At 45.7% G+C, this 72,089-nt stretch overlaps 2 protein-coding genes across 3 annotated transcripts; both read left to right on the top strand.

Annotated features, from left to right (window-relative positions):
• Positions 1-19,042: 19,042 nt before the first annotated feature.
• Positions 19,043-21,212, top strand: LOC124016899 (fatty acid-binding protein, liver-type-like). 2 transcript variants are annotated; one of them, XM_046332241.1, is made up of 4 exons: positions 19,043-19,150; positions 20,208-20,374; positions 20,793-20,885; positions 21,107-21,212. In XM_046332241.1, exons 1-4 carry the CDS (start codon positions 19,084-19,086, stop codon positions 21,155-21,157), a joined length of 378 nt encoding a protein of 125 aa, XP_046188197.1. In that variant the 5' UTR covers positions 19,043-19,083; the 3' UTR covers positions 21,158-21,212. The 2 variants fall into 2 exon arrangements, with proteins under 2 accessions (XP_046188197.1, XP_046188195.1); XM_046332239.1 differs by having other exon boundaries at positions 20,208-20,380.
• Positions 21,213-36,208: 14,996 nt separating this feature from the next.
• On the top strand, positions 36,209-72,085 carry LOC124016900 (leucine zipper putative tumor suppressor 3-like; the record flags this gene model as incomplete). The annotated part of the gene is made up of 10 exons (XM_046332242.1): positions 36,209-36,377; positions 50,434-50,874; positions 50,986-51,270; positions 53,950-54,067; positions 54,170-54,387; positions 54,603-54,770; positions 54,928-55,056; positions 60,816-61,007; positions 61,255-61,485; positions 71,849-72,085. Coding segments are annotated over exons 2-10 (1,908 nt in total), but the record flags the coding sequence as incomplete, so codon positions are not given.
• Positions 72,086-72,089: the final 4 nt, after the last annotated feature.

Below are 72,089 nucleotides of genomic sequence, written 5' to 3'. Positions count from 1 at the left end.
GACAGTACCCCCCACTCACCGAGCGCCTCCTGGCGCACTCGAGGAGGAATCCTGGCGGCAACGGAGGAAATCATCAATGAGTGAACGGTCCAGCACGTCCCGAGACGGAACCCAACTCCTCTCCTCAGGACCGTAACCCTCCCAATCCACTAAGTATTGGTGACCCCGTCCCCGAGAACGCATGTCCATGATCTTATGTACCTTGTAAATAGGTGCGCTCTCGACAAGGACGGGAGGGGGGAGGGAAGACGAACGGGGGTGCGAAGAAAGGGCTTGACACAGGAGACATGGAAGACAGGATGGACGCGACGAAGATGTCGCGGAAGAAGCAGTCGCACAGCGACAGGATTGACGACCTGGGAGACACGGAACGGACCAATGAACCGCGGAGTCAACTTACGAGAAGCTGTCGTAAGAGGAAGGTTGCGAGTGGAAAGCCACACTCTCTGGCCGCAACAATACCTTGGACTCTTAATCCTGCGTTTATTGGCGGCTCTCACAGTCTGTGCCCTGTAACGGCAAAGTGCAGACCTCACCCTCCTCCAGGTGCGCTCACAACGTTGGACAAACGCTTGAGCGGAGGGAACGCTGGACTCGGCAAGCTGGGATGAGAACAGAGGAGGCTGGTAACCCAGACTACTCTGAAACGGAGATAACCCGGTAGCAGACGAAGGAAGCGAATTGTGAGCGTATTCTGCCCAGGGGAGCTGTTCTGCCCAAGACGCAGGGTTTCTGAAAGAAAGGCTGCGTAGTATGCGACCAATCGTCTGATTGGCCCTCTCTGCTTGACCGTTAGACTGGGGATGAAACCCGGAAGAGAGACTGACGGACGCACCAATCAAACGACAGAACTCCCTCCAAAACTGTGACGTGAATTGCGGGCCTCTGTCTGAAACGGCGTCTAACGGGGAGGCCATGAATTCTGAATACATTCTCGATAATGATTTGTGCCGTCTCCTTAGCGGAAGGAAGTTTAGCGAGGGAATGAAATGTGCCGCCTTAGAGAACCTATCGACAACCGTAAGAATCACAGTCTTCCCCGCAGACAAAGGCAGACCGGTAATGAAGTCTAGGGCGATGTGAGACCATGGTCGAGAAGGAATGGGGAGCGGTCTGAGACGACCGGCAGGAGGAGAGTTACCCGACTTAGTCTGCGCGCAGTCCGAACAAGCAGCCACGAAACGGCGCGTGTCACGCTCCTGAGTCGGCCACCAAAAGCGCTGGCGAATAGACGCAAGAGTGCCTCGAACACCGGGATGACCAGCTAACTTGGCAGAGTGAGCCCACTGAAGAACAGCCAGACGAGTGGAAACAGGAACGAAAAGGAGGTTACTAGGACAGCGCGCGCGGCGACGCAGTGTGCGTGAGTGCTTGCTTAACCTGTCTTTCAATTCCCCAGACTGTTAACCCGACAACACGCCCATAAGGAAGAATCCCCTCGGGATCAGTAGAAGCCACAGAAGAACTAAACAGACGGGATAAGGCATCAGGCTTGGTGTTCTTGCTACCCGGACGGTAAGAAATCACAAACTCGAAACGAGCGAAAAACAACGCCCAACGAGCTTGACGGGCATTAAGTCGTTTGGCAGAACGGATGTACTCAAGGTTCTTATGGTCTGTCCAAACGACAAAAGGAACGGTCGCCCCCTCCAACCACTGTCGCCATTCGCCTAGGGCTAAGCTGATGGCGAGCAGTTCACGGTTACCCACATCATAGTTGCGCTCAGATGGCGACAGGCGATGAGAAAAATAAGCGCAAGGATGAACCTTATCGTCAGACTGGAAGCGCTGGGATAGAATGGCTCCCACGCCTACCTCTGAAGCGTCAACCTCGACAATGAATTGTCTAGTGACGTCAGGAGTAACGAGGATAGGAGCGGACGTAAAACGTTCTTTTAGAAGATCAAAAGCTCCCTGGGCGGAACCGGACCACTTAAAACACGTCTTGACAGAAGTAAGAGCTGTGAGAGGGGCAGCAACTTGACCGAAATTACGAATGAAACGCCGATAGAAATTAGCGAAACATAAAAAGCGCTGCAACTCGACACGTGACCTTGGAACGGGCCAATCACTGACAGCTTGGACCTTAGCGGAATCCATCTGAATGCCTTCAGCGGAAATAACGGAACCGAGAAAAGTAACGGAGGAGACATGAAAAGAGCACTTCTCAGACTTTACGTAGAGACAATTCTCTAAAAGGCGCTGTAGAACACGTCGAACGTGCTGAACATGAATCTCGAGTGACGGAGAAAAAATCAGGATATCGTCAAGATAGACAAAAACAAAGATGTTCAGCATGTCTCTCAGAACATCATTAACTAATGCCTGAAAAACAGCTGGCGCATTGGCGAGACCAAACGGCAGAACCCGGTACTCAAAATGCCCTAACGGAGTGTTAAACGCCGTTTTCCACTCGTCCCCCTCTCTGATGCGCACGAGATGGTAAGCGTTACGAAGGTCCAACTTAGTAAAGCACCTGGCTCCCTGCAGAATCTCGAAGGCTGATGACATAAGGGGAAGCGGATAACGATTCTTAACCGTTATGTCATTCAGCCCTCGATAATCCACGCAGGGCGCAGAGTACCGTCCTTCTTCTTAACAAAAAAGAACCCCGCCCCGGCCGGGAGGAAGAAGGCACTATGGTACCGGCGTCAAGAGACACAGACAAATAATCCTCGAGAGCCTTACGTTCGGGAGCCGACAGAGAGTATAGTCTACCCCGAGGAGGAGTGGTCCCCGGAAGGAGATCAATACTACAATCATACGACCGGTGAGGAGGAAGGGAGTTGGCTCGGGACCGACTGAAGACCGTGCGCAGATCATGATATTCCTCCGGCACTCCTGTCAAATCGCCAGGTTCCTCCTGAGAAGTAGGGACAGAAGAAACGGGAGGGATGGCAGACATTAAACACTTCACATGACAAGAAACGTTCCAGGATAGGATAGAATTACTAGACCAATTAATAGAAGGATTATGACATACTAGCCAGGGATGACCCAAAACAACAGGTGTAAACGGTGAACGAAAAATCAAAAAAGAAATAGTCTCACTGTGGTTACCAGATACTGTGAGGGTTAAAGGTAGTGTCTCAAATCTGATACTGGGAAGATGACTACCATCTAAGGCGAACATGGGCGTAGGCTTCTCTAACTCTCTGAAAGGAATGTCATGTTTCCGAACCCATGCTTCGTCCATGAAACAACCCTCAGCCCCAGAGTCTATCAAGGCACTACATGTAGCACCCGAACCGGTCCAGCGTAGATGGACCGACAAAGTAGTACAGGATTTTGATGGAGAGACTTGAGTAGTTGCGCTCACCTGTAGCCCTCCGCTTACAGATGAGCTCTGGCTTTTACTGGACATGAATTAACAAAATGTCCAGCAACTCCGCAATAGAGGCACAGGCGGTTGGTGATCCTCCGTTCCCTCTCCTTAGTCGAGATGCGAATCCCTCCCAGCTGCATGGGCTCAGACCCTGAGCCAGAGGAGGGAGATGGTTGCGATGCGGAGCAGGGAAACACCGTTGATGCGAGCTCTCTTCCACGAGCCCGGTGACGAAGATCTACCCGTCGTTCTATGCGGATGGCGAGAGCAATCAAAGAGTCCACATCTGAAGGAACCTCCCGGGAGAGAATCTCATCCTTAACCACTGCGTGGAGTCCCTCCAGAAAACGAGCGAGCAGCGCCGGCTCGTTCCACTCACTAGAGGCAGCAAGAGTGCGAAACTCAATAGAATAATCCGTTATGGACCGTTCACCTTGGCATAAGGAAGCCAGGGCCCTAGAAGCCTCCTACCAAAAACTGAACGGTCAAAAACCCGAATCATCTCCTCTTTAAAGTTCTGGAACTTGTTAGAGCAATCAGCCCTTGCCTCCCAGATAGCTGTGCCCCATTCTCGAGCCCGGCCAGTAAGGAGTGAAATGACGTAAGCAACCCGAGCTCTCTCTCTAGAGTATGTGTTGGGTTGGAGAGAGAACACAATCTCACACTGCGTGAGAAAGGAGCGGCACTCAGTGGGCTGCCCGGAGTAGCAAGGTGGGTTATTAACCCTAGGTTCTGGAGGCTCGGCAGGCCAGGAAGTAACAGGTGGCACGAGACGTAGACTCTGGAACTGTCCAGAGAGGTCGGAAACCTGAGCGGCCAGGTTCTCCACGGCATGGCGAGCAGCAGACAATTCCTGCTCGTGTCTGCCGAGCATGGCTCCTTGGATCTCGACGGCAGTGTAACGAGCGTCTGAAGTCGCTGGGTCCATTCCTTGGTCGGTTCCTTCTGTCATGCAGGTGAAAGAGGACCCAAAAGCGACTTGGCGAAAACAGAGTCTTTAATCCAGTAAAGTAAATACAAACAAAAAAACACAACTTTCACTCGAAATGACGAGGACAAACTGGAGACTCGATCTTGAACAGCAGGTGAACAGCAGGTTGCCTCGGGAAGGCACTTGAACCAGACAGACTCAGACACCTGCTCACCACGCAGCATCTGAGGAAAACACGACACGACAGGGCGATACACAAACACAGCACGGTGAATTCTAGACAAGGAACCGACAGGACAGGAACGGAACACAAAGGAAGAAATAGGGACTCTAATCAGGGGAAAGGATCGGGAACAGGTGTGGGAAGACTAAATGATTGATTAGGGGAATAGGAACAGCTGGGAGCAGGAACGGAACGATAGAGAGAAGAGAGAGCGAGAGAGTGAGAGAGGGAGGGGAGAGAGAGGGATAGAAAGAGGGAAAGAACCTAATAAGACCAGCAGAGGGAAACGAATAGAATGGGAAGCACAGGGACAAGACAAGATAATAAATGACAAAACATGACATTCTGTGGACATGAGATTGACTGTAATGGATTGCACAAAACACAGGACAAAATCGAGGCAGTGGTACAGGCACCACGACCACAAAATATCACAGAAGTGAGATCTTTCACGGGACTGATCAATTACTACAGAAGATTCCTCCCAAACCTTTCAGCAGTACTCCAGCCTCTAAATCAGCTCCTGGAAAAGAATAGGACATGGCGGTGGACAGAGCAATGTGAAAATGCATTTCTGGAGGCAAAACGGCTCATAACATCTGAACAGGTCCTGATGCATTACGACCCTGAAATGCCAGTGAAGTTGGCTTGTGATGCATCCCCTTATGGATTAGGGGCAGTCCTTTCACACACACTGAAAGATGGGTCAGAGAGGCCAGTCGCATTTGCGTCACGAACATTGAATGATGCAGAGAAAAACTACTCACAAATCGACAAAGAAGCACTGGCACTAGTGTGGGGCGTCAAGAAATTCCACGCATACCTATATGGCAAGCGTTTCACACTGGTTACAGATCACCAGCCGTTGCTTTCCATTTTCAGTCCAAAGAAAGGCATTCCGGCAATGACAGCAGCCAGGTTACAGCGATATGCCCTGTTCCTTGCCAGTCATATGTATGACATTGAGTTTAAGCCGTCATCCCTCCACACAAATGCAGATGGATTATCCAGACTGCCATGTACAAGAGAAAGGCAAAGGAGGGTGGATGCAGTGGACATGTTCCATACCGCTCAGCTCGAGGCACTACCGGTCACAAGCACAGTTATCAAACATGAGACAAGGAAAGATGTGACCTTGTCAAAAGTGTACACCTACACCATGTCAGGATGGCCAGCTACTGGCAGAAAGGAGCTGACTCCGTATTTCCAGCGGAGAAACGAAATTACAACGTACCAGGGATTTTTGATGTGGGGAATGAGAGTCATGATACCCCAGAAATGCCAACATCGAGTCTTGCAGCAACTACATGAAGGTCATGTTGGAATTGTCAAAATGAAGCTGCTCGCAAGGAGCCACTTCTGGTGGCCAGGTCTGGACCAACAGATAGAAAATATGGCAAAGAACTGTAGTGGATGTTTGGAAACCCTTCACATGCCTGCTCCTGTCCCAGTCCACCCATGGGAATGGCCCGCAGAGCCATGGCAGAGAATTCATGTGGACTACGCTGGTCCTTTTGAAAAGCACATGTTTCTGGTTATAGTTGATGCCCATTCCAAATGGCCAGAGGTGTTTTGCACTGACTCCTCCACCTCAGCTCAGACGATAGAGTGTCTCAGAACAACGTTTGCACGCTTCGGTTTGCCACTGCAGCTGGTAAGTGACAACGCGCACGCTTTTGTAAGTGACGAGTTTACAAGATTCATGTCAGTAAATGGAATCAAACACTCAACTTCAGCTCCGTACCACCCTGCCACCAATGGGCTGGCAGAACGCTTTGTGCAAACTCTAAAGCAAGGACTCCGTGCAGCAAAACGAGATGAAGGGACTTTGCAAACAAAACTGGCCAAGTTCCTGGCCTCTTACCGAAACACCCCACATGCCACAACAAATGAAAGCCCAGCCGCACTGATGTTCGGGAGGCCTCTCCGCACACAGCTGGACATCATGAAGCCAAACAGGCGTAATGAAGTGCTGAACAAACAAGCCAAGATGCTCTCCGGTGGCCGGGAGCGCCATCTCCAAACAGGACAGGAAGTGATGGTGCGAGACTACAGAAGAGGGAAATGGACAAGAGGGACCGTACACACACAAACAGGACCCAGAACTTACCAGGTTCAAGTGAGCCCAGACATAATGTGGCGGCGTCACATTAACCAAATGCATTCCACGGAAAACAGCACAACAATCGAGAGAGAACAGGCACAGAGAGCTCCCGAGAGTGACACACAAGGAACTGTAGAGGACGGTGGGGCAGTAGAGACCCCAGGCTGAAAGAAGGGAACGCGTTGATGAAGGTGCTGCTATAGCAGACGCTATAATGGAACAAGCACACACTGAGGATGTTCAGGAGCCTCCAGACAATCTGAGGCGCTACCCAGAACGAAGGCACCGTCCACCAGACAGACTAGACTTATAAACAAAAAAACAAAAACTAACTGTTCAAGTTCAAATTAAAAGATGCAAAATAACTACAAGTTCTGGGAAATGTTTCAGTTGTGGTTTGGTAAAAGTAACTGATTGTATAAGAGAAGGAATGTTATGTTCTGTTAATTACGGATTGTCCCCTTTAAGGATGAAGCGCCCTTGGTCATGCGCAGTATTGTTCTGTTATTCTGGTACTAACCTTTGAGTAAATGTGAAGCTACAGTTCAATTGCTTGTATTCAGAGTCTTATTACATAAATAAGTACTAAGTGTTAAGACACTACACTTCAAATCAAACTTTGTCACATGCGCCAAAGACAAGTGTACACCTTACAAGGCCTTAACAAAGCAGTTCAAGAAGTTAAAATATTTACTAAATCAAGTAAAAAGAATTTAAGTAGCAATAACGAGGCTATATGCGGGGGTAGAGGTTAGTGGAGGTAATTTGCACATATGTGAAGGGACTATGCATTGATAAACAGCGAGTAGCAGTGTACAACACAGAGGGGGTGGGGGAAAAGGTGTTGTGCCCCCTTCACAACTGTCTTGGTGTGTTAGGACCATGATAGTTCGTTGGTAATGTGACAAAGAACTTGAAACTCGCTCTGTCGATGTTAATGGGGGCTTGTTTAGCACGCCTTTTCCTGTAGTCAACGATCAGCTCCTTTGTTGTGCTCACATTGAGGGAGAGGTTGTCCTGGCACCACACTGCCAGGTCTCATCATTGTCAGTGACCAGGCCTACCACTGGTGTTGTGGTGCACCTCATACTTGGTGTTGGAGTCATGTTTAACCACGCAGTCGTGGGTGAACAGAGAGTACAGGAGGGGCCCAAGTGTTGAGGATCAGTGTGGCAGACGTGTTGTTGCCTACCCTTACCACCTGGGGGTGGCCCATCAGGAAGTGCAGGATCCAGTTGCAGAAGGAGGTGTTTAGTCCCAGGGTCCAACCACACTGTAGCTGGGAAACCAGTCACCCTCAAAATGGTGCACCTTTAGCCCCTTGTCAGCTACACTGGGGTGGAACTAGTGAAAACAATGTCCAAAAACATTGCCTGAAACTTGATTTTCCAAAATAACTGGAAATTGAGGAATCTGCTTTTGATGCACCCAATGTGGTAAGATTCTGACCCATATTGCAACAGACTAGATGGAACTACCAAAGCATTCATTTCTACACTGATGGGTTGACATTTGCTATAAAGCAGTCACATTAAAATGTAGAAAATCCATTTTGGCCCAAGTGTAATGTTCACGGAACTACGCTATTCTATTGAATCCCACATTCAGCCAACTCAAACCTTGCCTCATTATTACAAACTTCAATTTTCCCCTGAAGTTCTACCCATTGATATGAAATGCTGAGACCAGACCATTCAATGCCTTTGATTGATGAGGTCAGTGACTGATGTGGTGTACTCCTCAATGCCATGGGAAGAATCCCAGAATATATTCCAGTCTGTGTTAGCAAAACAGTCCTGTAGCTTAGCATCTGCTTCATCTGACCTCTTTTTTATTGACCGAGTCACTGGTGCTTCCTACTTTAGTTTTCACTTGTAAGCAGGAATCAGGAGGATAGAATTATGGTCAGATTTGCCAAATGGAGGGCGAGGGAGAGCTTTGTACTTGTCTCTGTGTGTGAAGTAAAGGTGGTATAGAGTTTTTTTCCCCCTCTGGTTGCACATTTAACATGCTTGCGGGAATGAGGTAAAACGGACTTAAGTTTCCTTGCATTAAAGTCCCCAGCCACTAGGAGTGCCGCCTCTGGATGAGCGTTTTCCTGTTTGTTTATGGCCGTATACAGCTCATTGAGTGAGGTCTTAGTGCTAGCATTGGTTTGTGGTTTTAAATAGACAGCTGCAAAGAATATAGACGAAAACTCTCTTGGTAAATAGTGTGGTCTACAGCTTATCATGAGATACTCTACCTCAGGCGAGGAAAAACTTGAGACTTCCTTAGATTTCGTGCACCCCTGGTCTTACCAGAGGTGTCTGTTCTATCCTGCCGAAAAAGCGTAAGACCTGCCAGCTGTATGTTATTCATGTCGTCGTTCAGCCACGACTCAGTGAAACAAGATAAAAAGTAGTTAGTCAGCCACCAATTGTGCAAGTTCTGCCACTTAAAAAGATGAGAGAGGCCTGTAATTTTCATCATAGCTACACTTCAAGCATCTGCGTGGCCAGGTGCTAAAATAGAAATTGGTTCTATTTGATGTGCTGCAAGTCTGGCCTCTCCAATCTCCTCATTGGTTCTTATGAGCATATACCCATGTGGGTGATTGAAAGATGAACTTTAAGGTCCACACTCTGGTCAGTTGTAACGTGGTTGTCAACCACCATATAAAGGAGGCGATATGAGAAACATTCGGTTTTCTGTGGCTTAATTGTCAGATTAGAGGACCTTGTGCATCTCAGTTAAAATAACAACCAATGTTTATATACTAGGACAAATTAGTTAGCTAGCTAAATTGCCATAAATATGAAATGCTTTTTGCCCCAAATATGACTGTTTCAGAGTTTGTTTTGACATTTCAACCTGCATGTCCTGATCGCTTCTAGTGTGGGTGAACGAGCGCGTCCGGTTTGGTAAGCATAGTGTACTGGCATGGATTTATTGAGTGTCATGATTACAGATGCTTTCTCTTTTCAGACCATGACTCTGTCTGGCATGTCATACAAGAGGACCAGCAAACAAATGTGAAGATCTACTGCACTCTTTGGATTAATAAAATGTGAAAGGCATTGAATGGTCTGGTCTCAGCATTTCATATCAATGGGTAGAACTTCAGGGGAAAATTGAAGTTTGTAATAATGAGGCAAGGTTTGAGTTGGATGAATGTGGGATTCAATAGAATAGCGTAGTTCCGTGAACATTACACTTGGGCCAAAATGGATTTTCTACATTTTAATGTGACTGCTTTATAGCAAATGTCAACCCAGCAGTGTAGAAATGAAGGCTTTGGTAGTTCCATCTAGTCTGTTGCAATATGGGTCAGAATCCTACCACATTGGGTGCATCAGTTTAAAAGCAGATTCCTCAATTTCCAGTTATTTTGGAAAATCAAGTTTCAGGCAATGTTTTTGGACATTGCTTTCACTAGTTCCACCCCCGTGTAGCTGACAAGGAGCTAAAGGCGCACCATTTTAGGGTGACTGGTTTCCCAGCTACAGTGTGGTTGGAAAAGCTAAGGACCCTGGGACTAAACACCTCCCTCTGCAACTGGATCCCGCACTTCCTGACGGGCCGCCCCCAGGTGGTAAGGGTAGGCAACAACACGTCTGCCACACTGATCCTCAACACTTGAACCCCTCCTGTACTCCCTGTTCACCCACGACTGCGTGGTTAAACATGACCCCGACACCAAGTTTGAGGTGCACCACAACACCAGTGGTAGGCCTGGTCACTGACAATGATGACACCTGGCAGTGTGGTGCCAGGACAACCTCTCCCTCAATGTGAGCACAAAAAAGGAGCTGATCGTTGCCGACAGGAAAAGGCGAGCTAAACAAGCCCCCATTAGCATAAAAGGTCACTAATGTGCAGGTATGTCACCCAATGTCGCAGGATTCTCAAGTTGAGGGAGTGGGCAATTGGCATGCTGACTACAGGACTGTCCACCAGCGCTTTTATCAGAAAATGAAATGCTCATTTCTCTACCATAAATCACCAATGTCATTGAGAATTTGGCAGGCCGTCCAACCAGCCTCGCAACCGCAGATCACGTTTAACCACACCAGCCTAGGCCCTTGACATCCGGCTTCTTCACTTGCAGGATCGTCTGAGACCTGCCACCTGGACAGCTGATTAAACAGGAGTATTTTTGTCTGTAATAAAGCCCTTTTGTGGGGAATGACTCATTCTGATTGGCTGGGGCTAGCTCCCTATTGGGTAAGACAGGCTCCCAAGTGGGCGGGCCTATGCCATACCAGGCCCATCCTTGGCTACGCCCCTGCCCAGTCATGTTAAATCCATAGATTATGGCCTAATTAATTTATTTCAATTGACTGAATTCCTTATATGAACTGTAACTCAGTTAAATTGCTACATGTTACATATATATTTTTGTTCAGTATAGTTTCTTGCCTCTCACTATTGACCACTCCTATGAATTATCTTAGCTATAATGACTATAGAGTTTACTCTCTCCCCACATCTGGGCTTTTTAGGTTTTATGCTGGAGAGTTTCGGGAATGCAAACTTTATGTAAGGGACAGGTGGAGTATCATGCACTCGGTGGTTAGAAAAGTGAAGGTGCAATTCAGGGAGGGAGTTGACTTGTCTGTCCTGCTCCATACTTTATTTTGAATCTCAGAGGCCTGCAGTATGGACCAATCTTGTCTTGCCAAGGAGGAAGGCGACAATCAAATCAGCCAATTAGAGGGCAGCCACTCTGGTATCGTCATTCTCAGGCTCCTGCACTTGGCTGACCACAGCCTTCCTTATCGTGTCCACCAATGAGCTGCAAGTGATTCCATGGTTCCATGAGGGTCACTTGGTTGATAGGATTTGTAGTTCAAAGTTACCTATTTGTAGTTCCTTGTACAGCCCACCTACTTCACCCACCCATTTACTGACCTCCTTTAGTACAACATATAGGCAACCTCACTGGATTGGACCTAGCTAAGATTTTAACTCTGTTTGACATTTAATTGCACAACAACATCCACATCTGAAACATGAAATGAGTGGCTAAGTGCTGTGAGTCAGATAGTTATCATATTTACAGTGCTGTAACATTCGCCTCAGTGCTGGTAAGTCACTACAATGAACCATGAAAAATGTAATTGTTAAAGCAGTGTGTCTGTTCTACTAATTCAATGGACTTTACTCCTTCACTGGCTGTCATTATCATGTTCTCATATCACACAAACCTTTGAGCGGATCTCCAATAGGTCATTTCGAGTTTTTAATGTCCAATGATGAACCAACCATAAACATAAAATGTAAATGCCGATAGTGATATAATAACCAAATAGGTTGTATCTATAGGCATCTGGTGCGTTTGTAAATTGCCTCCAGTGTGTCAGGGTGCGCTCTGTGTCATTTGTAAATTCAGAGTGTTGTCAGATTCTGTCCATAAATTCAGAGTGTTCGGGGGTGTTTAGAGTGCACAGTGGACGCTCTGGCTGAGGAGTAGGGTTGATAAGAGCATTCTGACCTCACAACAGCAGTCAAGCACCCAAGCTAACTGGCTAAAGTTGGCTAGTTTGCTCACTATTTCCAAACACAAATCAGAGAACACCTCACCTCATTCTGACCATTTCACTCAACCTAGCAGAGCTGGTTAGGCTGTTTTCAACAATTGAATTATGTTTTTTTGCCAACGTTTACTGATATCAGTCATGCATAAAGGAAAAATTAAAGCAGGAAGCACCAGTGACTCGGTCAATAAAAAAAGTGGTCAGATGAAGCAGATGCTAAGCTACAGGACTATTTTGCTAGCACAGACTGGTATATTTACCTCGATTCGTCCGATGGCATTGAGGAGTACACCACATCATTCACTGGCTTCATCAATTAGTGCATTGATGACGTCGTTCCCACAGTGAATGTACATACCCCAACCAGAAGCCATGGATTACAGGCAACATCCGCACTGAGCTAAAGGGTAGAGCTGCCGCTTTCAAGGAGCGGGACTCTAACCCGGAAGCTTATAAGAAATCCCGATATGCCCTCCGACAAACTGTCAAACAGGCAAAGCGTCAAAACTGGACTAATATCGAATCGTACTACACCGGCTCTGACACTCGTCAAATGTGGCAGGGTTTGCAAACTATTACAGACAACAAAGGGAAACACATCCGAGAGCTGTCCAGTGACACGAGCCTACCAGACAAGATACATTTCTTCTATACTCGCTTCGATGCAGGAAACACTGAAACATGCATGAGAGCATCGGCTGTTCTGGATGACGGTGTGATCAAGATCTCCTTAGCCGATGAGGGTAAGACCTTCAAACAGGTCAATACTCACAAGGCCGCAGTGCCAGACAGATTACCAGGACGTGTACTCCGAGCATGCGCTGACCAATTTGCGAGTGTCTTCACTGACATTTTCAAACTCTCCCTATCTGAGTCTGTAATTCCAACATGTTTCAAGCAGACCACCATAGTCCCTGTTCCCAAGAACACTCAGGTAACCTGCCTAAATGATTACTGACCCGTAGCACTCACGTCTGTTGCCATGAAGTGCTTTCTAAGGCTGGTCATGGCTCACATCAATACCATTATCCCAGAAACACCTATGTGAAAATGCTATTAATTGACTTCAGCTCAGCATTCAACACCATAGTACCCTCAAAGATCATCACTAAGCTAAGGACCCTGGGACTAAACACCTCCCTCTGCAGCTGGATCCTGGACTTCCTGACGGGCCGTCCCCAGGTGGTAAGGGTAGGTAACAAAACAGTCCCCTCCTGTACTCCCTGTTCAATCATGACTGCAAGGCCATCCATGACTCCAACACCATCATTAAGTTTGCAGATGACACAACAGTGGTAGGCCTGATCACTGACAACGACGAGACCTGATCGTGTGGTGCAAGGACAACAACCTATCCCTCAACGTGATCAAGACAAAGAATATGATTGTGGACTACATGTCACACCCTGATCTGTTTCACCTGTCTTTATGCTTGTCTCCACCCCCCTCCAGGTGTCGCCCATCTTCCCCATTATCCCCTGTGTATTTATACCTGTGTTCTCTGTTTGTCTGTTGCCAGTTCGTTTTGTTCTTGAAACCTACCAGAATTAGTTCCCCTGCTCCTGCTTGTTTCTTGCTCCTGTTTTATTTTCCTTCCAGGTTCTGCCGTTCTTCCCTGACCCTGAGCCTGCCTGCTGTTCTGTACCTTACCCCACCTTACTGGACTTTTTGGCCCCTGCCTGCCCTGACCCTGAGACTGCTTGCTGTTCTGAACGCTTTGCACACTCTCTGGTTTATTGACCCATGCCTGCCTTTGACTGACCCAGCAAACTTGGACCAGCTCTGCAATGCAGGAATTGCTTTGTGGTCTTATGTAAGGGTTCCAGACCTTGGCTGAACATCACACCCAAGCAATGAACACATTGCTGGAGCAATTCCGTGGGTTGTCTACTATGCAGCCTACCACAATGGTAAACTCCCAACTCTTCAGTAAATTGGCTGTTAGCAGCGCCGTTGCCCCGGTTTCCTGGGAACCTCGCTTACCTCCCCCGGAGCGCTTCGATGGAGACTCGGCAACTGTTGGGCGTTTCTCGCTCAGTGTTCACTTATCATCGAGCTGCAGCCCTCCTCCGTCCCCTCGGAACACTCTAAGATAGTCTACCTCATCATGCTAATGTCTGTGAGGGCTCTCGCCTGGGCTACGGCAGTATGGGAACAACAGTCGGCCCTATGGTCCAGTTTGGAGGAGTTCATGGCAGAGATAAAGAAGGTTTTCGATGTTCCATTGCCCGGGAGAGAGGCTCTACAGAAGTTACTCCAGCTTTGGCAAGGCTCCCGGGGTGTGGCATACTACGCAGTGGATTGCCGCAAGTTGGCAGCTGAGAGTGCCTGGAACCCAGAAGCACTGTTTGACATGATCCTGGACGGAGTTTCGGAGGAAGTAAAGGACAAGCTTGTTGCCCGGGAACTACCGATGGATCTCGACTCGCTCATTGCCTTGACCATTCGGATCGATGGGCGACTATGGGAACAAAGGAAGAAGAGGAGATTTGATGGGAGATTTTTTAACTCGCCCATCTAAGGGTTCCACCTCGCCTCCGAGGTATCCCGTAAGTCCCCAATGGCTCCGTTACCGAGAGAACCCGGGGCTACCTGAGTTTCCCCGGGAGTCTCCGAAGGCTGCCGATTCACCTTTTCCCGAGTCCATACAACTAGGCAGAGCTAGCCTGCCTCCAGCTGAACGGCCTTACAGGCTTCACACTAAGAGCTGTCTGTATTACGAGACTACTGGTTATTTCATCTCCACCTATCAACTAAAAAAAACAGGCTCACCGGTAGGAGCGACTATTCGGGTGGGCCATACGGAGAACTTTTCCTCTCAAGGCGATCCAGTTCCCGCTCATTAAGTTTTCTCAGGTTTCCGCGGTATTGGGATTCTCCTGGCTCAAGCAACACAATCCCCACATTGACTGGTCTGCTGGTGCTGTCGTGGGCTGGAGACTGTTCTGCCACGCCCATTAACTGAAGTCAGCGCATCCTGTCCCGGGACGTCTTCCTGGGGCCTCGGGAAGTTGCCTCAGACATCTCTGTTATTCCCTCCGTGTACCATGACCTCCGGGAGGTGCTCAGTAAGGCCCAGGCCACTTCGCTGCCGCCACACTGACCATATGACTGCGGGATTGATCTTTCCCCAAGCATCACTCCACCCCGGAGACGACTGTACTCTCTGTCTGGTCCGGAGACCAAGGCTATGGAAACCTACAATGAGGACTCCCGATCTACTTGGTTCATCCGTCCTTCTACCTCCCCCACCGGCGCAGGGTTCTTCTTTGTGGAAAAGAAGGACAAAACCCTGCACCCATGCATCGACTACCGAGGTCTCAACGACATCATGGGGAAGAACCGCTACCTCTCATCTCCTCTGCCTTCGAGCCGCTCCAGGAGGCCATTTGTTCTCCAAGCTAGACCTACGGAACGCCTACCACCTGGTAGTACAGGAAAAGGAGGACCGAGCATACCCCCATTCTCATCGACGGGGCTGTAGTGGGGCAAGTTGAGAGCTTTAAGTTCCTTGACATCCACATCACTAGTCCAAGCACACCAAGACAGTCGTAAAGAGGGCACAACAAAACCTATTCCCCCTCAGGAGACTGAAAAGATTTGGCATGTGTCCTCAGATCCTCAAAATGTTCTACAGCTGCAACATCGAGAGCATCCTGACAGGTCGCATCACTGCCTGGTATGGCAACTGATTGGCCTCCGACCGCAAGGAACTACAGAGGGTAGTGCGTACGGCCCAGTACATCGCTAGGGACAAGCTTCCTGCCATCCAGGACCTCTATACCAGGTGGTGTCAGAGGAAGGCCCTAAAAATTGTCAAAAACTTCTGCCACGCTAGTCATAGACTGTTCCCTCTGCTAACACATGGCAAGCGGTACCAGAGCACCAAGTCTAGGTCCAAGAGGCTTCTACCCCCAAACCATAAGACTGAACATCTAATCAAATGTCTACCCAGACTATTTGCACTGCCCCCCTTCCCCCTCCTTTATGCTACTGCTACTCTCTGTTATTATCTATGTATATCACATATCACATGTCACTTTAATAACTCTACCTACATGTGCATATCACCTCAATTACCTCGGCTAACCTGTGCCCCATGCACATTGACTCTGTACCTGTATATAGCTTCGCTATTGTTATTTTACTGCAGGTCTTTAATTATTTGTTACTTTTATCTCGTTTTTGTATTTTTCTTAAAACTGCATTGTTGGTTAAGTATGTAAGTAAGCATTTTACTGTAAGGTCTGTTGTATTCGCATGTGATCAAAATAATTTGATTTGATTCAGCGGGTGTTGAGCATTCGTAAATTCATTCTGCGTTCAGTCAGGCGAGAGTGCTCTGAAATCGGAGTAGATAGCCAGGGAGAATTTCCGAATGCACCCATCATACTACATAGTAACTATAAACATGTTACATAGACATCATGTTACACAGTAACCATAGACATCATGTTGCATAGTAACCATAGACATCATGTTGCATAGTAAACATAGACATGTTTCATAGTAACCATTGACATCATGTTACATAGTAACCATAGACATAATAATAATAATAATAATATAATAATAATAATATATGCCATTTAGCAGACGCTTTTATCCAAAGCGACTTACAGTCATGTGTGCATACATTCTACGTATGGGTGGTCCCGGGGATCGAACCCACTACCCTGGCGTTACAAGCGCCATGCTCTACCAACTGAGCTACACAGGACCATGTTACATAGTAACCATAGACATCATGTTACATAGTAACCATAGACATCATGTTACATAGTAACCATAGACATCATGTTACATAGTAACCATAGACATCATGTTACATAGTAAACATAGACATCATGTTACATAGTAAACATATACATCATATATATACATCATGTTACATAGTAACCATAGACATCATGTTACATAGTAACCATAGACATCATGTTACATAGTAAACATAGACATCATGTTACATAGTAACCAGAGACATCATGTTACATAGTAACCATAGACATCATGTTACATAGTAACCATAGACATCATGTTACATAGTAACCATAGACATCATGTTACATAGTAAACATAGACATCATGTTACATAGTAACCATAGACATCATGTTACATAGTAACCATAGACAGACATCATGTTACATAGTAAACATAGACATCATGTTACATAGTAAACATATACATCATATATATACATCATGTTACATAGTAACCATAGACATCATGTTACATAGTAACCATAGACATCATGTTACATAGTAAACATAGACATCATGTTACATAGTAACCATAGACATTATGTTACATAGTAACCATAGACATCATGTTACATAGTAAACATAGACATCATGTTACATAGTAACCATAGACATCATGTTACATAGTAAACATATACATCATGTTACATAGTAAACATAGACATCATGTTACATAGTAAACATAGACATCATGTTACATAGTAAACATAGACATCATGTTACATAGTAAACATAGACATCATGTCATATTGTAACCATAGACATCATGTCATATTGTAACCATAGACATCATGTTGCATAGTAACCATAGACACCATGTTGCATAGTAACCATAGACATCACGCTACATAATAAGTAATTATGTAATTATATGGTGAGGTATAGAGTTTCAAATCTAATCAGGGAATATATTAAAATGTTCCTCTAAAAAGGAGAAAAAAGGAGCATAATTTAGATGCAATGATATACTGATATGTTTTAATGTTTTGTGCATCAGCTTTTAATATTATTTGTTTATTTTTTTATTTTTTTACATTCTGCAAAGTGTCCTTAAGTGTAAAGTGTCCTAAAGTCTTTAAGTCTGGTCCACCAGCTGGAACTCTCACTGTCTACCTTGTAGTAGCAGTAAGTCTGGCCCTGGGATAGTGACCTTGGGTTTCAGATAAAAACCTTGACAAAAAGCTTTTATCATTACAACATTGGTGTAGATATATAATATTGATATAACTTGGTCAGAATCATAGAAATATAATTAATAGACCTATAGAACTAAATTCAGAATGTATATCTTCTGTTCGCCCAATTTTTCAGTTTTTGATTTGTTAAAAAAGTTTGAAATATCCAATAAATGTCATTCCACTTCATGATTGTGTCCCACTTGTTGTTGATTCTTCACAAAAAAAAACAGTTTTATATCTTTATGTTTGAAGCCTGAAATGTGGCAAAAGGTTGCAAAGTTCAAGGAGGCCAAATACTTTCTCAAGGCACTGTAAGTAAGGACAGTACAAATGGTGCACACTGTAAAAAAGACAACTTAACCAATTGCTTAATCAGCATTGTTCTGTGAGTTGGGTGGACTTCAGAAGGACGAGACATTGAGCTAATGGGTGAATGTTTGTTCACTCAACAAACTTTGCTCACAGTGGGCTGAATGTATAAAAACTTGTTGAGTTGAATTACAATTTAAGTTTGTCTTTGGAAGGAAACACTGTTTGTTGGTTCAGCTATATTTCCAAATGTGAAACAAACTCACAATCCTATAGCAGCTGGTTGCCTTACAATTGTACATTGGTTCAACTTTTTTACAGGGCAGGGAGTCAAATAAACATCTCAACTCAATCAACTCAAAGTGCAGGTGTAGCCTAGTTCAACTTCAACACAGGTGGTTAGGAAGATAAAGTCAAGTTGAATTTGAAATGTGTTGATTGATCCATACACTTGTATTACAATGAAGAGACTGCTTATCATTTTTCTAAGGATTCGAGGAGGCCTTGTTTATCAAATCAGATCAATGATCACTCACACTGCCAAAGTAGAAGAAGAGAGGATGAGAGTACAATAAAGTTGACCATTGCGATGTAGATTAGTTGCCCTTGACTGATATGAGGGGGAGGGGTACTCAATTGTAGACACCTTTAGTTAGTTAATGATTGCAGGGGTGCATAGATGAGGGTATAAAGACAAGCAGGGAGCTGTGGTTGTCTCTACCTTATAGTCACCATGTCTTTCTCAGGGAAATACCAGCTGGAGACCCATGACAACTTTGAGCCTTTCATGAAGGCTATTGGTAAGTCTTGCTGTTGTTTGTACATGTGTGACGTGATTAAACTTGGGGTGTTAATTTCAGATGTTGTAGTCCTTTCAGTAATGATGTTCAATGGTGATTGCTGATACAGCGGTTAATCGAGTAGCAAATAAAGCTAGCACATTAGATTCCTTGGACACTGAGCAGAAGTGATAATTAAGACTTGCCATGTTTTCCTCAGAAGTTTTATTATCCTTCTGAGAACAAATTCTAGGTCATTTTTGAGGTTTCTGAGAAACTCGCTGAAATTCATGAATTTCATTGCACTGCTCTTAGTTTGGGTTCTCTAACTTAAAGCACAGATGGGACACATGGATATGAATCTATTGTGGCATGGTGTCAGTGACTCAAACCTTTGTTCTTGTCCTTTACTCCACTCTGCCACCAGGATGGATTTGACATGCAATGTTTTTTTGTAACTCATGCAAAGTGGTTCAAATTAGTCTATTCAAAGGGAACAAGCACTCATTAGAATCAGGTGTGGCCAATTATAGAGCAAGGTCCACACACTTAACAAGAGGATGCCGTTTTGTTGACGGCTGAGATCTGCATGTTTTTTTTTCTTAGAACGTTACTCATTTTAATATTTTGAGAACATGACTTCAAATAGAATTGAGAATCTACAGAACATTACGCTGGACTACTGTTATTCCCACAGGTGAATGTTCAGGTTTGCTGAACAACTTGAGAACATTCTCAATGTTAAATGAGTTGAACATTGCCTTAAATTAAAGGTTTGAACTTTCAGGACATGTTCTGATAAAGTAAGGAAATGCCAAGAAATGTACCTTTTGTCAAGTTCCTTAAATGTGCTGACTGTTCCTAAGCAGTTCTGCACATTACCAGAACGTTCTATGCAAAATGGCTCTAACAAACCTATAACCTCTAAGAACGTTAAGGGCTAGCTGACTCATTTAATTTTGTTTCCTAATTTTTAAATGAGTATTGCTTCAGTAGTAATTCAGTGTTCATGTCTGATTTCACCAACTTTTTGGTGTATATAAAACACAATTCATGACTCTCTCACTCATGCATGTAGGTCTCCCTGATGAGTTTATCCAGGAGGGCAAAGACATCAAGAGCATCTCTGAGATTGAGGAGACTGGAGACCACTTCAAGGTGACTGTCACCACGGGGACAAAGCTCCTCACCAACTCCTTCACCATTGGCCAGGAGACGGAGCTCGAATCGCCGACCGGGGAGAAGGTCAATGTGGGTGGAGCATGTCACAACCCAACCATGAGTTTCATACATGTAGCCTGGGTTTATCCATCTCCCTACATATACAGCCAATATCCAACTAAACTATAAGTTCAGCTGATATGGGGTCACTATGGTTAGTTCATGTCCCAGTTATGTTGGGTTAGTAGTTATATTATATCCAAATACTACAGCACACATGTGGGCTGACTGACGTTCTTTGGCAGAGACTCTGCTCTCCACAATACCTGGGCTCAGGTTTAACTTTATAGCAGTTTACATGCCATAATCAACTCACACCTGTTGCACACAGTCAAATGTTTTCTCCATATATGGCCATCTGTATTAGGCCTGATAAATTGGTGCTAGTTGACCGTGAACACTCCTATCAGATCTAACATTAAACAGCTCTACTGTTTTCCAGTCTGTGGTGAGGAGGGAAGGTAACAAGCTGAAGTTCTCCCTGAAGGGGATCGACTCTGTCACAGAACTGGCAGATGCAAACACCCTCGTCAACGTGAGTCCGGGGCATATGGATTGGGGAGGGTCACTAAATGACATTATTTTAGGGTTAATTTATACGGTTAAAAAAAAGGATTGCTTTTGCTGCCCCCTATGTTCTAATTACAGCTTAAGCCTGCTCTACTGGGGTAGAATTACTGAGTAATGATTAAATGGATTTAGTACATTTACATTTACATTTAAGTCATTTAGCAGACATGCTCTTTCTCTTTTCAGACCATGACTGTAGCGGGCATTGCTTACAAGAGGATCAGCAAACGAATTTGACGATCTACTGCACTGTATGGATTTAATAAAATGTGAAAGCAATGTTCTGTTCTCAAAATATTATTTACATGGGTAGAACTTCAGGGAATTGTAGGTTCTGCAATGAACTTTCCATTTGAGTTGGAAGAATGTGACATGACTCAGTGGGTTTCAATACAATAGGAAATTTTTTTAAACGGTATATGCTGCCCAACAATTCTAAACAATTAATGTGATAATTAAGTTTTAGCCCAGCAGTATATAAATTAAGTAAAGGCTTTGCTTTCACTAGTTTCTCACCAGTGTAGCTAACAAGGGGCTTAAGGTGAGGGTGATTTCCCAGGTATGGTGGGTGAGGAGTAATGACTGTATGGGTTGATTCCCCTGACAACATCTGTGACCTCATCTCCAGGTGTAGACTGTCAGGTCAGTAATTCTGCTGGTGGTTTGTTTCTTGACGCCTGCTTCATTTTTTTTCCTGCTAATTTGCTAGTTCTTCAGGGACTCCTGCATGTGTATTCTCAACTCATCTCGGTCTGCAAAGCCTGGTGGGATCATGTCAGAGGCATTTCAGTCTTGCAGGTCATGTTTCATGTCTTACCTCCAGATCTTTGCAGGGATGTGTGGGTTCTCTGCAGGTTGACCCCCCCCCCCCCTCCCCCTCCCCCCCCTCCCCTCCCCTTGCCATCTTGAAAGGGCAGACTTGTTCAGATGGTATAGTTTACTAACAAAGTAATAATGATCCCTTTTGTACTGTGCAAAAAATAGAAACGCACCATGAAATGCTAGTCCCATGTTTCAGGTGCTGATAATTCCTGAAGTTGTCCTTAAGCACAAATTGCATTTAATGGTTTACATCCCTGTTAGTGAGAATTAATCCTTTAGCCAAGATAATCCAGCCATCTGTTTTGGCATAGCAAGATACTGACTTAAAGGCATGATCATTACACAGGTACACCTTGCGCTGGGGAGAAGCCACTCAAGTGCTTTTTTTCTTTGTCACCGCCAAGGATGTCTCAATTTCAGGGAGCGTGCAATTGGCATGCTTACTGCAGGAATAGCCACCGGTGGTTGACAGGGTTGAATGTTAATTTCTACTATTTTAAAGAACTCTACAGTATGTCGAACCGGTTTCCCCACCGCAGACCGTGTACCCACGCCAGCCCTCCACATCCGGCTTTACCTACGGGATCATCTGAGAACTGCCACCCGGGCAGCTGATGCATTTCTACTCAAATGCTCAAATTGTCTTGCGGAAGCTCATCTGCATAGTCGTCGTGACCAGGGTATTGACCTAACTGCAGTTCGATGTCGTCGCAGACTCCATTGGGCAAATGCTCAATTTCACTGGCACGCTGGAGAAGTGTCCTCTTCACGGGTTTATCAGCGGTTTGCTGACGTGAACAGAGTGCCCCATGTTGGCGGTGGGTTTAGGGTATGGGTGTGCAAAAGCTACGGACAAACACAATTGCATTTAATCTATGTCAGTTTGAATGTGCAGAAATACCATGACCTGGAGGATGTGGTGTTCAATTCATCCGCATCACCTCATGTTTCTGCACGAACGCAAGCCCCCATGTTCCTGGAAGCTGAAAATGTCCCAGTTATTCCATGTCCTGCATACTCACCTGACATGTCACCCATTGAGCATGTTTGGGATGACAACATTCCACAGGCACTGATGAACAGCATGATCAACTCTATGCGAAAGTGATATTGCGCTGCTTGACTTAAATAGTGGTCACACAAGATTCTGACTGGTTTTCTGATCCACGCCCCTATAGATGTGTACACACACATAGAAATTGTTGCATTTTATATTTTTGTTTCAAGATTTTACTGAGTTACAGTACATTCGGGAAGAATTCAGGCAGACCCCTTGACTTGTTTGCCATTTTGTTACGTTACAGCCAAATTCTTAAATTGATTACATTTTTTTTTCTTTAACAATCTACACACTGCCCCATAATGATAAAGCAAAAACAGGTTTTTAGAAATGTTTGCACATCCTTATTTACATAAGTATTTATAGCAAAAGTTCTAAGACTCAAAATTGAGCTCGGGTGCATCCTGTTTCCATTGCTTATCCTTGATGTTTTTACAACTTGATTGAAGTCCACCAACGGTAACTTCAATATATTGGACATGATTTGGAAAGGCGCACACCTATATCAGGTCGAAGGAATGTCCGTAAAGCTCCGAGACTGGATTGTGTCAAGGCACAAATCTGGGGGGAATGTATAGAGATCCCTGATGAAAACCTGTTCCAGAGCGCTCAGGACCTCAGACTCGGGCAACAGTTCACTTTCCAACTAGGAAACGACCCTAAACACAACCAAGACAATGCGGGAGTGCTTCGGGACTCTGAATGGCCTTGAGTGGCCCAGCCAGAGCCCGGACTTGAACCCGATCTAACTTCTCTGGAGAGACCTGAAAATAACTGCAACGACTCTCCCCATCCAGCCCGACAGAGCTTGAGAGGATCTGCAGAGAATAATAGGATAAACTCTCCAAATACAGGTGTGCCAAGCTTGTAGCGTCATACCCAAGAACTCTTCCTCACTTCACATTGGCCTGCCGTCAGAACTCTTCCTCACATACCTGTTTAGCGTCAATTCCACTTAACGTGTTGTTGTGCGGTTTGTTGCTAACCTTACTTTGCTACCTGCCAACTTGATGGTTTTTACTTTTTAAATGGTTCTTAACTTTTATATTTACATTTCCTCGCTAAACTTTTTTCACGCTTTATCTGGATGTGGTTCGTCATGACTTCCACCAGACTAAGCGTCGTAGTAACATTAATATTATGCCTTCTAATTGCAGTTGCTGTACTCATAATACAGGAGAACAATCGTCTTACGGCGGGGATAACTGTGCTGCAACCCAAGCCTCAGACGCAATCATTAGGCAAGGGTAAATTAAGTGTCTGAAAGGATGAAACGGCATCAATGCAACCAGTAAGTACATATAGTAGTATAAATCCCCTCGCACAGTCCCTGCAGCCGGACAACTTTCTCATGGCTTCTGGAAGGAAATGCTGTAGGAAAGCTCAACCGGTGTCGCTCATTAAACAGACAAACTTTCAACCGGTTCTCACCATTAAGCAATGAGTCAGAGGCCGAGCTCTGACAAATTGAAAACCCTAGTCATTGGCAACTCCATTACCCAAAGTATTAGACTTAAAACGAATCAACCTGCGATCATACACTTAACAGAGGGCAGGGCTACTGACGTTAAGGCTAATCTGAAGATGGTGCTGGCTGAGGCTAAAACTGGCGAGTGTATAGAGATATTGTTATCCACGTCGGCACCAACGATATTAGGATGAAATGGTCAGAAGTTACCAAGCACAACATAGCTTCAGCGTGTAAATCAGCTAGAAAGATGTGTCCGCATCGAGTAATTGTCTCTGGCCTCCTCCCAGTTAGGGGGAGTGATGAGCTCTACAGCAGAGTCTCACAACTCAAATCGCTGGTGAACTGTTTTCTGCCCCTCCCAAAATATATAATTTGTGGATTATTGGCCCTCTTTCTGGGACTCACCCACAAACTGGACCAATCCTGGCCTGCTGAGGAGTGACTGACTCCATCCTAGCTGGAGGGGTGCTCTCATCTTATCTACGGTCATTGACAGGGCTCTAACTCCCCTAGTTCCACAATGAGATAGGGTGCAGGCCAGCCAGGCAGCTTATTGGAGTCTGCCATTAGCACTGTCAGTGTTGTCAGCTCAGCTATCCCTATTGAGATTGTGTCTGTGCCTCGATCTAGGTTGGGCAAAACTAAACATGGCAGTGTATGCCTTAGCAATCTCACTTGAATAAAGACCACCTCCATTCTTGTCATTATTGAAAGAGATTGTGATATCTCACATTGCAAAATAGGGCTACTTATTGTCAGATCCCTCACTTGCAAGGCAGTCATAGTCATTGAACTAAACACTGATTATAATCTTGATGTTATTGGCCTGACTGAAACATTGCTGAAGCCTGATGAATTTACCATGTTAAATGAGGTCTCTCCTCCTGGTTACACTAGTGACCATATCCCCGCGCATCCCGCAAAGGTGACGGTGTTTCAAACATTTAAGATAGCAAATTTCAATAAAACATTTTTTTTTAACATCTGCGTTCTTGTCTTTTGAGCTTCTAGTCATAATCTATGCAGCCTACTTCAATCACTTTATAGGTACTGTTTACAGGCCTCCTGGGTCATATACAGCATTCCTCACTGAGTTCCCTGAATTCCTATCGGACTTTGTAGTCATGGCAGATAATATTCCAATTTTTGTGACATTAATATTCACCCACTCCAAAAGGCTTTCGGGTTTTGTCCAACAAATCTCCGGACCTACTCACTGCCACAGTCATAGTCTGGACCTAGTTTTGTCCCGTGGAATAAATGTTGTGGATATCTAAATGTTTTTCCTCATAATCCTGGAATATCGGACCACCATTTTATTACGTTTGCAATTGCAACAAATAATCTGCTCAGACCCCAACCAAGGATCATCAAAAGCCGTGCAATAAATTGCCAAAGATTCCTAGATGCCTTTCCAGACTTTCTCCACCTACCAAGGATGCCAGAGTACAAAAATCAGTTAACCTAACTGAGGAATTCAATTTAACATTGTGTAATACACTAGATGCAGTTGCACCCATAAACAAAAAAACCTTTGTCATAAGAAAATAGCTCCCTGGTATAGCCGGGCTCCGTAGCAAGCTTCCAGAAAACTGGAAACAAAATGGCCACACAAACCGGAATCTTCCAGCTAACGTGCATTATCGAAGAGCCCTCACTGCTGCTCGATCATCCTATTTTTTTCCAACTTAATTGAGGAAAATAAGAACGATCCAAAATAGCTTTGCAACAATATCAAAAGTATAACTTAAAAAGCAGCATTCCCCAAGAGAGGATGGCTTTCACTTCAGCAGTGTAAAATTCCTGAACTTCTTTGACGTAAAGATCATGATCATTAGAAAGCAAATTACGGACTCCTCTTTAAAATCTGTGTATTCCTCCAGAGCTCAGTTGTCCTGAGTTGTGCACAACACTGCCAGGACCTAACATCAAGGCAGACACTCAAGTTTTTTAAATATTATATCTCTTGACACATTGATGAAAATAATCACGGCCTCCAAATCCTCAAGCTGTATACTGGACTTTATTCCAATTAACTACTGAAAAAGATGCTTTCTATGCTTGGCCCTCCTACATAATAAACAGCTCTATCCACTGGATGTGTACCAAACTCATTAAAAGTGGCAGTAATAAAGCCTCTCTTGAAAAAGTCCAACCTTGACCCAGAAAATATAAAATACTCTCAGCCTATATTGAATCTCTCATTCCTCTCAATTTTTTTTGAAAAAGTTGATTCACAGCAACACACTGAAGACAATGTAAAGAAAACGCTTCATTCTGGTTTTAGACCCCATCGTAGCACTGAGACTGCACGTGTGAAGGTGGTAAATGTCCTTTTAACCTCTTGCTCCTACCTGACACGCAGGCGTCCCATCTAGACATCTGGAAATGCAAATGCACTACGCTAAATGCTAATAGTACTAGTTAAAACTCAAACGTTCAATAAAATACACATGCAGGGTATTGAATTAAAGCTACACTCGTTGTGAATCCAGGCAACAAGTCAGATTTTTAAAATGCTTTTCGGCGAAAGCATGAGAAGCTTATCTGATAGCATGTAACACCCCAAAATACCCGCAGGGGACGTAAACAAAATAATTAGCATAGTCGGCACTACACAAACCGCACAAATAAAATATAAAACATTCATTACCTTTGACCATCTTCTTTGTTGGCACTCCTAGATGTCCCATAATCACTATTGGGTCTTTTTTTCCAATTAAATCGGTCCATATATAGCCTAGATATCGATCTATGAAGACTGTGTGATAAACAAAAAAAATAGCGTCTTATAATGTAACGTAATTTTTTTTAATTAAAAAAGTCGACGATAAACTTTCACAAAACACTTCGAAATACTTTTGTAATGCAACTTTAGGTATTAGTAAACGTTAATAAGCGACCAAATTGATCACGAGGCGATGTATATTCTATAGGGGTACGCCTGGAAATAATGTCCGGGTAAATCTCACCCAAAATATCCGGTCCGAGACCTGAAGAAATGCGCTGTCTCTTCTTCGTTTGACCAAGAAACAAAGCCTAGGCAAATGACAAGACTGTTGACATCGTGTGGAAGCTGTAGGAATTGCAATCTCGGCTCCAGGTAATTTGCTTTCCCATAGACAATACATGCAAGTGGCGCATTGATATATTTTCCAAATTTCAGTGATCAGATTTTCCTGCGCTTTTCGATGAAACACACGTTCTGTTATAGTCACAGCCGTGATTTAACCAGTTTTATAAACGTCTGAGTGTTTTCTATCCACACATACTAATCATATGCATATACTATTTTCCTGGCATTCGCGATTTTTAACAGAATGTTCGAAAAAGTAGGGGGTAGGAGTAACAGGTTAATGGCGTCAGGCCGAGGCTCTGCGTCTGTCCTCGTGCTCCTAGGCCTTAGTGCTGTTGTTGATAGCATAGATCACCACATTCCTTTGGAGAGATTGGAAACCCAAATTGGTCTACACTGACAAATTCTGGCCTGGTTTAGATCTTATCTGACGTAAAGATATGTTTGTCTCTGTAGATGGTTTGTCCTCTGACAAATCAACTGTAAATTTCGATGTTCCTCAAGGCTCCGTTTTAGGACCACTATTGTTTTCACTATATATTCTACCTCTTTTTCACTGCTATGCGGACGACACACAGCTGTACATTCCCTCACCTGGAAGCCTGTGTTTCAGACATAAGGAAGTGGATGGCGGTAAATGTCTTACTTTTGAACTCGGACAAAACAGAGATTCTAGTTCTAGGTCGCAAGAAGCAAAGAGATCTTCTGTTGGATCTGACAATTCATCTTGATGGTTGTACAGTCGTCTAAAATAAAACTGTGAAGGACCTCGGCATTACTCTGGTCCCACATCTCTCTTTTGACAAACACATCAAGAATATTTCAAGGACAACTTTTTTCCATCTTTGTAACATTGCAATATTAACAAAGTAATATTTTGTCCAAAAATTATGTAGAAAGGCTAATCCGAGCTTTTGTTACTTCTAGATTAGACTACTGCAATGCTCTACTTTCTGGCTACCCGGATAAAGCACTAAATAAACTTCAGTTAGTGCTAAACACGGCTGCTAGAATCTTGACTAGAACCAAAAAATGTGATCACATTACTCCAGTGCTAGACTCTCTACACTGGCTTCCTGTTAAGGCTAGGGCTGATATCAAGGTTTTACTGCTAACCTACAAAGCAATACATGGGCTTGCTCCTACCTATCTCTCCCATTTGGTCCTGCCGCACATACCTACACGTACGCTACGGTCACCAGATGCAGGCCTCCTTACTGTCCCTAGAATTTCTAAGCAAACAGCTAGAGGCACTGGAGGCACTAACCGCCCTTGTTGTCTCTGCCTGGCCATTCCCCTCTCTCCGCTGGGACTCTCTGCCTCTGACCCTATTACGGGGGCTGAGTCACTGGCTTAGTAATGCTATTCATGCCGTCCATAGGAGGGGTGCGTCACTTGAGTGGGTTGAGTCACTTCCTGTCCGGGTTGGCGCCCCCTCCTTGGGTTCGTGCCGTGGGGGAGATCTTTGTGGGTTATACTCGGCCTTGTCTTAAGACAGTACATTGGTTGTTGAAGATATCCCTCTGGTGTGGGGGCTGTGCTTTGGCAACGTTGGTGGGGTTATATCCTGCCTGTTTGGCCCTGTCCTGGGGTATTGTCGGACGGGGCCATATTGTCTCCCGAACCCTCCTGTCTCAGCCTCCAGTATTTATGCAGCAGTATTTTGTGTCGGGTGTAACTGTTGTCGTCGGTGAGGACCAAGGTGCAGCTTGGTAAGTGTTCATGGTTTTTAATAATACTCAAAACTGAACACTGAATAACAAAAAGACAAAGAAACAACCGAAACAGTTACGTCTGGTGCAAACACACAAAGACTGAAAACAACCACCCACAAAACACAAAGGAAAACAGGCTTCCTAAATATGGTTCTCAATCAGGGACAACGATAGACAGCTGCCTCTGATTGAGAACCATATCAGGCCAAACACAGAAATAGAAAAACTAACAGACTGCCCACCCCAACTCACGCCCTGACCATACTAAATAAAGACAAAACAAAGGAATAAAGGTCAGAATGTGACACGGGGGCGAGGGTCAGTCTGTTATATCTGGAGTATTTCTCCTGTCTTATCTGGGGTCCTGTGTGAATTTAAGTATGCTCTTTTTCTAATTCTCTCTTTCACTCAGAGTACCTAATCCCTAGGACCATGCCTCAGGATTACCTGGCCTGATGTCTCCTTGCTGTCCCCAGTCCATCCGGTCCTGCTGCTGCTCCAGTTTCAACTGTTCTGCCTATAGCTATGGAACATTGACCTGTTTCCAGACGTGCTACTTTGTCCCAGACCTGCTGTTTTCAACCCTCTAGAGACAGCGGGAGAGGTGGAGATACTCTGAATGATCGGCAATAAAAAGCCAACTGACATTTACTCCTGAGGTGCTGACCTGTTGCACATTCGACAACCACTGTGATTATTATTATTTGACCCTGCTGGTCATCTATGAACATTTGAACATCTTGGCCATGTTCTGTTATCTCCACCCGGCACAGCCAGAAGAGGACTGGCCACCCCTCATAGGCTGGTTCTTCTCTAGGTTTCTTTCTAAGTTCCGGCTTTTCTAGGGAGTTTTTCCTGACCACCGTGCTTCTACACCTGCATTGTTTGCGGTTTTAGGCTGGGTTTCTGTACAGCATTTTGTGCCATCAGCTGATGTAAGAAGGGCTTTTATAAATAAATGTGATTGATTGATTGACTCATGGCTGTAATTGCTGCCAAAGGTGATTAAACAAAGAACTGAGTAAAGGGTCTGAATACTTATGTACATGTGATATTTCAGTTTTTTATTTTTAATACATTTCCAAAGATTTCTAAATGTGTTTTCCCTTTGTCATTATGGGGTATTGTGTGTAGATCGATGGAAAAAGTCAAGGGGTCTGAATACTTTCTGAATGCAATGTATATTTTTCAGTAAATACAACCATGGTACAGTAGTAGCAGATACTGTAACTAATAAATCAATACGGTGATCAAACAATTTGTATAATTACAGTTTGTCTTTACTTTAACCCATTACCCACTATCTCCTTTCCTCCACCATGTTCTGGCAGTTTCTCTTCTCTCTTTCTCTCTTTTATTTATATATGACCCTCTGACTAGGTGGGGTGTCAAGTAGGATAGCATAAGGCCAGGTCAGCAGCTGTCCCTGTGCATTCATGGAGGTCCAGGACAGATGCACATCCCATGAGCCCCGCCATGCCTCCGCCTGCATATACATGTCCAGAGGACCTGTGGGAACACACAGTAGCAGAGGGATTTGGGTAGGGCCAAATGGAATCAGATGATATCTGAGGAATCATTCATTAGAATTGCAGCTAATTCTGACAGATTATTATTAACACCCTACATTTGCTGCCAGTCATTGCTTTGTAATGTCTATTGCTTTGTAATGTCTATTCCACTAACTTTTAATTCTATAGTTGTGTCCCTGTGATATCACCTGGAGCATAATTGAGCACCCTGAGACCTCGTTCCTCCTCAGCCAAGTCTCTGAACATCATCTCTCAGGCAGCCTTCCCTGTACAGTACAGCACCAGTGGAGGCAGGCCTGCACGGAGAACAGAGATGAGTTACCCCCAATATCCATGCAAATCTCCTGTGCAAGATTTGTGTGATAGTTCAAGTTGCATGTGAATTTTCTGTAGTTCGTGTTCAACACTAATTGATTATAACCACTCTCTCACCAGCAATCAGCAATCGATATGGAGAGTGACCTCTTCCCGGACAACCCAATCTCCTCCACCCCCTCTCTCCTGCTCAGGTCTGCAGGAACACAGCAGACCATCAGCCCCCCCTGAACCACCACAGAATCCTCCAGATCCTCCCTCAGCATTCTTAGCTGGTCCCCAGACCGAGCCACCAGGAGAAAGACCGGGCCAGGCTGGAGCCTCGCACACCACCTGGTAGATCAAATACATTGGGGAGTATTCATAGTTACTGTACTTTTCTGACAGTGGTCTGGTTTCTCCACAGACGGATTGACGGACAGACAGAAACAGAGAAAGAACTCACCTGCATTGCCATTATGCGGCCACAGCCGCGCTGTTGGAGTCAGAAAAGGGGAGGCTGGACATGGACATCAGATCAGCCTGAATCCTCGGACTAGAAAGGAACAAAGAGAAAGAGATTAGCGCTGATGAGTGGAGGAGAGGAGAATATGCAACGAGAGGGATTGTGGGTTTTGCCGATGAGAGATGAGTGTCTTTTATGATGGAATGGGCATTGCACTCAGGCAGAACGAACACTATCTCGTGTGGATGCTATATTTTGCATGACTAAATGTCTTAAGATACATCCTGAGATATCAATTAGATGTTGTTAGTTGGCGAGTTAATATTGTGTCACAGAATGTTACGTGTCATGGAATGCGAAAACATTATGATTATTTTCATCCATGACAAACAAATTGACAGACAATATTTTTCATTTTGTGAATAATGTGTTAAAGGGACTCAGATTTGAAGGAAATTGACAGGATATGACATATTTAAAGGTATCATTAACATACTGTATGACCTATATGGGCAATTCCACAGTAACAGGGGGATGCTGAGACTCAGTTTTTTAACTTTCACGTGCCAATCCCCCACACTTTCCTCTTGTCCCATAACCCTTGCTTCATGTACAGTAACAACAGAGCTGCTAGCTATAGAGGACACTGACACGACCAGTGCAAACCATGAGGCACATCAACTTCAAACTTTAAAAATAAAACTATGTAGCTAGACTGTAACACGCTAGTAAACAAATTAAGTTAATTATGGGATTTCACTTTTTCACTTAACAGCCTGTGTTTACTGTGGGCTACGTATATAACAATGTTGACCTCACAATATATATTTTTTTATAGCAGAACATTGACTTGGCTATTTCCTTTCTATGTTTGTATCCATAACCACATCCTAGGATACATCTCCAATCTGCCTTAGTCACCATGCAGATTGCAGCCTCCACACATGGTGCAGTCAGACAATGCATTATTTCCGGGTTTCAGGTTATCACTGATCTCTCTGTTTCCTGTCAACTTATGACACCTGTTATATCACATTTCAGTGTCACCTTCATTTCTATTACATAAAGGATATCCAGTTATTTTGGGATCGAGATAAAACTGGGCAATACGTTCTTCTTCTTCTTCACATACACTCTCTTCCCTCTCCTCTTCCTTGCTGCATTGCAACCCCTTCCACATCTGCTTGACATGATCACAGAGCAGATGAATCATGTTTCCATGGCAACTCCAGCGTGTTGGTATCACTTGAGAGAGAGAGATTGTCAAGTTTGGGGCTCCATTCATCTCTGTTACCCTGAAGTACAATTCTCCAGAAAGTTTGTCACAGCCTGTTTTACACAGAATCTGTTTAAGAGCAATTAGGGCTCCATAGAGTTATCAGAATGTTCTGCTACATTAGGTTACATCCACAAGGTTTCCAGCATGCTTCTAATTAGCATGATGTCCTTTAATAACTAAATTAGCCCTTGCACTCCTGAACAACGCAATTTTTAGAGAATTTGGCAAAGGTTAAAGTCTACAAAACTTAGTCCACTCTGTAACATATTCTAGTTTGGGAATTTTTTATTTTGTATTTAACCTTTAACTAGGCAAGTCAGTTAGGAACAAATTATTATTTAAAATGACGGCCTGGAAACAGAACTGTATTGAAAAACTGTATTCACTGATGAGAAAATTTGCAGAATGTCGGCCAAAATCCATCTCACTCCATCTTCTACCACTTCCAGCCACTGGGATTCCTCTCACCACCATATTTGGTAGTGAGTGGAAACGCCAACCGAATGCTTCACATTTATACATCCAGTGAAATATCTGTCTCATTGTTCTATCTATGGCAAAACTGTCCCTCACGCTCTGAGGTTCTGGTTATCCATCCATATGCTGGGTTCATAAGTTGGAAACTCAGAAAATATTACTGGAAACTGGAAACGAGTAACGAGTTGTGTGCGTTCATGTGCTTTGAACCCGTTGAGAATGGCTTTTGGCTAATGGCAATAGCTATCATGCTCGCAAACAAATTATACTGTTCAAAATACATATTAATTGATTGTTTTTTTATAAATAATGTTTTGTTGTTGCATATAACTGCCGAAAATGATGAGTTCAGCATGAGAGAGTCGAAGCCATAGAGATATATAGAGGACTCTTTATTTTTTTATTTAAAAAAATATTTAACCTTTATTTAACCAGGTAAGCCAGTTGAGAACAAGTTCTCATTTGCAACTGTGACCTGGCCAAGATAAAGCAAAGCAGTTTGACACAAACAACAACACAGAGTTACACATGGAATAATCAAATGTACAGTCAATAACACAATAGAAAAGTCTATATACAGTGTGTGCAAAAGAGGTAAGATTAGGGAGGTAAGGCAATAAATAGGCCGTAGTGGCGAAGTAATTACAATTTAGCAATTAAACACTGGAGTGATAGATGTGCAGAAGATGAATGTGCAATTAGACATACTGGGGTGCAAAGGAGCAAAAAATAAATAAATAACATGGGGATGAGGTAGTTGGATGGGCTATTTACAGGTGGGCTATGTACAGGTGCAATGATCTGTAAGCTGCTCAAACAGCTGATGCTTAAAGTTAGTGAGGGAGATATGAGTCTCCAGCTTCAGTGATTTTTGCAATTCGTTCCAGTCATTGGCAGCAGAGAACTGGAAGGAAAGGCGGCCAAAGGAGGAATTGGCTTTGGGGGTGACCAGTGAAATATACCTTGCTGGAGAGGGTGGTATGGGTGGTTGCTGCTATGGTGACCAATGAGCTGAGATAAGATTGGGCATTACCTAGCAAAGAGTTATAGATGACCTGGAGCCAGTAGTGGGTTTGGTGACAAATATGAAGCGAGGGTCAGCCAACGAGAGCCAGCTAACGATAGCATACAGGTCGCAGTGGTGGGTGGTATATTGGGCTTTGGTGACACAACGGGTGTCACTGTGATAGACTGCATCCAGTTTGGAGATTAGAGTGTTGGAGGCTATTTTGTAAAGAACACTGTCGAAGTCAGTAGGATAGTCATTTTTATGAGGGTATGTTTGGCAGCATGAGTGAAGGATGCTTTGTTGCAAAATAGGAATCCGATTCTAGATTTGATTTTGGATTTGAGATGCTTAATGTGAGTCTGGAAGGAGAGTGTAAAGTCTTGCCAGACACCTAGGTATTTGTAGTTGTCCACATATTCTAAGTCCGAACCGTCCAGAGTAGTGATGCTAGACGAGCGGGCAGGTGCGGGCAGCGATCGGTTGAAGAGCATGCATTTAGTTTTACTTGCTTTTAAGAGCAGTTGAAGGCCACAGAAGGAGAGTTGTGTGGAAGTTAGTTAACACAGTGTCCAAAGAAGAGACAGAAGTATACAGACTGGTTTCGTCTGAGTAGAGGTGGATCTGAGAATCACCCGCAGCAAGAGCGACATCATTGATGTATACAGAGAAAAGAGTCGGCCTGAGAATTTAACCCTGTGGCACCCCCATAGAGACTGCCAGAGGTCCGGACAACAGGCCTTCCGATTTGACACACTGAACTCTGTCTGAGAAGTAGTTAGGGAACCAGGCGAGGCAGTTATTTGAAAAACCAAGGCTGTTGAGTCTGCCGATAAGAATGTGGTGATTGACAGAGACGAAAGCCTTGGCCAGGTCAATGAATACGGCTGTACAGTATTGTCTTTTATCGATGGAGGTTATGATATCGTCTAGGACCTTGAATTTGGCTGAGGTGCACCCATGACCAGCTCGGAAACCAGATTGCATAGCGGAGAAGGTACGGTGGGATTCGAAATGGTCGGTGATCTGTTTGTTAACTTGGCTTTCTAAGATCTTAGAAAGGAAGGGTGGGATAGATATAGGTCTGTAACAGTTTGGGTCTAGAGTGTCTCCCCCTTTGAAGAGGGGGATGACCTCGGCAGCTTTCCAATGGAAAGCTTCTTTGGTAATCTCAGACGATACAAAAGAGAGGTTGAACAGGCTAGTAATAAGGGTTGCAACAATTGCAGCAGATATTTTAGAAAGAGAAGGTCCAGATTGTCTAGCCCAGTTGATTTGTAGGGGTCCAGATTTTACAGCTCTTTCAGAACATCAGCTATCTGGATTTGGGTGAAGGAGCAATGGGGGAGGCTTAGGCAAGTTGTGTGCATTATATCATCTGTGACTGCATGGGCAGCGCGTGGAGGCTATAACTCATAGGAATCCCTCACCAGTTCACTACTTTGACTAATTAAAATGTCGGAAGCATGGTGGAAGCCCTCAAAGGCCCTGCCACTGCTAAAATAGCATTTTTGCCACTAGAGGCCTCTATCATTCTCTATGGGTGGGGCTCAGCGATGGCAAGAATTTCCCATTATTTTCTCATTGGAGGGGCCTTCAAGTGGATTATTCCCAGTGGTATGCTGGTATTTGCACATTTACGAGTTGTTATGAACACAGCAATAAACCTCTCAACCCCGTAGCAGTACGGACGGTCACTTAACAGCCATGACATCTTGATGAACACTGTCCATGTCTCAGTCTCTGTGTGTTGACTTGAGTTTCTCTCTTGACTTTCTCTGACTTTCTCTCTTCAACATACTGTTACACCACAAATTACTTTATGCACCTAGAGTCAATAATACTGGTAGGAATATATTCCCAAGTTCCTTTAATTGTTCCATCTCAGACAAATTGTATTTAAAGGACTATAGGTGGTCGAAAATATGATTACAGCTATTTCCAATACTTTTGATTGATAGATGATGACAGTAGCCTGTAGTCTTTGCTCTTGTATGGTTGAGTGGTGCAAAAAGGGGCGTTTCTGTCGTGCAGAAGAAGAGGCGTGTCTGGGTTGTTTGGTTACAGCTGATTATCGCGACATCCGCTGCCTCCATCATCAATACAACACCGACTGCGACTATTATCGGGAAAAAAAACATCCACTGACAACATTGCATTATCCTTCAGAACCGACCGGAACGGGGCAAAGGCTATTTTTAACGAACAAACGGCTGTTACGATCATCGTGTCTCGAAACCAACAGTGGTGCTGAAAACAGTGAGTAGGCTATGTTATAGACAGGGCATACGGATGTAATGGTTCGATACGGTATCCCAGGCTACATCAAAGCGGCTCAGACAATGACAAATACGTGTTATTTGACTTCAACTGTAATCATTTCAATCTAATAATAACTGTTCATGTTTCAGGAAAGCCAGTCGTGCTATTCGTATCCTGATATAGTCACGTTGAGATGGAGAGAGAAGGTGGGAGGGATGAGAGATGTGGATAGAATCATGGGTGAGAGTAAAGGAGACCATATCAGTAGAGAGACCGTGTGTTAGTTAGGCTGCTACTATAGCTTACCCGAGTGGAATTAAATAGTGTAGAAGGACATGGAGTGGGGGTTATAGCCTATCTGGCAGGAGCGACTCATTCTTTCTTTCTCTCTCTCTCTCTCTCTCTCTCTCTCTCTCTCTCTCTCTCTCTCTCTCTCTCTCTCTCTCTCTCTCTCTCTCTCTCTCTCTCTCTCTCTCTCTCTCTCTTCCTCTCTCATGTCAATGCATTGAGCGTACTGTTGAATACTGTATGCCGTCACACATTACAGTCTGTAATGTCTTGACCGCAGGGGAGAGTTAGTTAGCAATCGCTCCATCTAAATTTCATTGCAGATTGAAAGGTGCAAGAGTAGGAAGATGTCACCTGGTGTACCTACACACACACAACCACACTTCATAACAGCAGGTGCCTCTTTGCCGCGCTCTCACTCACTGCCTTGTAGGCAGGACCTAATCGCCCACTCAAGCTTCACATACGCACGCGCACACACACACACACATACACACATGTTGCACACATAAGTAATTTATACGTTCAGAAACAACCTGAATAGTAACTAATAGTAACTGAATGTTTGCTATTCTGCACAGTTCATTGCTCAATCTTGGTCAGGTCCTTAATTGTAAAAGATAATGTGTTCTCAATGTCTTACCTGGTGAAATAAAGGCAAAATAAATATAAATACTGGACGTTGCATACAGTGGTTGCTCCACTAAAAGATTTGCGATTATGCTGCTGTACTTAGAGGTAATTTATGGTTTAGTACGATACCCTGCGTCATCACTTCATTGTTCCAGACCAGCACAAGGGGGAGTTAGAGCACTGATTATGCTTTTGGGGCCTACTGTTTCTCTAACTGACAATGAATTGGTGACATAAACCTAAATAGAAACTGATAATTGTGCATGACTTCAGTACTACCTACTAAAACTGTTGTTGCACTAAGGTTTTTATTATTTTATTTTATTTGAATGATTTTGCTCTTACTATAGTAGTGTAGCCCACTCCCAACCGGTCATGTTGTACAGCAATAGAGTGGCGCAACGGTCTAAAGCGCTGCATAGCAGTGCAAGCTGTGCTGATGCTGGTTCAATACCTGTGCCGGCCTTGACTGGGGGACTCATGAGACGACTAGGTTTTTAGTTTCTCTCCCTCTAAAAAAAGAAATTGTCACACCCTGATCTGTTTTGCCTTTTTGGGATTGTCTCCACCCCCCTCCAGGTGTCGCCCATCTTCCCCATTATCCCCTGTGTATTTATACCTGTGTTCTCTGTTTGTCTGTTGCCAGTTCGTTTTGTTTCGTCAAGCCTACCATCGTTTTCCCCTCTAGTCTTGTCTCTCGATTGTTCCTGTTTTCTAGTTTTCTGCCTGCCCAGACCCTGAGCCTGCCTGCATTCCTGTACCTTTGCCACACCTATCTGGATTACTCCGCCCCTGCCTGCCTTGACCTGTCGTTTGCCTGCCCCTGTTGGATTAATAAACTGTTGCTAATTCAAGATTGTCTGCATCTGGGTCTTACCTGAAACGTGATATAAATAAATAATTCTAAATAGCAAACTGGCTTTATTTACAAATTAGTAACAATGTCACCCGATGTTCAAGAATGGCCTTTTTCTCACTCATTTTTACGTTATATGGAATAATCTCCAAAATATTGTTATTTTTTAAATAAACTATTATTATTCATTTTGAATTATATAAAAGCATTAGATATTCTCACAGATATATTATTAATCCTGTTATTAGCAGGACAATATATATTGGTCATGGCTCATGAGTGGCGCACAATGGGATTGCCTTGCATTTCTCCAGCTGTATGCAGGGTGCATGGGAGGGAGGGGGGGGGGTGGAGAAGAAGATGGACCTAGCCCATGGGGGGGGGGGGGGTGGAGCCACACTGGGTAGCACAGAGTAACACTGTAAGGGTCACTGTAAGGGAGCTGACTAGGGAAATGTTCTTAGTGCCGGTCTGCACTAAGTCAAACTAAAACAATGTAACTAATAATGTCATCTTTATGCTTTCGTTAATTAAATAATGATAAAAAAATACTCTTTCAGAAGCCGATGTTTATTTAGTTATGGATCCATAATGAATTACTATGGGAATACATATCACTGAATTACAGAAATATTGAAACAAAGTTGTCTAATGCAGGTAAACAAATGCAGGTAAACAAGTTGGACAATAGACTTGCCTAGAAGGAGGGTAGTGTCACGCCTTGGTCATTGTATTTTGTGTTTTTGTTATATGTTTGGGTAGGCCAGGGTTGTGACATGGGTTTATATGTTGTTTTCGTATTGGGGTTTGTATTATTTGGGATCGTGGGTGATTAGGGGTGTTGTTAGGCTTGGCTGCCTGAGGCGATTCTCAATCAGAGTCAGGTGCTTATCGTTGTCTCTGATTGGGAACCGTATTTAGGGAGCCATAGTTTCGCTTTGTATTTCGTGGGTGATTGTACCTGTCTCTGTGTTGTAGTCACCAGATAGGCTGTAATTAGTTTCACGTTCCGTTCTGTTGTTTTTGTATTTAGTTTCAGTTATTTCATGTACCGCGTTTTAATTAATTAAAATCATTAGTAACCAACACGCTGCATTTCGGTCCGACTCTCTTCCTTCAACAGACGAACGTCGTTACAGAATCACCCACCACTCACGGACCGAGCAGTGTGTAAACTGGCTATGACAGCGACAGTTTCAGGAGCGAAAGGAGGACGTTATGGACAGCAGAGGCATGGAGTATACGACGTGGGAAGAAATCGACAGGTGGGCGGCCGACCCAGAGAGAGTGCAGGAGCCCGCCTGGGATTCGCTAGAGCAATGCGAAGAGGACTATAGGCGAATGGAGTCAATAAAAAAGACACGCTGGCTAAAACGGAGAGGCGCTGGTATAAACAGGCAGCGACAGCTGGAGCAGCAAAAGGAGGATGAATTATTTGGAGAATGGACATGGGAAGACGTGTTGGATGGTAAAGGTTGTTACACTTGGGAGGAGATATTGGCCGGAAGAGATCGCCTCCCATGGGAACAGGTGGAGGCACTAAGGAGAGCAGAGGCAGCCGGAGATAGGAGCCGACGATACGAGGGAACACGGTTGGCAAGGAAACCTGAAAAGCAGCCCAAAAAAATATTGGGGGGGGCTAGAAGGGAGTATGGTTATGCCAGGTAGGAGACCTGCGCAAACTCCCTGTGCTCACCGTTGGGCTAGAGAGACCGGGCAGGCACCGTGTTATGCTATGGAGCGCACAGTGTTTTCAGTGCGGGAGCATAGCCCGGTGCGGCACATACCAGCCCTTCCTATTGGCCGGGCTAGAGTGGGCATCGAGCCAGGTAAGCTTGGGCAGGCTCGGTGCTCAAGAGCTCCAGTGCGCCTGCACGGTCCGGTCTATCCAGAGCCACCTCCACACACCAGTCCTCCGGTAGCAGCTCCCCGCACCAGGCTTCCTGTGCGTGTCCTCGATCCAGTACCACCAGTTCCAGCACCACGCACCAGGCCTTCTGTGCGCCTCGCCTGTTCAGCGCAGCCAGCGCTTTTCTCCCCTCCTGCGCTGTCGGAGTCTCCCGCCTGTTTAGCGCAGCCAGAGCCTTTCGCCTCTCCTGCGCTGCCGGAGTCTCCCGTCTGCCCAGCGCCGCCAGTGCTCCCAGTCTGCCCAGTGCCGCCAGTGCTCCCAGTCTGCCCAGCGCCGCTAGTGCTCCCAGTCTGCCCAGCGCCGCCAGTGCTCCCAGTCTGCCCAGCGCCGCCAGTCTGCCCAGCGCCGCCAGTGCTCCCAGTCTGCCCAGCGCCGCCAGTGCTCCCAGTCTGCCCAGCGCCGCCAGTCTGCCCAGCGCCGCCAGTGCTCCCAGTCTGCCCAGCGCCGCCAGTGCTCCCAGTCTGCACAGCGCCGCCAGTGCTCCCAGTCTGCCCAGCGCCGCCAGTCTGCCCAGCACCGCCAGTGCTCCCAGTCAGCCCAGCGCCGCCAGAGAACCAGTCTCTTCCAGATCTGCCAGTTAACCAGTCTCTTCCAGATCTGCCAGTTAACCAGTCTCTTCCAGATCTGCCAGACAACCAGTCTCTTCCAGATCTGCCAGACAACCAGTCTCTTGCAGATCTGCCAGACAACCAGTCTCTTCCAGATCTGCCAGACAACCAGTCTCTTCCAGATCTGCCAGACAACCAGTCTCTTCCAGATCTGCTTGTCAACCTGAATCTTCCAGTTCCGCCAGCCAGCCAGGATTTACCGGAGCCTACTACCTGCCTCAGCTTCATCTCAGTACTGGGCTTCCTCTCAGTACTGGGCTTCCTCTCAGTACTGGGCTTCCTCTCAGTACTGGGCTTCCCCTCAGTCCTGGGCTGCCCCTCAGTGTCATGTTTTGTCTTATATTGTCTTGTCATTTTGCTTTCCCTTCTGTTCGTTTTCCCCCTGCTGGTCTTTTTAGGTTCGTTCCCTTTTTTCTCTCTTCCTCCCTCTCTCTCTTCTCTCTATCGTTCCGTTCCTGCTCCCAGCTGTTCCTATTCCCCTAATCAATCATTTAGTCTTTCCACACCTGTTCCCTATCTTTTCCTCTGATTAGAGTCCCTATTTCTCCCCTTGTTTTCCGTTTCTGTCCTGTCGGATCCTTGTATATTGTTCACCGTGCTGTGTCTTTGTCTCGCCCTGTCGTGTCGTGTTTCCCTCAGATGCTGCGTGGTGAGCAGGTGTCTGAGTCTGCTACGGTCAGTGCCTTCCCGAGGCAACCTACAGTTTATGGTCGAGTCTCCAGTCTGTCCTCGTCATTACGAGTGGAATTGTTTTTTATGCTTTGTTTACCGCTCCGATTTGTCTAGGAGTATTGCATATTTCCTTTACTGGAATAAAGACTCTGTTTTCGCCAAGTCGCTTTTGGGTCCTCATTCACCTGCATAACAGAAGGATCCGACCAAAGAATGGACCCAGCGACTACTGACGCTCGTAACACTGCCGTCGAGATCCAAGGAGCCATGCTCGGCAGACACGAGCAGGAATTGTCTGCTGCTCGTCATGCCGTGGAGAACCTGGCCGCTCAGGTTTCCGACCTCTCTGGACAGTTCCAGAGTCTTCGTCTCGTGCCACCTGTTACTTCCTGGTCTGCCGAGCCTCCGGAACCTAGGGTTAATAACCCACCTTGTTACTCCGGGCAGCCCACGGAGTGCCGCTCCTTTCTCACCCAGTGTGATATTGTGTTCTCTCTCCAACCCAACACATACTCTAGAGAGAGAGCTCGGGTTGCTTACGTCATATCACTCCTTACTGGCCGGGCTCGAGAGTGGGGCACAGCTATCTGGAAGGCAAGGGCTGATTGTTCTAACAATTACCTGAACTTTAAAGAGGAGATGATTCGGGTTTTTGACCGTTCAGTTTTTGGTAGGGAGGCTTCTAGGGCCCTGGCTTCCCTATGCCAAGGTGATCGATCCATAACGGATTACTCTATAGAGTTTCGCACTCTTGCTGCCTCTAGTGACTGGAACGAGCCGGCGCTGCTCGCTCGTTTTCTGGAGGGACTCCACGCAGTGGTTAAAGATGAGATTCTCTCCCGGGAGGTTCCTTCCAGTGTGGACTCTTTGATTGCTCTCGCCATCCGCATAGAACGACGGGTAGATCTTCGTCACCAAGCTTGTGGAAGAGAGCTCGCGTTAACGGTGTTTCCCTGCTCCGCATCGCAACCATCTCCCTCCTCTGGCTCTGAGACTGAGCCCATGCAGCTGGGAGGTATTCGCATCTCGACTAAGGAGAGGGAACGGAGGATCACCAACCGCCTGTGCCTCTATTGCGGACTTGCTGGACATTTTGTCAATTCATGTCCAGTAAAAGCCAGAGCTCATCAGTAAGCGGAGGGCTACTGGTGAGCGCTACTACTCAGGTCTCTCCATCTAGATCCTGTACTACTATGACGGTCCATCTACGCTGGACCGGTTCGGGTGCTACATGCAGTGCCTTGATAGACTCTGGGGCTGAGGGTTGTTTTATGGACGAAGCATGGGCTCGGAAACATGACATTCCTTTCAGAGAGTTAGACAAGCCTACGCCCATGTTCGCCTTAGATGGTAGTCATCTCCCCAGTATCAGATATGAGACACTACCTTTAACCCTCACAGTATCTGGTAACCACAGTGAGACTATTTCTTTTTTGATTTTTCGTTCACCTTTTACACCTGTTGTTTTGGGTCATCCCTGGCTAGTTTGTCATAATCCTTCTATTAATTGGTCTAGTAATTCTATCCTATCCTGGAACGTTTCTTGTCATGTGAAGTGTTTAATGTCTGCTATCCCTCCCGTTTCTTCTGTCCCCACTTCTCAGGAGGAACCTGGCGATTTGACAGGAGTGCCGGAGGAATATCATGATCTGCGCACGGTCTTCAGTCGGTCCCGAGCCAACTCCCTTCCTCCTCACCGGTCGTATGATTGTAGTATTGATCTCCTTCCGGGGACCACTCCTCCTCGGGGTAGACTATACTCTCTGTCGGCTCCCGAACGTAAGGCTCTCGAGGATTATTTGTCTGTGTCTCTTGACGCCGGTACCGTAGTGCCTTCTTCCTCTCCGGCCGGGGCGGGGTTTTTTGTTAAGAAGAAGGACGGTACTCTGCGCCCCTGCGTGGATTATCGAGGGCTGAATGACATAACGGTTAAGAATCGTTATCCGCTTCCCCTTATGTCATCAGCCTTCGAGATTCTGCAGGGAGCCAGGTGCTTTACTAAGTTGGACCTTCGTAACGCTTACCATCTCGTGCGCATCAGAGAGGGGGACGAGTGGAAAACGGCGTTTAACACTCCGTTAGGGCATTTTGAGTACCGGGTTCTGCCGTTTGGTCTCGCCAATGCGCCAGCTGTTTTTCAGGCATTAGTTAATGATGTTCTGAGAGACATGCTGAACATCTTTGTTTTTGTCTACCTTGACGATATCCTGATTTTTTCACCGTCACTCTAGATTCATGTTCAGCACGTTCGACGTGTACTCCAGCGCCTTTTAGAGAATTGTCTCTACGTGAAGGCTGAGAAGTGCTCTTTTCATGTCTCCTCCGTTACTTTTCTCGGTTCTGTTATTTCCGCTGAAGGCATTCAGATGGATTCCGCTAAGGTCCAAGCTGTCAGTGAGTGGCCCGTTCCAAGGTCACGTGTCGAGTTGCAGCGCTTTCTAGGTTTCGCTAATTTCTATCGGCGTTTCATTCGTAATTTCGGTCAAGTTGCTGCCCCTCTCACAGCTCTTACTTCTGTCAAGACGTGTTTTAAGTGGTCCGGTTCCGCCCAGGGAGCTTTTGATCTTCTAAAAGAACGTTTTACGTCCGCTCCTATCCTCGTTACTCCTGACGTCACTAGACAATTCATTGTCGAGGTTGACGCTTCAGAGGTAGGCGTGGGAGCCATTCTATCCCAGCGCTTCCAGTCTGACGATAAGGTTCATCCTTGCGCTTATTTTTCTCATCGCCTGTCGCCATCTGAATGCAACTATGATGTGGGTAACCGCGAACTGCTCGCCATCCGCTTAGCCCTAGGCGAATGGCGACAGTGGTTGGAGGGGGCGACCGTTCCTTTTGTCGTTTGGACAGACCATAAGAACCTTGAGTACATCCGTTCTGCCAAACGACTTAATGCTCGTCAAGCTCGTTGGGCGTTGTTTTTCGCTCGTTTCGAGTTTGTGATTTCTTACCGTCCGGGTAGTAAGAACACCAAGCCTGATGCCTTATCCCGTCTTTTTAGTTCTTCTGTGGCTTCTACTGATCCCGAGGGGATTCTTCCTTATGGGCGTGTTGTCGGGTTGACAGTCTGGGGAATTGAAAGACAGGTTAAGCAAGCACTCACGCACACTGCGTCGCCGCGCGCTTGTCCTAGTAACCTTCTTTTCGTTCCTGTTTCTACTCGTCTGGCTGTTCTTCAGTGGGCTCACTCTGCCAAGTTAGCTGGTCATCCCGGCGTTCGAGGTACTCTTGCTTCTATTCGCCAGCGCTTTTGGTGGCCTACTCAGGAGCGTGACACGCGCCGTTTCGTGGCTGCTTGTTCGGACTGCGCGCAGACTAAGTCAGGTAACTCTCCTCCTGCCGGTCGTCTCAGACCGCTTCCCATTCCTTCTCGACCATGGTCTCACATCGCCCTAGACTTCATTACCGGTCTGCCTTTGTCTGCGGGGAAGACTGTGATTCTTACGGTTGTCGATAGGTTCTCTAAGGCGGCACATTTCATTCCCCTCGCTAAACTTCCTTCCGCTAAGGAGACGGCACAAATCATCATCGAGAATGTGTTCAGAATTCATGGCCTCCCGTTAGACGCCGTTTCAGACAGAGGCCCGCAATTCACGTCACAGTTTTGGAGGGAGTTCTGTCGTTTGATTGGTGCGTCCGTCAGTCTCTCTTCCGGGTTTCATCCCCAGTGTAACGGTCAAGCAGAAAGGGCCAATCAGACGATTGGTCGCATATTACGCAGCTTTTCTTTCAGAAACCCTGCGTCTTGGGCAGAACAGCTCCCCTGGGCAGAATACGCTCACAACTCGCTTCCTTCGTCTGCTACCGGGTTATCTCCGTTTCAGAGTAGTCTGGGTTACCAGCCTCCTCTGTTCTCATCCCAGCTTGCCGAGTCCAGCGTTCCCTCCGCTCAAGCGTTTGTCCAACGTTGTGAGCGCACCTGGAGGAGGGTGAGGTCTGCACTTTGCCGTTACAGGGCACAGACTGTGAGAGCCGCCAATAAACGTAGGATTAAGAGTCCTAGGTATTGTTGTGGCCAGAGAGTGTGGCTTTCCACTCGCAACCTTCCTCTTACGACAGCTTCTCGTAAGTTGACTCCGCGGTTCATTGGTCCGTTCCGTGTCTCCCAGGTCGTCAATCCTGTCGCTGTGCGACTGCTTCTTCCGCGACATCTTCGTCGCGTCCATCCTGTCTTCCATGTCTCCTGTGTCAAGCCCTTTCTTCGCACCCCCGTTCGTCTTCCCTCCCCCCCGTCCTTGTCGAGAGCGCACCTATTTACAAGGTACGTAGGATCATGGACATGCGTTCTCGGGGACGGGGTCACCAATACTTAGTGGATTGGGAGGGTTACGGTCCTGAGGAGAGGAGTTGGGTCCCGTCTCGGGACGTGCTGGACCGTTCGCTGATTGATGATTTCCTCCGTTGCCGCCAGGATTCCTCCTCGAGTGCGCCAGGAGGCGCTCGGTGAGTGGGGGGGTACTGTCATGTTTTGTCTTATATTGTCTTGTCATTTTGCTTTCCCTTCTGTTCGTTTTCCCCCTGCTGGTCTTTTTAGGTTCGTTCCCTTTTTCTCTCTTCCTCCCTCTCTCTCTTCTCTCTATCATTCCGTTCCTGCTCCCAGCTGTTCCTATTCCCCTAATCAATCATTTAGTCTTTCCACACCTGTTCCCTATCTTTTCCTCTGATTAGAGTCCCTATTTCTCCCCTTGTTTTCCGTTTCTGTCCTGTCGGATCCTTGTATATTGTTCACCGTGCTGTGTCTTTGTCTCGCCCTGTCGTGTCGTGTTTCCCTCAGATGCTGCGTGGTGAGCAGGTGTCTGAGTCTGCTACGGTCAGTGCCTTCCCGAGGCAACCTACAGTTTATGGTCGAGTCTCCAGTCTGTCCTCGTCATTACGAGTGGAATTGTTTTTTATGCTTTGTTTACCGCTCCGATTTGTCTAGGAGTATTGCATATTTCCTTTACTGGAATAAAGACTCTGTTTTCGCCAAGTCGCTTTTGGGTCCTCATTCACCTGCATAACACTCAGTTCCAGTCTGCCCCTCAGTCCCGGGCTGCTTCTGTCCCGAGCTGCCCCTCTGTCCCGAGCTGCCCCTCTGTCCCGAGCTGCCCCTCTGTCCCGAGCTGCCCCTCTGTCCCGAGCTGCCCCTCAGTTATGTGGGGATCTGGGTGAGGACTATTAGGCCATGGTCGGTGGAGAGGGTGGATTATCCCAGGACGCGAAGGGGAGGAACAAGGACATTAATGGAGTGGGGTCCACGTCCCGAGCCTGAACCGCCACCATGGACAGACGCCCACCCGGACCCTTCCTATGCTCTTGAGGTGCGTCCGGGAGTCCGCACCTTAGGGGGGGGGGGGGTTCTGTCACGCCTTGGTCATTGTATTTTGTGTTTTTGTTATATGTTTGGGTAGGCCAGGGTGTGACATGGGTTTATATGTTGTTTTCGTATTGGGGTTTGTATTATTTGGGATCGTGGCTGATTAGGGGTGTTGTTAGGCTTGGCTGCCTGAGGTGATTCTCAATCAGAGTCAGGTGCTTAGCGTTGTCTCTGATTGGGAACTGTATTTAGGGAGCCATAGTTTCGCTTTGTATTTCGTGGGTGATTGTACCTGTCTCTGTGTTGAAGTCACCAGATAGGCTGTAATTAGTTTCACGTTCCGTTCTGTTGTTTTTGTATTTAGTTTCAGTTATTTCATGTACTGCGTTTTCATTCATTAAAGTCATGAGTAACCAACACGCTGCATTTCGGTCCGACTCTCTTCCTTCAACAGACGAACGTCGTTACAGGTAGGGATAATTCTATCGTCAAATGTATTTCTTAGTTAGGTTGGCTGTATCACAACCGGCCATGATTGGTTGCAATTTCAGATTAATCCAACAGAAAAGACTAAACAAATAATACTACAAAATGTATTATTATAATGTATCATATCCAACCGTGATTGGGAGTCCCATAGGGATTATTTTGGCCATTATTCAGATTACAATCGCTCACTTTTTTTTTTTTAAACAAAATAACCTCCAAAATATTGTTATATATTATCAAGTTGATGGCACAGTCATTTAAAAATATATATATTTCACCTTTATTTAACCAGGTAGGCCAGTTTAACCAGGTAGGCCAGTTGAGAAGTTCTCATTTACAACTGCGACCTGGCCAAGATAAAGCAAAGCAGTGCGACACAAACAACAACACAGAGTTACACTTGGAATAAACAAACGCACAGTCAATAACACAATAGGGAAAAAATCTATATACAGTGTGTGCAAATGGCTTGAGGAGGAAATAAATAGGCCATAGTAGCGAAGTAATTACAATTTAGCAAATTAACACTGGACTGATAGATGTGCAGATGATGATGTACAAGTAGAAATACTTGTGTGCAAAAGAACAAAAAAGTACATATAAACAATATGGGGATGATGTAGGTAGATTGGATGGGCTATTTACAGATAGGCTGTGCACAGCTGTAGTGATTGGTTAGCTGCTCCGATAGCTGATGTTTAAAGTTAGTGAGGGAGATATAAGTCTCCAACTTCAGCGATTTTTGCAATTCATTCCAGTCATTGGCAGCAGAGAACTGGAAGGAAAGGTGGGGATGACCAGTGAGATATAGCTGCTGGACCACGTGCTACGAGTGGGTGTTGTTATCGTGACCAGTGAGCTGAGTTAAGGCAGAGCTTTACCTAGCAAAGACTTATAGATGACCTGGAGCCAGTGAGTCTGGCGACGAATATCATTTACATTTACATTTAAGTCATTTAGCAGACGCTCTTATCCAGAGCGACTTACTATATGTAACGAGGGCCAGCCGACGAGAGCATACAGGTCGCAGTGGTGGGTGGTATATGGGGCTTTGGTGACGAAAGAGATGGCTATGTGATAGACTGTATCCCATTTGCTGAGTAGAGTGTTGGAGGATATTTTGTAAACAACATCGTCGAAGATCGGTAGGATAGTCAGTTTTACAAGGGTATTTTTGGCGGCATGAGTGAAGGAGGCTTTGATGTGAAATAGGAAGAAGAGTTTACAGTTAAGCCAGACACCTAGGTATTTGTAGTTGGCCACATATTCTAAGTAAGAAACGTCCAGAGTAGTGATGTTCGTCTGGCGGGCGGGTGCGGGCAGCGATCGGTTGAAAAGCAAGCATTTAGTTTTACTAGCGTTGGAGGCCACGGAAGGAGTGTTGTATGGCATTGAAGATTGTTTGGAGGTTTATTAACAGTGTCCAAAAAAGGGCCAGATGTATACAGAATGGTGTCGTCTGCGTAGAGGTGGATCAGAGAATCACCCGCAGCAAGAGCGACATCGTTGATATATACAGAGAAAAGAGTCGGCCCGAGAATTGAACCCTGTGGTACCCCCCATAGACACTGCCAGAGGTCCGGACAACAGGCCCTCCGATTTGACACACTGAACTCTATCTGAGAAGTAGTTAGTGAACCAGGCGAGGCAGTCATGAGAGAAACCAAGGCTGTTGAGTCTGCCGATAAGAATACAGTGATTGACAGAGTCGAAAGCCTTGGCCAGGTCGATGAAGACGGCTGCACAGTACTGTCTTTTATCGATGGCGGTTATAATATTGTTTAGTACCTTGAGCGTGGCTGAGGTGCCCCCATAACCAGCTCGGAAACCGGATTGCACAGCGGAGAAGGTACGGTGGGATTCGAAATGGTCAGTGATCTGTTTATTAACTTGGCGGCACCTATATAAAGCTGAGTGACTCGCTCTTTCATGGCTGTGGATCAAAATAAATAAGTACCAACATTCTTTCTGATAGTCTTTAGCAAAGAAATGTTTTGGTTATTCTGACCTGGACACCATGCACAGTATTATAATAACCCATTTTGGGCTATTAGCATGACAATATACCTTGACCAACACCTGTCTGTATTTTGATCATTTGTGGATGGGGCCTCCCCAGTGGCGCAGCTGTCTAAGTCACCACATCGCAATGCAAAATGCGTTGCTACAGATACCCGTGCCGGCCGCCACCGGGAGACCCATGAGGCGGCTTTTGGTTTTAATTTAGAATCCTCCAATCCTCTATATGTAATTATTTGTGGAGAGTCACGTCATATTTTTCAATATACTGTAGGCATACCGTAGGCGACATGAGTCTCACTCGTGTTGAGTAATGTGCTGTTAAAAGTGGTGTAGGTCTTATTTATTTAAAGAGCATATTGAAGTCTAGAAGGATTTGAAGCAGTAGCCTACAACTATTTTAGCACCGTTTCACACTGCTCTGAGACAAGCATGGGGACTGGTCTTGATAAATCAATGAGATTTTTATTTTCACTGAATCTCCGTTTGGATATTGGTTAGACTAGATTTAGAAAATTTGTGTGTAGAAATGTTATGATCTTAGTGTAACCTTTATTTGACTAGGCAAGTCTATTAAGAACAAATTCTTATTTACAAGGACAGCCTACTCCTTCCTCCCTGTCGGGGAAATTGAACCCCAGTCTCCCACGTGCCCGCACAACAAAGGGATTCTTTAGCTAAATGTAGAACTGTAGCCAACTCCCGACCGTCACATTGTACAGCGAAATATTTTCTGTCCCATCCCTACAGAAACCCGGAGGGTTAATTTTTCTTGGAATAGAAACACCATAATATTAATCTAATTAATTAAGCAACATTTCTTAAAATCAGTCCCATATACTTTGTTCTTACAAAAAAAGGTTTTACATTCTCTAGTACAGCCTCTATTGAAGACTATCAAATGCCTCTCATAGATGCCCTCTGGTGGTCAAACTAGCACTAACTAGCATTAATGGTACCAGGGGTTGGCACTTAAATAACCTGCCATAGAATTCTGCGGCACCACGCAAGCTGTGCTGCAGTAGGCTGCAACTTTTAAAGGACGAACCACTGTACTACAACACCATTTGACCGGAACTGTTATATTTTTAAACATTGTATTTCACTGTGTAGCATAATTGTTTAGACAGATCCAACCTCATTCATAGACGTCAGTGTAAATACCTGTATTACTGCCTCTGCCTTCTGCTACCATCTGGATGAACAGTCTATTTGCATGAGGGTACTTATGAAGAGCACATTATTAACTTCTCTCTCTCTCTCTTCCTCCTCCTCCTTCTCAGTGTGTGTGCCTCCAGTACCTCCTTTAGCCCTTGATGACCCACACTGCTTCCCAGTGTGTGAGGCTGAGTGACTCTCTGTCCCCTCTAACCCCTCACCCCTGACCCCTCATCATGGGCAGTGTGGGTAGTGGAGTGGCAGGGGAGCAGGAGTTTGCCATGAAGTCCGTGGGCACTAGGACCACCCTGCCTCGTGCTCCGCCCCTGTCTCGCCGTTGCCCCGCCGATCGTAGCTGCAGCGCCGAACGACTCCCCCCACTCCCAGCGACAGCCTCCGAGGGAACCGCGTCTAGTGAAGAACGAGGAAGTATTAGTATTGGGACCGTAACTGGGAAAGACCGGCCCCCGGACTCTGACACAAACCGTACCGCTACAACTGCATCCAACTGTGACCGGGGGGATACAGGGGTGGGATACGGAAATGGAGCAGGAAGGAAGGAGAGTGGAGAGAGGGAGAGTGGAGGGAGGGAAAGGGAGAGTAGAGAGTGGGAGAAAGAGAGGGAGAGGGAGAGAGAAAGGGAGTGGGAGAGGGAAAGAGAAAAGGAGAGGGCAGAAAGGGATAGAGACAGGGTAGAGAGGGAGAGGGATAGAGAGCGGGAGAAAGAGAGGGTAGAGAGGACGAGAGAGAGGGTTGAGAGAGCGAGGGAAAGAGAGCCACGAGGAGGGGTTGTGAGTCTGGACGTATGCAGTAACTTGGTGGGACTGGGGGGAAATGATATTGGTACTGGGATGACCTCCCACCAACAAAGAGACACTGGAGGGAGCAAAACAGACAATCACAACAATCCTCCAAACCACAACCCACCCAAAATCCTGCCAGTCTCTGGCAAACTAGAGCAGGTATGTTCCTTTTCTCAAACAATTATGTTTGTAGCGAGGGTCATGTGGCTTATTGGCATAGTGAGTTAGTTCATAATTAGATCACAGCAAAACCAGGGTTGTGTGGGTTTGATTCCTGCATGGGGCACACATACTCGGCTGTATCCCTATATCATTGCAGTTACATAAAGACTTTATGATTACACTGTTATATAATTACTTGACTATCTTATAATAACTGATGAAATAGAATTTGACATGGTGAAAAGATCTTACAAATAAATATTGCCATAGTATTTCATAATGATGATTCTAGTGTTTACTGATTTAAGACATTGACGTAAAGGCTTTAAACGAGAATAACGGCACATTTAGAAAATCAAAGTGCACATCTCGATCACTCAGAGAAAACGCTCACTTCAGCTCTAGATAGAACTTAGCTCTGTCACAGGGAAAATACTCCATTCGCCAAGTCCAGTCGATTGTGAGATATGGCATATACATTTTACGTCATAAATTTGGGTCATTGGTTCACTATTTTACCTTTTCTGAGATCTCTGCCAAGCAAGGCGGTAACCGCAGCTAACTCATGCAACAACACACGCACAAGGGTTGCTCCTCATGAACACAACACCGGCAGTTTTCAAAATAGCCTAAATCAGACTTTAGCACATCACCCAACCCAACACAACACCCCTCAGTAGTAGCCTATTTCATTTGTCTTTTTCAATGCTCTGGAAACCAATCAGAAAATGCTGCGCACTAACGATGGTATTGTAGCCACACAAATACAATAGAAGATAATTGTCGATCTCATCAGAAACACTGATCACAACCTTTATCTCCTAAATTATGTCGCTGGTGTAATTTTGTTAGAATTTTGGAATATGTAAGGTTTTTACCAGTTTCGAGTCTATCCAGGCTCTAGTCCCGTAAGCGAAACAACACAGCTGAAGCAAAGTTTCACCCAAATTTGTATTTATTCTTTTTATATAGTTTTTGTCATTTTACCTCCTTTTTTCTCATCAATTTCCCGATATTACGATCTTGTCTCATCACTGCAACTCCCCAACGGGCTCGGGAGAGGCGAAGGTCAAGTCATGCGTCCTGCCGAACATGACCCGCCAAACCGTGCTTCTTAACACCCGCTCGCTTAACCCGGAAGTCAGCCGCACCAATGTGTCAGAGAAAACACAGTTCAACTGACGACTGAAGTCAGCCTGCAGGCGCCCGGCCCGCCACAAGGAGTTGCTAGAGCGCAATGAGCCAAGTAAAGCCCCCCCGGCCAAACCCTCCCCTAACCCAGATGACGCTGGACCTATTGGGTGCCGCCTTATGGGACTCCCAATCCCGGCCGGTTGTGATACAGTCTGGGATCAAACTCCAGGCTGTAGTGACGGCGCAACACTGCAATGCTGTGCATTAGACCGCTGTGCCATTCGGGAGGTGTTTCACCCACATTTTAGATAAGAAAATATCCACCTAGCTTTCTGTCATGTCACCCATCCAAATCAAATAATTCCATGTGTCTGCCTTTTGTCTTTATAAACGTGTACATAGCCTGTTCCATGACATGGGGTAATCCAATGACCAACACTGCAGCTGTTGATTGCAGTGATCATTATTCATCCCATATGCTAAATATAATCAATACACAACTTTGAAGGAGTAGGGTATTTGATGCAAACATAGGCTGTAAGAATACTTTTTTCATTTGATAAAATTAGCCTACATTTTCACATTCTCTTGCTCGCTCGAGGAAGGCAATTTGTCCCTGCTTGCAAACGGAATCTCCTGCATAATTTCTGTAAATTATTGTCATTATTCTACCAATTGGTAAATGTAGGCTCATAATAAATGTAAATAAATCATATTTGATCTACCCCAATGAGCATCAATCACATACTGTATCTACTGTATCTATTATATCTGCACAAAAAAATGTTTCCAATTATATGTTTGCTTTCAGGTGGCTACTGTAGAAAAGTTAGAATGTCATGAAACATTTGTTGCATAACTTAGCCTTTTAGCCCAGATGTGTCATGCTATGAAGTAGACATTATGTGGCACACTCGGTAGTCTTTCCCTCTCATTTTAGTAGATATATTTTGCTGTAATGATCTGATCACACCATGCAACGAGGGATGTAGCCTACAGTCAGAGAGGGAAGATGGACAACGTTGACAGGCAGGTTAAATTATGTCCAATGGGGTTGCAAGCTTAAAGTGTGAGGCGGGATTAGGTCGGCTCCTTTCCTCTTTGCTTGGCAGAGATCTCAGAAAAGGTCAAATTGTGAACCAGCGAGCCAAATTTATCACATATCTCACAATCGGTTGGACTTCCAAAATGTAGTATTTTTGCTGTGACAGAACGTTTATATTTTTCATAGATTTGCATTATTCCACAAAGTTTTCTCTAGCGCTGCAGTGAGTGTGGGATGTCTAACCCTGTGACATTGCTCTGCCTCTACCTCGCTCTCTCTGAGTGAGAGATGTTTGCACTTTGACAGACAGTCCAATAACGAGTCAGGGGGGTTTAGGAACATAGACACATTTTTGTCCTTTGAAATTTGCTGTTATTCCCCTTTAATGTGTTGTTTTGCTAACAGTTTCCTCTCCTGTTTCTTTATAACCATCTCTACCCGTATCGCTCTTTACCCAAATCTCTCTCCTTCCTCCCCCTTTGCCTTCAACTCTCTAGAACAACTCCGGGCTGGTTCGTCCTTCTGCCTTCAAACCAGTGGTTCCCAAAAGCTTTCATTCCATGCAGAACCTCATAGGCCAAACCAGTAGTGGTGAGGGTAGGGGTGCGGGGGGGCGTAGAGAAGGAGGAGCAGGGGGAGGAGAACCAGGGGCAGTTCCAGAGGCCCTCCTTCTAGACCAGGACAGCCCAGGAAGAGGCAGCTTCCGGGCAGAGGGAGCAGGAGGGGGTGAGGGTAAAGGAGGGGTCCAGGGGGGGATGTCAGATTCGGGGAGAAACTCCTTGACCAGCCTGCCCACCTACACAGGCTCTGGGTCGGGCTATGTGCCCCCAGCGGCCCTGGGTACTCTCAGTGCTTCTACCAGCCATATCAACAGACTGGGGACCACAGGTGGAGCTGCAGTGGCTCAGGACAAGCTGGAGAAACCAGGCTACCAGGTGGGTAGGGTCTTTTGAACATAATTACAGACACTGCAGTCGACTCCAAATGTGTTCACATTTGATAAGCATTAACATACTTTTAGCGTAGTGCAGTTTACCAGCAGCAATTCATATACTGTACATTGTTTTTACTTGCTCTGGGTATCTGCACCTATCCAATTTGGTACCAGTCCAGTGTGGACTGTATATTAATCTATGTGAGACTATTCCAGAATGGGCTGAGTGCCTCGGACAGTGGCCACTCCTCTTCAGGAAAGAGCTCCTCATCCTATCAGAGGCTGAGCCACCTGGGGGACACCCCAGCACCCCTTCGCCCCTCGCCTTCCTCTGATGACGTCATCCAAGACCTGGAGGACCGGCTCTGGGAGAAGGAACAAGAGGTGAGAGGTGAAAGGTCATTTAGTGGTCAAGGATGATTTATTTTAGTAGATTTCATGGATGTAGCAATTGCTTCGGTCAGTGCCAACAATCCTTCCCTCCTCTCCTTCCCTCCTCTCCTCTCCTGAGCTCTCTCTCTCCTCTCCTCCCCTCTCCCAGGTGCAGCACATGCATCGTAACTTGGACCAGAGCGAGGCAGCCATCGTCCAGGTTTTTGAGGAGAAGCAGCGCGTGTGGGAGAGACAGATGGAAGAGCTGAGACAGAACTATGCCTCCCGCCTGCAGCAGGTGACCACACATTCCACAGCGGCATTAACCAATAAGAATCCACCAAATGGGAGACACGTGATGCCGCGGAGCTGAGCAGACGTTGACAAACCGAGCTCTTCAAAGTTATTCTATTTTTACCTAAATAACAACGTTGAAACAATATTCTAACATCGGCTGATAAATTGACAAGTACTTACCTTCCCAAAGAGCCATGGACCGCCGCCCGAGAGGCAAGAAGGACGACCAAAACGTCGTTGATTCCCAAGATAACGATAACGCTACAGCTAGCAAGATTAGCATTAGCCCTCATAACTCAGACGACAGTTCCAGACTGTTGCTCTCAGCAGCCTCTTGCGAGCCTGCCGACATGCTGGCTACTCTCCTCCGGGAAATTCAGGATGGTAACAGAGGTCTTTCTCTGAAAATCGATAAGAAATCGGCTGAACTCCATTCTTCCATTGACGACCTGAAATTCTCCATGAATGATCTCCTTTTGAGAACGACTGAGGCAGAGCTGCGCATTAGCACAGTTGAAGATACCATCGCTAGACATGACCAGGTCTTGACACAACTGCAAAAGGACAAGGCCTACCTCAAAAACAAAGTAGATCAGATGGAGAACCAGAGTAGACGTAGTAATATCCGTGTGGTGGGATGGAAAGAGGACAGCGAGGGCCGTGACCCGGTCCATTTCTTCACTCAATGGATCCCGGAGGTCCTAGGCATAACCAACTTCACCAAGCCGCTGGAAATCGAACGCGCCCACAGAACATCAGCGCCGAAACCTCGGCCAGATGAGCCCCCACGAACCGTCCTGATCAGGTTCCTCCGTTTCCAAGACAGAGAGAAGATACTGCAACTCGCAAGAGCCAAAGGGGACATCGCCATCGATGGGAAGAGGGTCAGCCTTTTCCCGGATATGAGCGCGGACCTCGCCAGACGCCACAAGCAGTTCAGACCTGCCGCCAAAGCACTGAAGGAGAAGAACATCACCGGCTACCTCATCCACCCTGCGCGGATGAAAGTTCAGTACAAAGGCCGAAGCCATCTCTTCAACACACTGGGAGAAGTGCACACTTTTCTCAAAGAACTGAGCAACGTCTGAGTCTGAGCCAGGACGGTCTCTCTGGGGGATAAAATGCAGTTCGTTTGTTTTCTCTTATCCGGATTGAACTGCTGGTATCTCCCGGTCACTTTAATTGATTTGTACATTTTCAACTAACCGTATCTTCCCGGGGTGAGTTCTATTACATTTACAGGAGAGTATATTTTGGTTTAGTCCATATCTACTGGGCGAAGCAACAAGTGGGTTTAGGCCCACTGCTTTCCCCCTCATTTATGTTAATCTTTCGTAAAGAGACTCAAGCAGCCCTTACCGTGGGCAGTAAATATTCAGCCATAAATATCTATTCACAACGTTTCTTTTCAATTTAGAGAGCTCGCAGGTTTTAGTTTACGCCAAGGTTTAGCTAGTAAGAGCAAGATGGAAAGCGAGCAGCAACGTATCTCTACAAGTGTATTCATGTTTGATTGTTTGGGACTGTTGTTCTAGTCTGACAATCGGGGTGGGTGGGATTTTTATCATTATTTTTTTCTTCCTTTTTTCTATGTTTATTGTTTCCTTCTTAAAGAGACACACAGGTCACTTTTGGGCTCAAACCAAAGTTAAAACATTTCCTAATTATCTGCATATGATAGATTTCTATTCAGTTACATATTTGAAACCCAGCCTATGCTTAATCCACTAAAATATGTCACATTCAACGTAAAAGGTTTTAACAGCCCGATTAAAAGGAAAAGAGTCTATACATACCTTAAGAAATTAAAGGCTGACATTGTGTTTTTACAAGAAACACATCTTACAGCCAGTGAACACAAGAAATTGAAGAGGGAATGGATAGGTCAAGTTTTTGCATCCTCTTTTAACTCCAAAGCAAGAGGAATTGCAATTTTGATAAGTAGACACATCCCCTTCTGAGTCAACAACACCATCTCTGATCCCTCTGGCAGGTTTGTTTTGGTGCAGGGGCATATGTTTTCAGAGTCTTGGACCCTATTGAATATTTGAATATTTCCTAACTTTGATGACCATATGTTTATTCAGAATGTCTTCCTTCAGGTTGCTCAAGCACCACCAGGATGGCTACTGGTTGGAGGAGATTTTAATTTTTGCTTAGATACAGTTCTTGATAGGTCTTCTGATAAACCCTCACTTCTTACCAAAGCCGGCAAGCTCACCATGTCATTCATGAAAGATCTCAATTTACTAGACATCTGGAGACAGTTGCACCCACAGGATAGGGACTACTCTTTTTATTCATACCCACACAAGACACACACACGCATAGATAACTTTTTACTTTCGACACAACTGTTTCGTAGAGTGTTAGATGTGGAGTATCTCCCCAGATTGCTTAGTGACCATTCTCCTCTGGTATTATCAATCTCCATTTCTACCAAGGTAAATGGAGGATATAGATGGAGACTAAATTCTACACTTCTAAAGCAACCTGAATTTTGTGCATTCATCAAAGAGCAGATCAATATTTTTACTTTGACAAACAAACCCTCTGCTCCTGACAGCTTCATTCTTTGGGACACATTGAAGGCCTACCTGAGGGGGCAGATTATTTACTATACTAAAGGGCTGAAGAAAAAACACGGTGCGGAACTGAGTGCTCTTGAATCTGAAATCTCTGAGCTAGAGAAAACCTACCAAAGAGGCCCGACTAAAGATCTATACAGGCTTTTGGTAAATAAAAAACTTAAATATAATATTCTGAACACATATCAAGCTGAGAGGGCCATCATTAAATCAAAACAGCGTTATTATGAGCTTGGAGAGAAAGCTCACAAAGTATTGGCATGGCAACTGAAAGCAGAGGAAAGTAAGAGGACAATTAATGCCATAGAAACTCTCACTAAAGAGATATCTTTCGACCCTACTGAAATTAATAATACTTTTAAGAAATACTATGAAGACCTCTACACTTCCCAATCAAGCGATGATCTATCAGAGATAGACTCCTTTCTCTCCTCTCTCAACCTCCTATGCCTGTCAGGGGAAGACAGCGAGCGCCTGAATGAACACTTCTCAGTCCCTGAATTGTTGGAGGCCATTAAATCCTTACCTTCTAATAAATCTCCTGGGGAGAATGGCTTCCTTCCAGAGTTCTATAAAGAATTTAGGGAGCTGTTGGTCCCCTACCTTATGGAGGTACTTAAAAAAGCCAGAGAAGACAACTGCTTTCCAGAGTCCTTCTCTCAAGCAGTGATTACTGTAATCCACAAGAAAGGGAAAAACCCGCTAAAGTGCGCCTCCTATAGACCAATCTCTCTCCTTAACACAGATTGTAAACTGGTCACCAAGATGCTATCTAAGAGACTGGAGTCATCTCTTCCCCTGTTGGTCAACCCAGATCAGACTGGCTTCATAATTAATAGATTGTCCTCCAATAATCTCAGAAGGTTCTTTGATATAATTCACCTTGCTAACGAAAACAAAATACCTGGTGTCGCAGTATCCCTCGACGCTGAAAAGGCCTTTGATAGGGTTGAATGGCCATACCTCTTTCGCGTCTTGGAAAAGTTTGGTTTAGGTACCGTGTTTGTAAATTTGATAAAATCACTCTACAAATCTCCTAAAGATAGGATTGCTACCAATGGGATTACTTCCTCCTCTTTCCCTCTTTATAGGGGGAACAGACAAGGTTGCCCAATTAGCCCCCACCTCTTTGCCCTCGCCATCGAACCGTTGGCTGAAGCTATTAGAACGTGCCCTGACATACATGGCTTTGAGGTGGGCCCCCATACCCATAAATTATCACTCTTTGCGGATGACCTTATCTTATTCCTAACAAACCCAGAACACTCCCTCTCTCACTTGCAGATCCTACTACAGTGTTATAGTTCTTTCTCTGGATATAAGGTCAATCTCGATAAAAGCGAAATCTTACCGCTGTCTGTCTTTGACCATCATACCATCAAGCACAAGTTCCCTTTTAGATGGTCGCCTATGGGCTTCACATATTTGGGCATAATGGTGGATGGTAATCTGAACAACCTCTATAAACTCAATCTGGCCAGTTTGTTGCAAAAGGTGGAGGTTGACCTTTGTAAATGGATGGACTTACCTCTCACTCTACTGGGTAGAATCAATGTAATTAAAATGAATATCCTGCCCAGGTTTCTATATCTGTTTCAATCTCTCCCTATCCCTGTTCCCGCAGCATTTTTTTTCCCCTCTCGACAAGCTGACCAGACGGTTTATCTGGCACGGCAAAACCCAGAGGGTTGGCCTGGATAAACTGACCCTTGATTACAGTCAAGGGGGCTTAAACCTCCCCAATTTGTTTTAGAAATGGGACAGAAAATCTATAAAAACCATCACAGACAACCCTTTAATCATACATTCTGTCCTGGCATGGTGCAAACTGCATGAGCTGTTCGGACGAGGGCGATTCCTTTCCCCTAAAACCCCTTTATGGAACAATAGATTGATCCCTATGTTTTTCCAGAATAGTAACTTTAGACCATGGTCTGATAAGGGGATCACTCTTCTGGAACATTGTTACGAGGAGGGAGTTCTTATGTATTTTGATCAGCTGAAACAGAAATACCACTTGCCTAACAGGGACTTCTTTACATTTACATTACATTTACATTTAAGTAATTTAGCAGACGCTCTTATCCAGAGCGACTTAGCTACCTACAACTACGGTGACTCTCAAGGGACAATGGAACCTACCTAAGATGTCACCTATTGAACAACTCTGCCACCCAGACCAACCACTGTTCAAGACCATTTCCCGTGTTTACAATGCTCTTATGTCAGGACTAACACTGCCTGGGCTAGATAAACCCCGAATTAGATGAGAGAGAGATCTGGGTATTGATCTTGATGAGGATTTATGGAGTGACCTATGCAGGGATGGGGTTACATCCACATTGAACTCCAGATACAGACTGATCCAGTTTAATTTCCTCGATCAGCTCTATATCACCCCATCTAGACTGCACAGGTTCAACCCAGATATCTCCTCCTTATGTTTTAGATGTGGCTCAGATGAAGGAACATTCCTCCATTCCACTTGGCAGTGTTCAAAACTACACGGTTTCTAGCAGGGGGTATACGATACCATATCCTCAATTCACGGGGTTGCATTCCCTTTAGACCCGGAGGTCTGTCTACTGGGTAACTTTACTAACACCAATCTTAGGCAAAGCCATACTATAAAGCTAACGGAAATATTGCTAGCGATTGCCAAGAAATGTATTGCCTTGAAATGGAAATTGGATTCCTCCCTGCCAGTTGCAATGTGGCTTTCGGAAGTTAATAGTTGTATCCCTTTGGAGAAAATCACTTACTGCTTGAGGAATAAGTTAAAGACATTTTACAGAATTTGGCAACCTTTTATTGACTATATGGAGAATCTCCCCCACATCTCATTGATTGAATCTATATATAATCCTCACACAATGTTTCACACGTAATGTATATTATTTAGCCTACGGCAGGTAATACAATGTCTCGTTATTTCTTTTTTATATTTTTTTTTTATATTTTTTATTTTTTTATTATTGTATGTTTGTTTATATAACTATAATTATAATTTATTTTTGTTACGTTCGTCTGTTACTGTCACTTTGTCCTATCGTTGTCTAATATCTTTTCACTTTTGTTTTGATTGTTCGTAATTGGAAAATGCTAAATAAAATATTTAAAAAAATTTAAAAAGAATCCACCAAATGTTGTTCATCTCTTCCTCTGTGTACAGGTGACGCGCCGCGCTCAGCGCTCCCAGAATGCCCTGCAGGCCCAGATCACCCGTCTGTCGCAGGACAAGCGGCGCCTGCAGGAGGAGATGCCTGCCTTGCTGGCCCAGAGAGAAGAGCTGGAGAGGAAGTGTCTGGACTTCAGGAAGGAACAGGCCGACATACTGCCACGCCTGGAGGAGACCAAGTGGGAGGTGTGTGTGTGTGTGTGTGTGTGTGTGTGTGTGTGTGTGTGTGTGTGTGTGTGTGTGTGTGTGTGTGTGTGTGTGTGTGTGTGTGTGTGTGTGTGTGTGTGTGTGTGTGTGTGTGTGTGTGTGTGTGTGTGTGTGTGTGTGTGTGTGTGTGTGTGTGTGTGTGTGCATGGAGCGTCGGTGTGAACAGCCCCATAACGCTGCAGCTCTACCTTACTACACTATTTGCTTTCCCTGCTGTGTGGTCCAGGTATGTCAGAAAGCGGGGGAGATCTCCCTGCTGAAGCAGCAGCTGAGGGAGAGCCAGGTGGAGGTGACCCAGCGGGCGGGAGAGATGGTGGCCCTCAGGGGTCAGCTGAAAGAGGCCAACGCTCAGCTGAGAGACCGGGAGGAGGTCATGCTGGGCCTCAAGGACTCCTACACCAACAAGAGCCTGGAGCTGGAGCGCTGCCAGGGAGAGCTAAGAAGGACGCTGACTGAGGTAGCTATACACATACAGACCTGTAAGTCACATTTCTGATGACACAATTATGTGACACTAGATGGGATATCCTGTTGTTTTAGAGGTAGGGGTCAAAATGAAACCGGACCATACACACACAAACAGTATATGCACACTAGTGCTGAGTGATTAAACAACTCATTGACCGACGTCGGTTCAATTATTTGAATTCCCTTGATGTATTTCTTTTTCTGTGAGCTCAATGTGCACATTGCACAGTTCCTTTAGTGATAAATGAGATCCAAACTTAACAGTTCGATGTAGTAGGGAGTTGTTGTTTCCAACAGTATTCTATATAGTTTAGTACATAAAAACGTGGTAATTTTTTACAATAACCATAATCCTTTGGGCATCTACTTGTCCAGTCTGCATTTCATTTACGCCTACTAAGTTAGGTTAGTGTGGTAAAACACGGAGGGACAGAAGAATGTGTGATCGTGACGTGATATATAGAGAAGCTGTTACTTCGCAAAGTGTCTCTACCTGAAAATACATGCTCTAAGTGATTGATAGTTGGTATTCAGCAGTCTTAAAAGAATGCCTTATTTACTTTGAAGAACTACAAAACAGTGATTTTGTCAGACAGCGTAGGCAGCAGCTCTATAGAGATGATGACTTGGAATGAAATGATAAAGTCAACGAATGAAACAAATATACTATACACAACAATTTTATTAAAGCAAAGTGAATAAATGATGGTAGTAAGCAGTAATGAGCAGTCACTACTAAGGTTTCACATGTTGGGGAATATTCAGAGGTGAAAACTTTCCGTGGGAATTAACGGGAATATATGGGAATTAACGGAAATATATGCAAATTAATATAATTTAAATATAGATGTTTTTTGCATTGGATATTTACCATATCATATGGAGACAGAAACATAAACCTTTTACCTTATCATAAGTAGACATAATTGCAAATTATTAAATGCTTCCGATATAAATGTTAAAAACGATTTAGTTACGAATTGAACTTTAATTAAATGAGTTGACTCGTCACATGGGATGATTTCACTGAACAACAAAAGAAAGGGAATATTGAATGATCCCCAATGATCCATCGCATCTCCCAAAAAACATTTTCAACATGATAGTCTAGAAACTAAAGCTTTGGTTGTCTTCCTCTCAGGCTTCCATGTCTTCTCCCTGGACCTCCTCAATGTCCACCTCTTGAACATCAGACTCTGAAGCCTCATATTCACTGTCACTTTCCAACCTTGTTGAGGAGGGCTCATTGTCAGGCTCAAAAAGCCTCAAATTTGCCCGGATGGCCACCAATTTTTCAACCCTTGTATTGGTCAGCCTGTTGCTTGCTTTGGTGTGTGTGTTCCCAAACAAGGACCAGTTGCGCTCTGAGGCGGCTGATGTTGGTGGGATTTGGATGATGGAGGCAACAGAAGAAAGAACCTCAGACTCACAAAGTCCCTTCCACCAGGTGGCTGATGAGATATGTTGGCACGATTGCCATATTGCATCTCCATCCCAAAGCCCTTGTTGGAAGTGTACTTCGCCAGACTGCCAAGAACCTTGCCCTCATCCATATGTGATATTTGATATGTGATATAGCCATTTCTTGGAGAGACTCCTTCCCCTCCAGGAGACTGTCAAACATGATGACAACACCACCCCAATGGGTGTTGCTGGGCAGCTTCAATGTGATGCTCTTGTGATTCCTCTCACTTTGCTTGGTGAGGTAGATTGCTGCTTGATGACCTTTCACATACCTAACCATTTCCTTGGCTCTCTTGTAGAGTGTATCCATTGTTTTCAATGCCATGATGTCCTTGAGCAGATTCAATGCATGAGCAGCACAGCCACTTTAGACCAAGCAGCCTTCATGTTTGTAGCATTGTCTGTCACCAGTGCAAATATCTTCTGTGGTCCAAGGTCATTGATGACTGCCTTCAGCTCATCTGCAATGTAGAGACCGGTGTGTCTGTTGTCCCTTGTGTCTGTGCTCTTGTAGAATACAGATTGAGTGGTGGAGATGATGTAGTTAATTATTCCTTGCCAACGAACAATCGAGCAGCCATCAGAGATGATTGCAATACAGTCTGCTTTCTCTATGATTTGCTTGACATCTGTTGAACTCTGCACCCAGCAAATGAGTAGATAAAGCATGTCTGGTTGGAGGGGTGTATGCTGGGCGAAGAACATTCAGAAATCTCTTCCAATACACATTGCCTGTGAGCATCAGAGTTGCATAGTTGCATACACAGCTCGAGCAAGACATTCATCAGCATTTCACTGACTACGTCACTCCATTGAGTCAAAAAAACATCTAATTCCAGGAGGACCATGAACTATTGCTATCGATAAGGTGTCTGATTTATCATTTTCACCTCAAATAGAAGTAGAGGGACTTTTGTCAGAGGTTGCTTGTTGTGAGCGCTGAGGGAACTTGTTATGCAGGTGAGTGAGGACCCAAAAGCGACTTAACAGAAACTGAGTTTATTAAAGTCCAAACAGGGAAAACATAATCCTCAATCTTTACAGGAGATGTCCAAACAGGGAAAACATAAATCCTCTAGTTGTTTGAGGAGAATTGCAGGACAAGCGGCAACAGGCTGCAGGTCCCTTCGGGTAGGCGCGGGCCATAGCGGACAGAGACACCTGTTCACACGCAGCATCTGATGAAAAGGCAAAACACGACAGGACGGAACAAGGGCACAGCAAACAAGAATCCGACAAGGACAGAGGCAGAAACCGAGAGAGAAATAGAGACCTAATCAGAGGGCAAAATAGGGGACAGGTGTGAGAGAGTAAACGAGGTCGTTAGGAGAATGAGGAACAGCTGGGAGCAGGAACGGAACGATAGAGAGAGAGGGGGATAGAGAGAGAGAAAGAAACCTAATACGACCAGCAGGGGGAAACGAAGAGAAGAGAAAGCACAGGGACAAGACATGACAATACAATACATGACAGTACCCCCCCACTCACCGAGCGCCTCCTGGCGCACTCGAGGAGGAAACCTGGCGGCAACGGAGGAAATCATCGATCAGCGAACGGTCCAGCACATCCCGAGACGGAACCCAACTCCTTTCCTCAGGACCATACCCCTCCCAATCCACTAAGTACTGATGACCACGTCCCCGAGGACGCATGTCCATAATCTTCCGGACCCTGTAGATAGGTGCGCCCACGACAAGGACGGGGGGAGACGAACGGGGGCGCGAAGAAAAGGCTTGACACAGGAGACATGGAAGACTGGGTGGACGCGACGAAGATGTCGCGGAAGAAGAAGTCGCACTGCGACAGGATTAACAACCTGAGAAATACGGAACGGACCAATGAACCGCGGGGTCAATTTGCGAGAAGCTGTCATAAGGGGAAGGTTACGAGTGGAGAGCCATACTTTCTGACCGCGACAATACCTAGGACTCTTAGTCCTACGCTTATTAGCGGCTCTCACAGTCTGCGCCCTATAACGGCAAAGTGCAGACCTGACCCTCTTCCAGGTGCGCTCACAACGTTGAACAAAAGCCTGAGCGGAGGGAACGCTGGACTCGGCGAGCTGGGACGAGAACAGAGAGGGCTGGTACCCAAGGCTACTCTGAAACGGAGATAGCCCGGTCGCAGACGAAGGAAGCGAGTTGTGAGCGTATTCTGCCCAGGGGAGCTGTTCTGCCCAAGACGCAGGGTTTCGAAAAGGAAAGACTGCGTAAGATGCGACCAATAGTCTGATTGGCCCGTTCTGCTTGACCGTTAGACTGGGGATGAAAACCAGAAGAGAGACTGACGGAAGCCCCAATCAAACGACAAAACTCCCTCCAAAACTGAGACGTGAATTGCGGACCCCTGTCCGAAACGGCGTCTGACGGAAGGCCATGAATTCTGAACACATTCTCAATGATGATTTGTGCCGTCCCTTTAGCGGAAGGAAGCTTAGCGAGGGGAATAAAATGAGCCGCCTTAGAGAACCTATCGACAACCGTTAGAATAACAGTCTTCCCCGCTGACGAAGGCAGACCGGTAATAAAGTCTAAGGCGATGTGAGACCACGGTCGAGAGGGAATGGAAAGCGGTCTGAGACGACCGGCAGGAGGAGAGTTACCGGACTTAGTCTGCGCGCAGTCCGAACAAGCAGCCACGAAACGGCGCGTGTCACGCTCCTGAGTAGGCCACCAAAAACGCTGGCGAATAGAAGCAAGCGTACCCCGAACGCCGGGGTGGCCAGCTAACTTGGCAGAGTGAGCCCACTGAAGAACGGCCAGACGAGTAGAAACGGGAACGAAAAGAAGGTTCCTAGGACAAGCGCGCGGCGACGGAGTGTGAGTGAGTGCTTGCTTTACCTGTCTCTCAATTCCCCAGACAGTCAACCCGACAACACGCCCCTCAGGGAGAATCCCCTCGGGGTCGGTAGAGGCTACAGAAGAACTGAAGAGACGGGATAAAGCATCAGGCTTGGTGTTCTTAGAGCCCGGACGATAAGAAATAACGAACTCGAAACGAGCGAAAACAACGCCCAACGAGCCTGACGCGTATTGAGTCGTTTGGCAGAACGGATGTACTCAAGGTTCTTATGGTCAGTCCAAACGACAAAAGGAACAGTCGCCCCCTCCAACCACTGTCGCCATTCGCCTAGGGCTAAGCGGATGGCGAGCAGTTCGCGGTTTCCCACATCATAGTTACGTTCCGACGGCGACAGGCGATGAGAAAAATACGCGCAAGGGTGGACCTTATCGTCAGAATGGGAGCGCTGGGACAGAATGGCTCCCACGCCCACCTCTGACGCGTCAACCTCGACAATGTATTGTTTAGTGACGTCAGGTGTAACAAGGATAGGAGCGGATGTAAAACGCTTCTTGAGGAGATCAAAAGCTCCCTGGGCGGAAACGGACCACTTAAAGCACATCTTGACAGAAGTAAGGGCTGTGAGAGGAGCTGCCACTTGACCGAAATTACGAATGAAACGCCGATAGAAATTCACGAAACCGAGAAAGCGCTGCAGCTCGACACGTGACTTAGGGACGGGCCAATCGCTGACAGCATGGACCTTAGCGGGATCCATCTGAATGCCTTCAGCGGAAATAACAGAACCGAGAAATGTGACGGAGGAGACATGAAAAGCGCACTTCTCAGCCTTCACATAAAGACAATTCTCTAAAAGGCGCTGGAGAACACGTCGAACGTGCTGAACATGAATCTGGAGTGACGGTGAAAAAATCAGGATATCGTCAAGGTAAACGAAAACAAAGATGTTCAGCATGTCTCTCAGTACATCATTCACTAATGCCTGAAAGACAGCTGGAGCATTAGCGAGACCGAACGGCAGAACCCGGTATTCAAAATGCCCTAACGGAGTGTTAAACGCCGTTTTCCACTCGTCCCCCTCCCTGATGCGCACGAGATGGTAAGCGTTACGAATGTCCAACTTAGTAAAGAACCTGGCTCCCTGCAGAATCTCGAAGGCTGAAGACATAAGGGGAAGCGGATAACGATTCTTAACCGTTATGTCATTCAGCCCTCGATAATCCACGCAGGGGCGCAGGGTACCGTCCTTTTTCTTCACAAAAAAAAACCCCGCTCCGGCGGGAGAGGAAGATGGGACTACGGTACCGGCGTCGAGAGCAACAGACAGATAATCTTCGAGAGCCTTACGTTCGGGAGCCGACAGAGAGCATAGTCTACCCCGGGGGGGAGTGGTACCCGGAAGGAGATCAATACTACAATCATACGACCGGTGAGGAGGAAGGGAGGTGGCCCTGGACCGACTGAAGACCGTGCGCAGATCATGATATTCCTCCGGCACCCCTGTCAAATCACCAGGCTCCTCCTGTGAAGAAGGGGCAGAAGAAACAGGAGGGAAAGCAGACATTAAACATTTCACATGACAAGAAACGTTCCAGGAGAGGATAGAATTACTAGACCAATTAATAGAAGGATTATGACACACTAGCCAGGGATGACCCAAAACAACAGGTGTAAAAGGTGAACGAAAAATCAAAAAAGAAATGGTTTCACTATGATTACCAGAAACAGTGAGGGTTAAAGGTAGCGTTTCACATAATATCCTGGGGAGAGGACTACCATCCAAGGCGAACATGGCCGTGGGCTCCCCTAACTGTCTGAGAGGAATGTCATGTTCCCGAGCCCAGGCTTCGTCCATAAAACAGCCCTCTGCCCCAGAGTCTATCAAGGCACTGCAGGAAGCTGCTGAACCGGTCCAGCGTAGGTAGTACAGCGTAGGTAGTACAGGATCTTGACGGAGGGACCTGAGTAGTAGCGCTCACCAGTAGCCCTCCACTTACTGATGAGCTCTGGCCCTTTACTGGACATGAAATGACATAATGACCAGCGGAACCGCAATAGAGACAGAGGCGGTTGGTGATTCTCCGTTCCCTCTCCTTAGTCGAGATGCGAATACCCCCCAGCTGCATGGGCTCAACACCTGAGCCAGTGGGGGGAGATGGTAGTGATGCGGAGAGGGGGGACACTGTTAACGCGAGCTCTCTTCCACGAGCTCGGTGACGAAGATCTACCCGTCGTTCTATGCGGATGGCGAGTTCAATCAAAGAATCCACGCTGGAAGGAACCTCCCGGGAGAGAATCTCATCCTTAACCTCAGCGTGGAGACCCTCCAGAAAACGAGCGAGCAACGCCGGCTCGTTCCAGTCACTGGAGGCAGCAAGAGTGTGAAACTCTATAGAGTAATCCGTTATGGATCGATTACCTTGACATAGGGAAGCCAGGGCCCTGGAAGCTTCTTTCCCAAAAACTGAACGATCAAAAACCTGTATCATCTCCTCTTTAAAGTTCTGATACTCGTTAGTACACTCAGCCCTTGCCTCCCACTCACGAGCCCGTCCAGTAAGGAGAGATATGACGTAGGCGATACGAGCTCTACCCCTTGAGTATGTGTTGGGCTGGAGAGAGAACACAATATCACACTGGGTGAGAAACGAGCGGCATTCAGTGGGCTGCCCAGAGTAACACGGTGGGTTATTAATTCTGGGCTCCGGAGACTCGGAAGCCCTGGAAGTAGCTGGTGGATCGAGACGGAGATTGTGAAAATGTTTTGAGAGGTCGGAGACCTGAGCGGCCAGGGTCTCAACGGCATGCCGAGCAGCAGACAATTCCTGCTCATGTCTGCCTAGCATCGCTCCCTGGATCTTGACGGCTGAGTAGCGAGGATCCGTAGTCGCTGGGTCCATTCTTGGTCGGATTCTTCTGTTATGCAGGTGAGTGAGGAACCAAAAGCGACTTAACAGAAACTGAGTTTATTAAAGTCCAAACAGGGAAAACATAATCCTCAATCTTTACAGGATATGTCCAAACAGGGAAAACATAAATCCTCTAGTTGTTTGAGGAGAATTGCAGGACAAGCGGCAACAGGCTGCAGGTCCCTTCGGGTAGGCGCGGGCCGTAGCGGACAGAGACACCTGCTCACACGCAGCATCTGATGAAAAGGCAAAACACGACAGGACGGAACAAGGGCACAGCAAACAAGAATCCGACAAGGACAGAGGCAGAAACCGAGAGAGAAATAGAGACCTAATCAGAGGGCAAAATAGAGGACAGGTATGAGAGAGTAAACGAGGTCGTTAGGAGAATGAGGAACAGCTGGGAGCAGGAACGGAACGATAGAGAGAGAGAGGGATAGAGAGAGAGAAAGAAACCTAATACGACCAGCAGGGGGAAACGAAGAGAAGAGAAAGCACAGGGACAAGACATGACAATACAATACATGACAGAACTATGCAGTTGGCCAGATGACTCTGCATCTTTGTTGCATTCTTCACGTATGATTTGGCACTGTATTTGCAAATGTACACAGCTTTTCCTTCTACATTAGCTGCAGTGAAATGTCTCCACACATCAAATAGTGCCCGTTGCATTTTCCTGTAAAGATTAGGAAAAAAATTGGAATAAAAAACGAATCCAATTCCATGTACAAATAAATAGTTAAGCAATTAGATTATACAACTCCTTTGTAAGATAAATGTTTTAAAATGAAACATGTATGGAAACAGGTGAATTAACACTCCTCGGTTAGCAGGCTCAAGCAAGCTAAAACCCACATGGTAGCAAAAACTAACAAGCAGAAATTGTTAACAAGTTAGAAATGATTTTAACACACTTTTCTGTGTTCTACTATTTACTAGTTAATAAATCATCACGTATGTCATATAAAATACACTGCTCAAAAAAGTTAAGGGAACATTTAAACAACACAATGTAACTCCAAGTCAATCATACTTCTGTGAAATCAAACTGTCCACTTAGGAAGCAACACTGATTGACAATACATTTCCCATGCTGTTGTGCAAATGGAATAGACAACATGTGGAAATTATAGGCAATTAGCAAGACACCCCCAATAAAGGAGTGGTTCTGCAGGTGATAACCACAGACCACTTCTCAGTTCCTATGCTTCCTGGCTGATGTTTTGGTCACTTTTGAATGCTGGCGGTGCTTTCACTCTAGTGGTAGCATGAGACGGAGTCTACAATGGACACAAGTGGCTCAGGTAGTGCAGCTCATCCAGGATAGCACATCAATGCGAGCTGTGGCAAGAAGGTATGCTGTGTCTGTCAGCGTAGTGTCCAGAGCATGGAGGCGCTACCAGGAGACAGGCCAGTACATCAGGAGATGTGGAGGAGGCCGTAGGAGGGCAACAACCCAGCAGCAGGACCGCTACCTCCGCCTTTGTGCAAGAAGGAGCAGGAGGAGCACTGCCAGAGCCCTGCAAAATGACCTCCAGCAGGCCACAAATGTGCATGTGTCTGCTCAAACAGCCCAACACCGTGCAGGACGTTTGGCATTTGCCAGAGAACACCAAGATTGGCAAATTCGCCACTGGCGCCCTGTGCTCTTCACAGATGAAAGTGGGTTCACACTGAGCACATGTGACCAACGTGACAGTCTGGAGACGCCGTGGAGAACGTTCTGCTGCCTGCAACATCCTCCAGCATGACCGGTTTGGCGGTGGGTCAGTCATGGTGTGGGGTGGGGTGGCATTTCTTTGGGGGGCCGCACAGCCCTCCATGTGCTCGCCAGAGGTAGCCTGACTGCCATTAGGTACCGAGATGAGATCCTCAGACCCCTTGTGAGACCATATGCTGGTGCGGTTGGCCCTGGGTTCCTCCTAATGCTGGACAATGCTAGAACTCATGTGGCTGGAGTGTGTCAGCAGTTCCTGCAAGAGGAAGGCATTGATGCTATGGACTGGCCCGCCCGTTCCCCAGACCTGAATCCAATTCAACACATCTGGGACATCAGGTCTCGCTCCATCCATGGATGCTTTGTCCAAGTCTGGGAGGAGATCCCTCAGGAGACCATCCGCCACCTCATCAGGAGCATGCCCAGGCTTTGTAGGGAGGTCATACAGGCACGTGGAGGCCACACACACACTACTGAGCCTCATTTTGACTTGTTTTAAGGACATTACATCAAAGTTGGATCAGCCTGTAGTGTGGTTTTTCCATTTAATTTTGAGTGTGACTCCAAATCCAGACCTCCATGGGTTGATATATTTGATTTCCATTGATAATATTTGTGTGATTTTGTTGTCAGCACATTCAACTATGTAAAGAAAAAAGTATTTAATAAGAATATTTCATTCATTCAGATCTAGGATGTGTTATTTTAGTGTTCCCTTTATTTATTTGAGCGGTGTATATTCACCCCACCCAGTATTGTAATCAAAATTGATCAGAAAACATGTAGTCCTTGACTCAGTCAGTGTAGTAGTGTGGGCTCAATAGCATCTCATTAGTGTGCAAGATCTTGATAATCAGCTGTATATGTGATGGAAGAGTGCACTGCACAAGTGACGGAAGAATGCACTGTGCATGCAGGGGGTTGCAATTCCATTGAATTGGGGATAGTTTAACCAAAATATGCCACAAAACCTAGAATTGCCCGGGCTTAACTTCCCATGAAAATTTTCTGGAAAAATTCAGGGAAATTTACCAGAAAGTTTCCGACCGTTTGAAACCCAGTCACGACCATCATTGGACTTGTATTAATTGTTTTATTCTGTGTTGTTACAGTATTCAACCCAAATAATTTAACCAAAATTGAAAACCGGGATTATTTTTAAATGTTGAAATATTGTTTTATACCGAACCAATCTCAAAAAGAACGAATCTCTCAGCACTACTCTATAGAGATGAGATGATGACTTGGAATCAAATAAAACAAATGTAATATGCACAACATCTGTGTCTTTTTAAGTACTATGAATAAATTATGGTTAATAAGTGATGTGCCGTAATGGACATTAACTACCATCATGGGACTTTTACGAATAGTTTTATTGTGTGTTGTTACAGCATTCAAGACAAATAATCAAAATTTACCACTAACGCACACTAAAACCTCCTTCTCTTTGTCAGGTGTCTATCCTGAGGGAGAAGCTGGGTGTGTTTGAGGCGGAGGTTCTGGGTCTTAAACGAACTCTGGGAGAGCTGGGCGGAGCGGTTGATCCTGCCATAACCCAAACCCTAGCAGCAGGAAGGCTACTCCCCCCCTTGGGGGCTCTCTACTGCCTCCGCACCCCCACTGAGCCCTCATCCACCCCCCTTACCCACACCTCAGATGCCCTGCTCAGCTTTCAGAGTGATGAGGCAAAAGCCC

This window comes from Oncorhynchus gorbuscha, unplaced genomic scaffold (assembly GCF_021184085.1).
Source record: "Oncorhynchus gorbuscha isolate QuinsamMale2020 ecotype Even-year unplaced genomic scaffold, OgorEven_v1.0 Un_scaffold_11:::fragment_4:::debris, whole genome shotgun sequence".
Classification (NCBI taxonomy): Eukaryota; Metazoa; Chordata; class Actinopteri; order Salmoniformes; family Salmonidae; genus Oncorhynchus; species Oncorhynchus gorbuscha.
Note: the sequence above shows the minus strand (reverse complement) of the source record. Positions and strands in the feature narration are given on the sequence as shown.

Excerpts from the sequence above, each read along its gene's own strand:
- LOC124016899 (XM_046332239.1), top strand. The coding sequence starts at position 19,084 with ATGTCTTTCTCAGGGAAATACCAGCTGGAGACCCATGACAACTTTGAG. Across the intron at positions 19,151-20,207 it reads GCCTTTCATGAAGGCTATTG|GTCTCCCTGATGAGTTTATC; the intron begins GTAAGTCTTGCT and ends TCATGCATGTAG. Across the intron at positions 20,381-20,792 it reads CGACCGGGGAGAAGGTCAAT|TCTGTGGTGAGGAGGGAAGG; the intron begins GTGGGTGGAGCA and ends ACTGTTTTCCAG.